This window comes from Notechis scutatus, chromosome 2 (assembly GCF_049901735.1).
Source record: "Notechis scutatus isolate UNSWTSFEM ecotype Mainland chromosome 2, rNotScu1.2, whole genome shotgun sequence".
Taxonomy (NCBI): Eukaryota; Metazoa; Chordata; class Lepidosauria; order Squamata; family Elapidae; genus Notechis; species Notechis scutatus.
Window position 1 is genome coordinate 69,203,482 of NC_142010.1, and position 60,948 is coordinate 69,264,429.

A 60,948-nucleotide genomic window follows, 5' to 3' on the forward strand; every position below is an offset into this window, starting at 1 on the left:
TCTTTGACACTTCTTATCATCTGTACAAAGTATACTGCCCTTAATCCTCTCTATTTTGGATCTCTTTATACAATAAGTAGGACTTCCCTGAAGAAAGAGGAAGAATCAGTAGAAGATAATTCCCATACCACTAATGTGCAAAATATATTAAGGAGGTATTCAGGGACACAGTTCCTGTGTTTCTCCCTAAACTATATTTTCTCAGGAATAAGTTCCATTAAACTCAGAAGAATGTATACTTTAGTAATCAGACTTTGCATAAGTCTCAGGCATCATAATAAAACAGCTTTTTTCTTTTGATTTGTCATTCTACTTGCCATGAAGTTCTTCTCCCCGCAAAAGTAAACTCTTCAGAACTGCATCTTCAGGCTTTTTCCCCCTCCCCCACCTTCAGTATTATATATGCAGATATTAATGCCTAATGGCTAAGGAGCTACATCCTTTAATAATGCAAATGCTCCTCTGCAAGTTCATGATTTACAAAGGCTATCTAGTTAACTACAGCAAGAAAAAAGGATAACAGAATGACCTTATTTCAAGAGCACAATCTTCTTTCTCCTTCAGCACATACTGGCATGTACACACTGTGGTGTAATTTATTCCTGTCCTCTACGTATTTATATCTTCTCCCAGGCAGCTTCTTATTGCTCTGTTCAATAAAGCTGTTCAGAGGCTGTTATTAAAAGCAGCCGGAGCATTAGGGACTCTGGAGGCATAAATACGTCGACTTCCCTCTGACGTCAGAGTCTGGAAATCCCATTTTAATCAGGTTTGTTGATTTTTATGTGTCCCTTCTGATGAGGAGAATGAGAGTGAAACGTTGTTTAATTGCTGGGGGAGGCAGCTTCATTTTAACCATATACTCATTTTCTTGCTACTTGTATTTGCAGAGTGGGGCATGAACTGGCATAAAGAAGATTGCATTTGTTGGTGAAAATCTAGAAACCTATTTCTAATATGTATGTACGTACATATATATCCCAAAATTAAAAACATATAATCAGATAAGGATACTTTCATATTTCCTGTGAGAATGTGTACCTTGGGAAAAAGAGGACACAAAGGTATGCACAACTATTACGCGTGTTGCTGAGAGGTACTTGCCAAAAGAAACAATGTGCCAATATTTTTGCAGGCACCTTTCAGAATAACAACAACAAACTAGGTGAATCACACCAGAGATTGCCCCTCGCCAAGTGATTTATGACAGCCTTTGGAATAATTTACTGCGTGATCAGAGTGCATATTTGAGCAGTTTTATCACAAAGTAAATCTTCTCAAATGTGCTAATAATGCAATTTATTTCATTTATGATCTCAGTGTAATGAGGTCTGAAATCTAGAGCGCACTAGGTTGTGGGGGGTGGGGGTACTCAGGCATTGGAAATAATTGTTTTGGATCAAAATACCCAGGAAGAAAATCTACAGTGATCAGCCTGCAAAGCATGACCAAGGTGCTCTTTTTTCCAACTGCAGCATGAAATAAGGGGTGTTAATAATCAAGAGGTATCAGCTTTCTATTTAGCAGTTCTTTTTATGCAGTCATCCAGTCATCTCAAAGGATGTCACTTGCTTTTGATGCCTTTTAGGAAGCATATGTATGTGCTGCTTAGGGATTTGATTGACCAGATTACTGATATAAATGCCATGAGTGAATCCGACAAAAGGCACGAAAATTCCTGATTCTGCATCATCTTTCCTGTGAAAACTGTTGCTTAAAACAACCCCACCAGCCTCAGTTAAGCTTCATTTCATATAAACTTTGCTTACTATGCTAATTCAAACTTGCTACAAAATGTTCTCTGCCTCTTCTAAAATTCAAAGCAGTATTATATAATGAATGCAGGAGATAATGATTTCCAGGTCACTATAGAAAGCAAAACCTATCATTAAGGAATGATGATGGATGGACACTGCCAACATTCACCATCTCGTTGATTTATCAGCTCAAATTATAAGAAGAATCCATGCATCCTAGTCAACAGAGAAAGACTGATAACTCTGTTATAGTACCTTGATGGGCCAGCATCCTGTAAAATATTCCCTGTAATTATAATTCATCTAAATTTTACACATTATTACTTCATTGATACTAATAGTTTTAGAGACTTTTACTTTGCTGTAATTTTTAGATGTTATTATATTTAATATAATTTTGGTGTTCATATTATGATCTAATATAGGCTGTATCCTGGATTTCACTTATTGGATGTTAGTTAGGTCATTCTAAAAATGTATTTGAACCCTGTCCTAAATCTTATTTGTTCATTACTTGTACTGGTCTTTGACTGTAATAAACCAAAACAAACAAAGAGCAGGAGGGATATTTGACTGGGGTTTTACAACAGGGAATGCAGAAACGTGGAATGAAACTAGCTGGATTGATTGTCCTGATAAGATTTTTTATTTATAGTGAGCTTTGAATTGACAACAAGTCATTCATTCATCCATCCATCCATTCATGTCATTCATTTAAAAATTAGATATTGCTTTTTACTAAATCACACTGGCTCTTACAAGTTTTCTGATTACTGAAGATGATGATATATTTGAAAAGCCAAGACATTTTTTTTCCTTAAACAAATGTTCTGCATACCTTATTTGGGGGTCTTTTGGCATAGGCATATTATTTGGGGAGAGTGATTAGTGAACAGTTTTCCCAAGATTTTTTAATAGAAAACTGGAACCCTAAACTTCAGAGGTGCTGGCTGCCTGCCCTTGGCCCAAGAGCTGCACTGTCAAAGGCTTTGTTTTTTTTCATAGTCTCTTTAGCAGCGCTTGCCTGTCGACATGTAATGAAGTAGATTATATGATGCAGAAGCCAGCATTTTTATTTTAAAATTTTGTTCTCCCAGCTCTGCTAAATAATTTCATTAAAGACTGAACAATTCTCTGGAAGAGGAGGAAAGCACTGTGTGACATTCACTGAAAGAATGGCCAATTAAATCTTTTATTTAGCTCAGGTGCAGCATCTGTATGCTGAGACAGCAGCGTGTAGAATAGAATAGCATAGCTTAATTGGCCAAGTGTGACTGGACACACAAGGACTTTGTCTTGATGTAAATGCTCTCAGTGTACATAAAAGAAAAGATACATTTGTCAAGAATCATAAGGTACAACACTTAATAATAGTCATAGGGTACAATAAGCAATCAAATACTAGGAAACAATCAATATAAATCGTAAGGATACAAGCAACAAAGTTACAGTAATACAGTCACAAGTGGGAGTGGATGGGTGGTACAGAGTGATGAGAAGATTAACAGTAATAGTGCAGACTTTGTAATAGTTGAACAGTGTTGAGGGAATTATTTGTTTAGCAGAGTGATGGCTTTCGGGGGGGAAAAACTGCCCTTGTGTCTCGTTGTTCTGGTGTGCAGTGCTCTATAGGGTCGTTTTGAGGGAAGGACTTGAAACAGTTTATGTCCGGGATGTGAGGGGTCTGTAAATATTTTCACAGGCCTCTTTTGACTCGTACAGTATACAGGTCCTCAATTGAAGGCAGGCTGGTAGTAATTTTTTTTTTCTGCAGTCCTAATTATCCTCTGAAGTCTGTGTCTGTCCTGTTGAGTTCAGGAACCAAACTAGACAGTTATAGCATTAACTCTATCAACATGTGGGAGTTCAGTGGAGATACTTGCTGAACATTTTGTCAGACATAAATCAAGCTCCCCCCAAAAAACAATTGTAGCTAATTATTAAATTACCTATGAACATCATGATCTAGATCAGGGGTCTCCAACCTTGGCAACTTTAACCCTGGAGGACTTCAACTCCCAGAATTCCCCAGCTGGGGTGTCAAACTCATGGCCTGCAGGTCGGATGCATCATGCACTGACTGCCCCCACCTCCAGTTTAGCAAAGGGGGGGGAAGTCGCGATATGTCACGTGACAACAACGTAACGTTGCAAGTTTGACACTTTTGTTCTAGAGTATTTCATAGTACAGTTTTTGTTATCTCAATTATCCTGAAATAAGGCAATAAATTTCGTCCCCTTACAGGCTTGGCTTCACATGTTGGGCTAACAAGGAATCAGAGTCTTCATAAAAGAATGTGAAGGCTAGTTAATGATTAGGGAATTCCTGGAAAAGGTGAAATAAAAGGGCTGCCAAACCGGTGGCTCCTAATAATAACATGTCATTTTGCTGTAAGCCACAAGTGGGAATATGATTAAACAGTTGGAAGATTATTGTAGAAAAGTGACTTATGTTCATTTTTCACACGTATGAAAGTTGCAGCAACCAACATGATCAAAATTCAGATGCTTGGCTGATGTTGACTCATTTTTTTTCTTCATAAGAAATAAGGTTGTTAGGATAGAGCAGAGGTCTCCAAACTTGGCAACTTTAAGACTTGTGGACTTCAACTCCCAGAATTCTCCAGCCAGCATAGCATAGCTGGCATAGCATAGCTGGCTGGAGAATTCTGGGAGTTGAAGTCCACAAGTCTTAAAGTTGCCAAGTTTGGAGACCTCTGGGATAGAGGAAAATACAGGAATTCTAAAAGATTGCAAAATGAAACAGTTCCTGTTACAATTATGAAGTGAAAAAATAGTATGTTCTTTCCCAAACAAATGGTAATTATGGAAGGACAAAGAAGAAATAAAAACCTTAGATGCATGAGGTTTTTTTCTTCTTGCTGTTTATACAATTGGAAAAAATAAGAAATATAATTGGATTACAGACTTGGTAACTAATAAAAAGATCTTTAATGTGCATAACATGATTTCCTTTTTGTGTACGATAAATGTTTAAATGGGCGAGGGAAAAAAGCCATTGAAATAATGAATGCACTGCAGGACATCTCAGTTTATCAAACCATGACATAAAGGATTTTTTATGTAGCACATCAAATTTCTATTGTGATGATGTATTCTGGTATTTAAGAGACATTAATAAATAATGGACATTCCCTCCATTCCAAATTAATGAGTTAGAATGAGGTTTCTGTGCACATTGCTTTAAAAGAGTAATAGGTAACATGATAAAAATATTCATATTTATATCTTATAAGTTAGCTCTTTTAACAGTTTTAGAAGAAACAAGCTCTTGCACACTTTTTAATGTAAGCAAAGGGTCATTCTTCTTGGGTCAAGGGCACTGTTATAACTGAAGCTAAAAAGCAGAATGAAAGAAAACGCAAAAGGGTAAAATTTAGCTGCTAAATATAGCAGAAAAATATTAATATGCAATTTTTCAAAGACCACATTCCTGTCTCTAGGGTTTTCCTTTCCATGGTTCCTTATGATGTGGATGAAAGGCATATTTTGGCTCAATGTTTATGGAAATTCTCGGTTATCCAGGTCATAGTTGTGTCAAAAGTGGTTTTTTATATTATTTTTAAAAGGCAGTTAGACTGATTTTTTTGAGGAAAAACAAGATGTTCTGCTTCCTATCCTGGAAGCTTCATCAGGATTTTGGCTCAAGAATTAAAGTGGATTTCATGTTTAGTTGGAAAGACCCTATTACTATATCTTTCTATTAATAGCACAGTAGATTAAAACCTTTCCTCCATTTTCCATCCCTTATATCTCCCTCCCCCACATACACACCCAAAAAAACCCTTGCCAGTAATTGTCTATTGAAACTGTTCCCATTTATACCAATAGAATACAATTTGAAACCTGAAATTTTTGGGGTTGGAGGAGCAGAACTGTCCCAGGCTAGCTAAAAGCATGATGGATGTGGGAGATTCCTTGCTTGCCCCCCTCCCCCCAATGTGTCCCTTCCACTGGCCCTCATTGGGATTCCAACTGACAGCAACGGATAGTAATGAAATTCTGTTTGCAACACAGAAAGTCATTTTTCAGGAGTAGATTCTAATTCTGCCCTTCTGCCAGAATGCAAAATTATGCTTTAACTATCCTCCACTGATCTTGTGTGGTGTGGGGGGGGGGGGAATAATTTTTATCCATCTAGCTGTTGATTGAAGAAGATTTTTTCTTGTCGAAACCTAGGGAGAGAAAATGGAGCTCAGGGGAAAAGGTGCTTCGAAAAATTGAATGAGTCAGATAGAGAACCTACCTATGGGCCAGAGATTTTTCATACCTGAGTAATAATCAAAGAGCAATTATGAAATCATTATTAGGAAAAATAGGGTTAGCATATTAGATCATGGGAAATCTTAAATTAACTGACTCTTGGAGTTTTACTGTACTTTTGAAGTACACAGAATAATTAGAATGCAGAAAAACAGAGAGTTGGAAGGGAGCTTGGAGGTCATATAGTCCAACCCACTGCTCAATCCAACCCCCTGCACAAGTAAGAGACCCTATACCATTTCTTACAAATGGCTGTCCAGTCTCTTCTTAAAAGCTTCCAGTGTTGGAGTAGCTGCACTGTGTATTGTTTATAACAGAACATTCTTGCAATTGTTATTGAAAAGAAGTATGCTAATCTCAAGTCACAAACACATATGGAATGCCCTATTAAAAATCCTATATGACCCGTTGCTCTAGATGGGACGGAACAGCTGCATCTGGCCTCCTTCTGGCTGCAGGCCTGCTTCTTAAAGACCAGATGGAAGTCAAGGAAAAAAAGCTACTGGATTTAGAGACATAAAACAGGAGATATTAATAGTCAGCATTTAAAGCTATGGCACATCCATATATTTTCTGCACTCATCGGCTGGGATAATTACACCTCTGCACAATTGGTGTGACAATTTAATTCCTTCCTATGTTAAAACTTTTATTTTTACATTGCAGAATTTTATTTAGGACAATCATTAAGTGGGAAACGGTATTTGAAGCAACTTCAGCACACAAAAAAAGACACTATAGAAGACACACAAATATATGACTAAGAATTCTGAAATAATCTATTTTTCAAAGAATACAATGAGAAGATGCCTCACTCTTGTTTGGGATTGGTGCTTGGTGAGTTTTTTTTCCTTTTCTCCAATATGTGCTTTTATTTTGTCCCATTGTTAAATTATTTGAATCTTTCTAAAATAAACTAATCAGTTCCCCCTATATACAAATGCATACCCAAACATACTTTAGTGCAATTAGATGAATGATGAAGATCCTACAGCAACACTGCTAAAGGTTAATCTAAACCAGAGTTCCTCAGCCTTGGGAACTTTAAACATGCCAGCTGGGGAATTCTGGAAGTTGAAGTCCACACATCTTAAAAGTTTTCAAGGCTGAGAAACATTGACCTAAGTACTAAATGATCCGCATGTTCATCTGTGAGCAGCTGGAAGGCATCCTGGAAAGACAAGTTGTACTTTTCCCTTTTATGATGAATAGCAAAATAAGCTTTTGTCGAACTAAAAAATCTGTACGATATGTAAAGAGGTCAACTTGTCGGGTAGAGCTTCTTTTTATGCTACCAGACTGTTCAGTAAACAAAGTAATATTCACACAAATACCCTTTTAACATTTCAGGATGAGCATGTTTACAAACATTAAAGAGATCCTTGGAATGAGAGAGATCCTTGTGTCAACATGCAGCACTTTTTTCCTGAAATCTCACAGCAGAATCTGTGTTTTACCCAATTGTTCCACAATCCATAATTAGGACAGATTGCGGGATGCCTGGGAAAGGAAGGAAGGAAGAAGGTAACTGTGGGAAAGTCAACCGACACTTTATCTCATGGATAGCAACAGAGTTGTGGTGGAGGGAGATCGGGAATTGCATTTGAAAGTATTCAGAGACTCCACTTTAATTAACTCCCAAGAAAGAAAGATGGGAAATTCCAGTTACAGTTTCCAAGATTCTGTTTTTATATGAGACTAGCATTAAAGGTACCTTGCTGAAATTTGAGTAGTTATTACTTCCCTTGGGCTTGCCAGCCATGTGGGGTTTGACACCAATGCTCAGAATTGTGAATTTGATAAAAAAAAATTGGGGTGGGGGGAATTGATGTTCATGTAATAACTTTCTAAGATATCAGGAAACAGAGGAACCCCATTATCCTTCTGAAATTTAAAATATACTTTGATACCATCATGTAATCAAAACAGTCTCTCAAGTATTGAGAGTATGCAGTCTTTCCCGTAGACCAGGCTGTCAAACTCGCGGCCCATGGGCCAGATGTGTGACGTGCTGGCCATGCCCATGCCTGGTTTACTGAAGAAAAGTTGTGATACGTCATGTGACACCGCCATGACGACGTGGGTTTGACACCCCTGCCATAGAGAAACCAAAATTGTGGAAATCTTTGCCACAAGATGGATGATTAAACTCCTCTTCATAATAGGCTTGTTTTATGCACAATCTTTCTCTTTAGCAAGGTTTAGCTTTTACCAGAAGGTGAGGATTAATCAGGCCCCTGGTTGTATTTGCTACAAGTCTTTTTTCTATCTCAGAGTTCCCCAACCTTTTCAGCTTTGCAGACTGGTGTGTATGTGGGGGGGAGGGGATGGTCCCTTGTGCTTGCACGCGGCAAGCAAGCATGTGTGTATGCACAACTCCATTTGTGCGAGGGGCAGGCATATGCACACACCAATAATGCAAATGGAGAGTGTGTGCATGCACTTACCTGCTGCTTGTACAAGTGGGGGTGTGCATGTGCTCGCTAGCAACTTCCACGGTCCGGTTCCGAAAGGCTCAAAGCCTAGTAGTGAGATGCGGCCTGGGGGTTGGGGATCCCTGTTCCATCTTCATGCTATGGTTGTTGTTTAATTGTTTAGGAAACTTTCAGAATTCACGGTGCACGCTGGTTTCTTTACTTGAAAAATTGAAATTTGTGTGACATCAGTCTTCAAGCCATTCTTTTAAAATATAATTTTGAGCTACTTGACATTATCATGTTTTGCCCTCCTGTAGCCATTTGTCTCAAGGTCAAGAAGGAAGTCATTGGTAATCGCCTAGCAACCAATTACCTGACATACTTTGTGATGTGCTTCTTGAATTTATTTTGAATCATGGCTCTCAGAATGATACACACATGCATATATGTAGAGAAAAGGCCAAATGAGACAAGAATTCGCAAGGATCTCTTCCTAATTGCTGTGAAAAGCCTGAGGAAATTCTGTTCTAATAAACATAATCAACGAAGAATTCCTATTCCACCCGATCTCACTTCATGTGGCAACCAAGGTTGCCTCTCCTGGTTTCTTAACCCAACACTCACTTTGTGGGACAAGGCAGGGCTTGGTCTTCTCTTATTTAACTTCTACAAGAGGTCATTGGGTTAAGTGATCCAGCAGTTTGGGACGAGCTAGAATTCACATACTGAAAACATTCAGCTTTTTATCTTCACCCCTTGGGCTGCCTGAATGATGCCATGGATATCCCTTCCCAGTTTCTAGAGGTTGTAAGGGCCTGGATGGGGATCAATGGACCTTTGTTTAACCCAATGGCTTTGGGTGCTTGGGCTTTCTGGTGACTAAGCCCTAGATGGGATGGCACTGTCTCAGAGAGACACAATGTGCAATCTGGGGGGTACTCTTGGAGTTTTGGGTCCTGCTGGGAGTGCAAATGGTAGTTGTAGCTAAAAGGACTTTTGCACACCTTCAGCTTGTGCAAGCAGTTGCACCCATTCCTGAACTGGGAGATTCTGCTCACTAACACTCGTCCTCCTGTCCCAAAGGTGCTTTTTCAGGAGGCAACTGGACTTTCTCATGGACGAGAAGCAAAATGTCTTCAAAGAACAAAACAAGAAAGTCCAGTTGCCTCCTGAAAAAGTATCTTCAGGACAACCATGACCTGGATGACTGAGAATCTCTACAGACTTTTAGCCAGAGGTGGGTATTCAGCAGGTTCTGACCAGTTCTGGAGAACCAGTAGCAGAAATTTTGGGTAGTTCGGAGAACCGGCAAATACCACCTCTGACTGGCCGTGCCCCCATCTATTCTCTGCCTCCTGAGTCCCAGCTGATCGGCTGGGTCTTCTTTTGTTGCCCTGCACAGGAGAACGGAGCTGGAAAGCAGGTTAGTGGGGTGGGGAGGGAGTGGGATTTTGCAGTAACCTTCCCCTACCACGCCCACCAAGCCATCCCCACAGAACCGGTAGTAAAAATTTTTGAATCCCACCACTGCTTTTAGCTATACAATTTGGGATAAACACCCTTTGAATGGTGTGGGAGTAAGAATGGATTTCCAGAAAAATTGCGGCCTACAGGAACCATTAGCACCACTCAGATGACCCTGAGGACACAGATAAACCTCCAGGTGCTTCAACGACCCTCTAAAAGGATCCAAATGACCAGCTGTCTGCAAGGAGTATAAATCCTTCCATTCCCCACCATCCAGTCAGAGCTGAAGAAGCTTCTTGCATGAGAAGCAAAACGTCTTCAAAGAAAAAACCAGAAAGTCCAGTTGCCTCCTGAAAAAGCACCTTTGGGACAACCATGACCTGGAGGACTGAGAATCTCTACAGACTCGTCTTCTTGTGACTCCTATCTAGATTACTGCAATGTACTCTAAGCGGGGTTGCCCTTGAAGAGCATTTGGAAGCTCGAGCTGGTGCAAAATACAGCCGTACGGATTGTAAATGGTGTTGGTTACAGCCACTCAGACCTCGGCTGCTCAGAATGGAACAAAGCACCCAAAACCAGTGGCTCTGAAGGACTTAAGGCAATTCCAGTCAGAATCCAGCAATTTTGAACTAAAGCTGGAAAACATGGAGGCAGGGTGCATTTGCAAAGATTGGGAGGAGGAAGATATCATCCATTTCTGTACTCAGAAGTGGTATGAGAAGGGGCAAAGCAGAAAGTGTGAATCTGCCCAAAGCCTTTAGGGGAAAAGAAATGAGAATGCTACTAGCTTGATTCTGCAAACTATTATGCATCTATTGCACAAATTCTTTGATTTGATAGTTCAGACATAGATACAGTGGTACCTTGATACTTAACTGCTTTGAAACTCATCAAATTTGGTACTCCACACATTTTGATCCAAAATTTTTGTCCTGCTGCACATCGTTTGCTTGGTATTCAATGCACAAGCCAGAACTTGTCAATGCCGGCTGCCTTATAAGTCACTACATTATCCCTTATGGGAAAAATTTGTTAGATACTCATCATTTTTGATACTCATCACGCCTCCCTGAAGCAATTAACAATGAGCACTGAGGTACCACTGTATTGGATTCTGCATAGGATTAGGAATTGCTCAGTATGGCCACCAAACAAAGCACTTATTTGGAATATGAAAAACTGGGAACACATGTCAAGAATCAAAGAGACAAAACTCTTAAGAGGGAATAAAAATGGATCACTGAGTTAGGTAAAGGTTTGGCTAAGAAAGTGATGCTTTTTATTGCTTCCCGATTAATCCCTAGGAAGGCTACATTAGTATTAAATGTTTCTATGCTATGCTTCAAGGATTTGAAGGTTGAGGGCAGATTGCTTGGAAAACCTGTCAATCCTCAATACTTCATGCCACCTCTAATGCTTTTAACCGGCTTGCCAAACTATGCTATTCTAGAATAACTTCACACCTTTAGATGGTAGGTGAAATCTCTGCCACAAGTTTCCCAAAGAGTAAGTTTAAATGTAGACAAGCACACCATTCCATCAACGCCCAGATTATTCATGGTGGTACCACAGACATCAGAAGCAGGCAGGACTTTCACATGGACAGGGAAAAACAAAGGAAGCCAAGGTGGCTCCTGCTGAAATTTTGAAGCTGGGGTGGAGCCCACTACCTGCTATAGGTCAATTCCTTATTGAAGATCATGGACTTATGGTTAATGAATTTCTTTTTTGATTTAAAGCTCGTAAGTTTCTGCTGAGTGTTTTTCTATTCGGTTTGATCAGTTGCTTTTCTCATGATAGTATTTCAGATGTAAGCTTAGCACTATATAAACTGTGCATTTCTAATCATGCAGAGAAGGCAGAAAAGCAACTTGTTAGGTTTTCAGATTGAATAACGGCAGCAAAGAAAAAAAAAACAAAGAAAAAAGTGAGCACACTCAGCTGCCATTTTTCCTTTGCATTTGCAGTGAGCCTTTGACAGGAAGAAAGGAGAAAATAATATACTGAAATAAAGCAAACAAGTATAACATAATTTTTTAATCTTGAAACCCACATGTGTTGAAATGTTTTTTTTACATCTGCTAGTTAATGCTGATGTATCATGCTACTAAACTAAGAAAGTCATTTTGACCTGTGCTGTACATACAACTCACACAATCATAGAATATAAATCAGGCAAACCTAGTTGCGTGTACACACACACACACACACACACACACACACACACACACACACAGAATAAGTTGGAAAGAAGCCTGTTTGGAAAAGTTCCAGAAAATAATCTGTTTTGTATTTATGTCAGGTGCTTTATATAATGATTATGCTAGCTTGAGCATTAAAAGATAGATCCTTTTTGGAATAAATCAAACTGAAATGCAATACTGTGTTCTTATCCACAAGGCCTAAGACCAGATGGCTAGTATCTGATTTTAGGGAACAAGATTGTTGGTGATCTAAGGTTCTGTTGCATTTCTATTTTAGTTACTGGCACAAGGCACTCTCCAGAACAAACCATTAACAGCAGAATGAATCATAAATACTTCAGCACTAAAAATGAGATCAGAAGACATTTCTGGACAGAACTCTAGATTGCCTCAAATAAATCTATTCATTGTGTTTCCTCTAGATAGGATGTATGTTTTAACACCCCCTTTAAATGTTTAGGGGTAGGAGAAGTCAATCTAGTATACTTAAATTGTAATAAAGCTTTCTATCTTTCAGTTACAGTTAAAAATTCAGTTAATGTCAACTATATTAAGAGAGGTAGTAGTTACCAGAAATTACATCAGGAAATATGGCCTTCAGATATTAGTTGTGTTTCAGCTAATGCAGTAAAATGTAAAGTGATTGAATCTTATAGATGTCCGGTCCTGGGCCAAAGATTACAATTATGGCTATAGCATAAATACCACTGTTAATCTGGTTTATCACTTGACTTCTTCTGTGGATACTTATTCAGATCATGGCCTCATATTATGTCTCAACCTGAAAAGGAGATTAGTCTGTACAGGTAGTCCTCAACTTACAACAGTTCATTTAGTGACTGTTCGAAGTTATGGTGCGACCGGAATTCTGCCAAACAAATGATTCCCTCAACACTGTTGAGGGAATTATTTGTTTAAATTATTTGTTTAAAAATAAACAATTCCCTCAACACTGTCAAACTACTTACTAAGTCTGCATTTAGTCTATTAATCTTCCCATCCTTCCTTTCACCCATCTCCTCCCACTTATGACTGTATGACTGTAACTTTGTCGCTTGTATCCTTATGATTTTTTAAATTGACTGTTTCCTAGTATGATTTGATTGCTTATTGTTCCCTATGATTATTATTAAGTATTGTACTTTATGACTCTTGACAAATGTATCTTTTCTTTTATGTACACTGAGAGCATTTGCATCAAGACAAATTCCTTGTGGGTCCAACCACACCTGGCCAATAAAGAATTCTATTCTACTGAAAAAAGTCACTTATGACCATTTTTCACACTTCTGACCATTGTTCCATCCCTGTGGTCACATGATTTACATTTGGATGCTTGACAGCTGGTTCCTATATTTATGACGGTTGCAGTGTCACGGGGTCATGGGATTCCCTTTTGCAACCTGCTGACAAGCCAAGTCAACGGGGAAGCCAGATTTACTTAACAACCGTATTACTAATTTAACAACTGGAGTTATTCACTTAACAAATGTGGCAAGAAAAGTCATAAAATGAGGCAAAATTACTTAGCACATTTCTCTGTTAGCAACATAAATTCTGGGCTCAGTTGGAGTTGTAAGTCGAGGACTACTTGTAGTTTATCTTCCTTTTCCCAGGCTGGAAGAGAAATGGGTTTTGGAGTGATGGTGGCTACACTGATCCCATTGTCTTTTTCATTCCAATAATAACTGACATCATGAGAATGGCCATGATGTTTCTGGCCCTGATTGAACAATTGAGAGTTTTTGTTTTTTACAAAACTATTTAAAAAAAAAAATCAGTCCTGTAAAGGTAGCTGTGATACTGGGCTACATATATGACATTGGCACATTGGAGATAGCCATTGTTTACCATCTGGAACTTAACTTAGTAATTCATTACTAGAGCCAAATTTGTCTTGGCAAATTAGATAAATGTGTTCTGATTGAATGTCAATATTTACGATTCTTAAGGGTAGTGAGATACTCAGTTTTTGGAATCCTCTGGCTTCAGGACTTCCTCAGGTTCAGCCAATTCCATCTCCTGGAATAAGCTTGTAGACCATCATCATCATCAACCATTATCATCGTCTTCTTCTTCTTCTTCTTCTTCACCATCATCGTTATCATCTTAGCCCTTCTATATTGGCTATTCAGAACCACAAAGCAAAACTTCAGAGCTCCTGCCCTGGCTCTTCTCAGTGAACTTTGACTAAGTATCACTCTTCAGATCACTTTCTTATATTCTGATCCTGTCAATTAAACGCTACAACTTTATGCTCATGTAAATTCACAGCTCATAATGCTTTAGGTGAGGGAATAATCAGAAATCATTTCATAAGGGGAAATCATGGACAAATTCAATCAATCCGTGAGGATTTTTTAAAAAATATTGCTAATTGCAGGACATAAAAATGTGGAGGAAAGGGGAACATGACTTTGCATCTTAAGTTCTTTGCTTAATGAGTGCTTTGCTTAGCGACCATCTGAAGTTATGACTGCTGAAACTGTATCTTTACAATCAGTCCTAAAAATTGCAACTGGTGCAGCATCCCTGAAGTTACGTGAGAGAGATTCAAGCACTCCACAGTCAGCAGGAATTTACAAATGCTGCAGCATCCAGCTTTCTTGTGAACACCATTTGTACATTTCACAGCTGGCTTCAAACAAGCGGAGTCAATAGTTGATCCATCAGTGAAATTGCAAGTCACATCACTTAATGATGAGTTGCCAGTCCCAGCTTTTAGTCATTAAGACTAACTGTAGTGGCTCAATGTTGTTGATATTTATTTTCAAAATCCATGAGTACTTGAGGGATTAAGAAGTTGTATTGCTCTCTGGTAATATACAGGTGAAACTTGAACAATTAGAATCTCATGCAAAAGTTCATTTATTTCAATAATGCAACTTGAAAGGTGAAACTAATATATGAGATAGACTCATTACATGCAAAGCAAGATAGTTCAAGCCGTGATTTGTCATAATTGCGATGATTATGGCTTACAGCTCATGAAAACCCCAAATCCACAATCTCAGAAAATTAGAATATTACATGCAATCAATAAAACAAGGATTGTACAGAGAACAATATCGGACCTCTGAAAAGTATAAGCATGCATATGTACTCAGTAATTGGTTTGGGCATCTTTTGCAGCAATTACTGCCTCAATGCAGCGTGGCATGGAAGCTATCAGCCTGTGGCACTGCTGAGGTGTTATGGAAGACCAGGAAGCTTCAATGGCGGCCTTCAGCTCTTCTGCATTGGTCGGTCTCATGTCTCTCATCTTTCTCTTGGCAATGCCCCATAGATTCTCTATGGGGTTCAGGTCAGGAGAGTTTGCTGGCCAATCAAGCACAATAATCCCACGGTCATTAACCAGGTTTTGATGCTTTTGGCACTGTAGGCAGGTGCCAAGTCCTGCTGGAAAATGAAGTCAGCATCCCCATAAAGCTCATATGCGGAAGGAAGCATGAAGTCCTCCAAAATCTCCTGGTAGATAGCTGCATTGACCCTGGACTTAATGAAGCACAGTGGACCATCACCAGCAGATGACATGGCTCCCCAAATCAACACAGACTGTGGAAACTTCACACTGGACTTCAAGCATCTTGCAGTGTGTGCCTCTCCATTCTTCCTCCAGTCTCTGGGACTTTGGTTTCCAAATGAGATGCAAAAGTTGCTCTCATCAGAAAAGAGGACTTTGGACCACTGAGCAACAGACCAGTTCTTTTTTTCTTTAGCCCAGGTAAGACGCTTCTGATGTTGTTTGTTGTTCAGGAGCGGCTTAACAAGAGGAATACGACATTTGAAGCCATGTCCAGGATCCGTCTGTGTGTGGTGGCTCTTGATGCACTGACTCCAGCCTCAGTCCACTCCTTGTGAAGGTCCCCAACACTTTTGAATGGCCTTTTCCTGACAATCCTCTCCAGGCTGCGGTCATCCCTGCTGCTTGTGCACCTTTCTCTTCCACACTTTTTCCACATAACTTTCTATTAATGTGCACTTTGGGAACATCCAACTTCTTTTGCAATTACCTTTTGAGGCTTTCCCTCCTTATGGAGGGTGTCAATGATGGCTTTCTGCACAACTGTCAGGTCAGCAGTCTTTCCCATGATTGTGATTCCTACTGAACCAGACTGAGAGACCATTTAAAGGCTCAGGAACCCTTTGCAGGTGTTATGGCTTAATTAGCTGATTAGAGTGGGACACTTTGAGCCTAGAATATTGAATCTTTTCACAATATTCTAATTTTCTGAGATTGTGGATTTGGGGTTTTCATGAGCTGTAAGCCATAATCATCTCAATTATGACACATCATGGCTTGAACTATCTTGCTTTGCATGTAATGAGTATCTCATATATTAGTTTCACCTTTTAAGTTGCATTACTGAAATAAGTGAACTTTTGCACGATATTCTAATTTTTCGAGGTTCACCTGTAGGTAGTCTCCTTATGAAAAACTCAGGAAGGGAAAAACTAAGAGCTAATAATGCCAAGAGACTAAAATAGAAATTGCTTACTCACTCAATGTACTATCAGAGCTATACATACAGCATGTCACAGATAGTTCATGTGATCCAACAAGCTATGAATCACTATAGCATATCACTGGGTCAGGGTGTCATTCAGACAACAAAATGTAAGAATTTTTTTAAAAAGGAAAGATAAGGCTTAATATTTTCTTCAAAATTAAGAAATTATATTTATGACTTTCGCTCTCTTTTCACTTTTATATTTGCAGTATTGGTTGGAAGATATTGGAATAATTGCATTAATCTTTCCAGATCATATATTAATGGACTATAATCTAAATATAATTTAGATTAGTCTACTATTCCAATCTCTTTCTACAACTAGCCAGTTAGCAGAATCAATTACAGCTATGGCTAGGAATTATAGTAATCCATATATTCTTGAAGAACACCAACTGAGGAAGGGCAACACTTCACAGAATGAAGTGCGTCAAATATCCCCCGTTTGTTGCCTGCCTACATAATTATGTATTCACAGTTAATACTTGTCAGATTCTTGTTCAACATGAAGTGGATGGGTAGTTCAGAATGATGGTGGAAATAAAAGTTCAGCTTCATGAAATCTAGACAGAACTTTGCAATCATGTCTTCTTTGTAACTGCAAATAACTTCCTCTCTTTTCTCTGTCTGGCTTAGATTGAACCATTCAACCTAGACGCCATTGTGAAACCAATGTATTTTGAAAAAATTCTATAAGAAACTGTTTGTTACAAATGCTTACATGGTTCTAGCTTCTCTTCAATACAAAATCAAACATTTACAAAAAGGATCCAGTCGCCTGACCTGAGAGAGTCACACCTGAAGAATTTAAATGAGGAACTTTCTCATGCTACAATAGCCGCCCAGTGAACTGTGAGTGAAAGATTTATAAAAAGAGCCACGCTGGTCCCCAGGAATCATTTACAAGCTGTAGAATAGCATTCATGTGAATCATCAGTTATCTATGAAGCAGCCTAGACAGTTAGTTGCACCACATGCATTGAACGCTCCAGTGTGTTGCCTGACTTGCCTCTGGCCATTATGTGGTATCAACCACTGATGATCCTTTATAAACTCCGTAAATTCTCTTTATTGTCACCCTTGCAGAACTCAGAACTTTTCTTTGCTCCCCATTGCTTTAGCAATGTATACAAGTCACATGAGAGCAGGCCTATTCCAGGGTGGGGAATAGGTATTTTCTTATTGGTCAAAGTACCTGCCAGGCACCTACCTCCTTGCTCTATTTGAATTGCCTAGTCTGTGGAAAAGCCAAGGAATGCTGCTTTGCCCTCACAAAAAGTGGGCTTTCAGCTATGAGTAAATAAGATTCCATCAGCAAAATCAGATTGACCCTAGGTAGAGAAAAGTACACTTTTATTTATTTGTCAATTATCTCACCATATATATTTCTCTTGAAGTACCCCACAATATTCCTCTCTCCCATTGTTGCAACTTATCAGGGAGTGAGCACCATTAAAAAGGCATCAAATAACAGTGAATAAATGAATATTGGGGAGGATAGGAAAATGCTAGAAACGTGATTATTTTTCATGATTTACAAAGTCAAGTGAAAAGAATCTATTTCACACTGGAAATTCTGGGGTGTTAACAGCAACTGGCTGGCTTGCATCCTTTGCATTTAGCTCTTGATTTTCTTGGGTTGAGCAAAGATTGGATAAAGGGGCAGTCTTTGAGCTGTAGAACCAGAAGCATACATACAAGTGACATTAAGATAAAGACATCTGTGATCTACAGTTAGTCAGGTTGATCGGACAAAACACAGATTGGATACATAGCGCTTTGGGAATTAGATGCAGGCTGAACAACTAGTAGGGTAACAATTCTTTGTGTTACGGTGATTGGGGGCCTATTGGATATGTTTGAGGATATGGGTATTGTTAGTCAGTCTTTCCATCTGTTTCTTTTTGCTTTTATTATTTCTTTGTTTTTAAAATTGTGTTTTTCTACTTTGTTTGATTTTACTGTACAACGCCCAGAGTCAGTTTGAAGTTGGCCAGCACTAAAAATTAATTAAATTGCATCGGTTTCTCTCGCAAAGTGACTTAAGGCAATGATCCCCAACCTTTCTTATGCCGCGGCCCGGTATCCCCAACCTTTTATGGCGCGGCCCGGTACCTGCATTAGCTGGGCGCCGCCATCTTTTTGATGAAAAAGTGCTTCCGGTGACCTCACCGAAGCACTTTTCATCAAAAAGATGGCGGCGCTGCTTCCGTGAGCTTTTCCAGGTAGAAATGGCTTTCTACCCGGAAAAGCTCACCAGCACTTTTTCATCAAAAAAGATGGCGGCGCCCAGCAAACCAGCGCCCGGTAGGACTTGTTCCACGGACCGGTACCAGTCCGCGGACCGGTGGTTGGGGACCCCTGACTTAAGGTATGAAAAGTATAAGAATATTAATATAGAAGTTTAATTTCAGATCTTAACAGGGGTATTCAGGCATGCTGGACATTATATTTTGCAATGTAGCATTTCCCAGTATTATGTGCACCAGATGTGCTCAGCCATCAAGTGGACAGCACCAGATTAGAGAAAAATATGCTAATAAATTTTTTTATCAAACATTATTATGAGTCTTTTTTCTTCTCCATGTACTATATATCCTAGAAAACTACAAGAGAAATGTCAAATGAATATATGTGGTACTAAAATTCTGATAAAATATTGAGCAATTACACAGACTTTTGCCCTGTTGTAGTACATCGATTTATCAACTTTATTTTAAAAATACTTACTGCGTAACATGTGCTCATGCACAATTCATGCACAAATCTTTTGAACACTGAAGGTATTTACTGACTGCCACCTCACCTAGTTGTCTAGACTCTTTCCCAAGATAATCAGAAAGTTTTTGTGCTCACAAAAGAGCACAAAGTGCTGGAAAATGAGTAACTTTATATTGTATCGTAAGGCTTCAATACTTCCAATAACTTTGAAAAGGAACAGGGGAAGTATTATTATAAATGTATCACAAATGGATACATTTGTGAGCGGTTTATTTATAGCTACCCATCATAATCACATTTAAGATTTAAGCCAGAATTTGCCCAGTATCCACTCTTAATATAAGCTCTGAAGCAGGTAAAGTGGGTTGAGGGCTACACAATTACTCAGTCTACTGCTCAATGTGTTAAACTACAATAGATTCCCTTTTTGGGGTCCCACAATCCCTTAATTTAGGGTAGAGTTCAGGCAACTGGATGGAGCTGAGCATATACTGCCCGGATGCCCTTCCCAACACCACACCGAGGTTGCAACACATTTTTTTCTTGGTGCCCTAGAAGAGAAACATCTGCCACTACATAGGATTGAACATTCTGAGTGGGAGGCAAGCATCTTCACCATTAGACCACCACACTGTTAAATGTGGTAAACTGCAGTAAAGTAATATATTCTCACCTTTGTGTATAGAGTATCATGAAAGGACCACAGGTTTATCATTCCCTAGAAAAGCTGGCGCTCTGGGCAAGACATCTTGCAGAAGATAAATCCAGACAATGAGCTTGCTTTCCCTCCTTGCATCATCGTTTAATTAAATTATTTTCTGTTCAAATTCACTTAGGCCAGCACCTTACCTGACAGCTTCCTGCCAAGCAGGGCTCAGAGGCTGACCTGCCGTGATGACAAAATCTCCATAGCAACGGGGTATTTGCTGGAGTGACGTGGTTGTTGCACTTGCCTATCAGGGAAATTGATTTGAAAGTGAATCTATAAATATTGCAGTTACTTAGCTGGCCTGCTAAACATCTTTCTTTGGTTGACAGAATAGAGATTAATTAAAGAATTGAGCCTGCCTTTCTTGGCTTTACAATCGTTTCCAAAGAAATCAGCAGGAAGGGCTTTTCTGTGGCATTTTTTCTTCAGCCAAAAGATTTACTGTCAAGTTATCTGAGGGTGAAAAATAGTTGCTGCTTATCTCCCTCTGGAGTGTTCTTCCATTCTTTGAGTTATGCCTTGCTTTGCACTGAAACGTTGTCCTTGCCTAATGCTTCATAATGGTGTGTTCAGTAGTTGGGTGACAAATATGAGAAAAGTACAATTTTAACTAAAAGGCTATTTCTGGCATCTTCTCAAAACTTAAACCAACCAGTTTAGATCATACAATGGAAAAATAGTTAATAATTATTGATCCCTGTGATTTCCTCATGTAAATCACAGAAAGAGTTAGGATAAAGGCTCGCTGAGTGTTTGTGTATTAGACCAAAACCAAGAGTCTGAACCAATGTTCCTCAACCCTGACAACTCTTAAGATTGTATGGACTTCAGCTCGCAGAATTAAGCATGGCTGGCTGGGGAATTCTGGGAGTTGAAATCCATACATCTTAAAGTTACCATTGAAAACCACTGGTCTGGAGAGATGCTTGAAAATAGTGATCCAGGCCTTAAGATATGCACAGTTCTAGGAAACATAAATCACAGTCCTTGTTATCTCAAGAAAATGGTTGAATTCGTAGGAGATACTTGGGTATATTGTACTACATTGTAGCCTTAAACTGCTTGACTCCCTATGAAAAGTGGCTAGAAGTAAAGCTGGCTCAGCAAATACCTTTCTGGGGTTTAGTACCACCTTCCAGAGCAATGGCCAGATGTTCTGCCAAATTTCATGGACTTCACTTGATTGGTGGATTCCCCAGCTTTTAAAAAAATCTTTCCCATGGGAAAGCATGCATCAATGGTTTTCTTATCGATGGGCAAATATTTCAGGACATATGATTTTCATTGGACCAGGGAGAAGGAGAAGGGAGAAAAAAAGAGGCAGACCACTAAAAGGTCCTTTCCAAAGGCACTCTGGGACAAGATGGCCATGGAGGCAACAACTATGACTAAAGGGGACGAGGCCACTTCGAGTGGAAGTGTTTGTATACCATGAAAGGAAGCAAATCAGACAGCACTTCTTATGCTGGCACAAGCTGTGGGGAAAGGGTGATTTCTGGTGGTTTGGAATAAATAGAAAAATAGCTTTATGTGTTCCTGCTTTCATGAAACTGTGGTTTGTTCTCATAGTGGGGCAACCACCTATTGCATAGATTAGCCCTTAACCATATGTCAGCAGTCACATTTTAATTAGTATAGTGTGTGTGCAGTCCATGATACTAATGTATGGTTCAGTGTATCATGCAAATAGAAAATTCAACTAAGTAAAATTAGTTGAACAAATCATAGTCCACTATGTTCAATTGAAGGTCTCTGTGCAACAATAAAAACAAAACATAATGTTAAACCACAAGAAGTTTTAGGAGCACATTTGTAGCAGAGAAGGAGGGATGGAAAGAGCAGCCTGAATCTTTTCCTCCACCTAGCTCCAACTTTTTATTTTCCTCCTTCCCAGACAGACTTCACAAGAAAAGAAACCTTGCCATCCTATCCTTGGTAGAATTTCCAGAAGACGAAAGAGCGCAAATACAAATTCAAACTATGTTTGGATGGTTATATATGTTATTTCTCAGCGGGTTGCTGCATTATCCTGTACCTGAGTCTTCAGTTGCAGAAAGCCTGCAAGTAAATATACATGTATAAAATGAAATAAGGGCATATGTGTTGTGCATGGAAATACCTCTGCAACTTACATCATCTCATTCCTTTATAGCAAGCAGCAGGGGAAGTATGGAAAATCCGTCAGACAATGATTTCATGTCTCGGGCCTCTGAGTATTTATTAAATTTATATGCCACATCTCTTACTGATAAGGCAACTCTTTTGTTTTTCATTCCACCAATTAATTAACCAATCAACTAGTATGCCACACTTCAAAACTAGGCTTTCCCAAGGTATTTTATTACTGCTTAGAACTGGTGAAGACAGGAGGCTGGCACATTCAACGTCAACTCTGGGCAGAAGCCAATGACAAAAAGAAAAGAAAAAGGAGAGAAAGAGATTTCACCTCCTCTGACAGAAATCTTTAGAACTCTAAAGAAGAGTGACAGTTCAAACAAGAATCCCTTCACTGAGGCATGCTATGGTATCTTAAGTCTCTTAACTTTATAGCATTTCTGAAACAGATGGCTTTGGGTTTCAATCTAGCAGTTGCAATTAAAAAGGCGAGAGTAATCCAGTTGTAGCAGTTACATAAATTACATACTACTTGCTTCTTCATGCTTATTATCTAGATATAGTTCTAAATAATAAAAAATACACATTTAAGTCATGGAGTGATTTTCTCACGGCAGTGTTCTCCTTTGCAATGTTCGAATGCAGTACTGCAGGCTAACTCACTGCTCACTCCAGGAGTTCGATTCTGATGGGCTCAAACTTAACTCACCCTTCCGTCCTTCCAAGGTCAGTAAAATGAGGACCCAGATTGTCAGGGGCAATGTGCTGACTCTGTTAACCATTTAGGGAGAGCTGTAAAGCACTGTGAAGCAGTAGGTATATAAGTCCAAGCCCTATTGCTATTTCTGACATGGTGCTTTTCAGTACACAAGACAGAAAAGCAAATGCCACAGGCCAACTTAAAGCACCTCACATCAAAGCTAATGAACTATTGCATGAATGTGAAATCATCATTAAAAATACTCCTCAAATAATTCAAGACCAAATTCACATCTCCTAGAAACTGAGTACCATCTGTCTCCTATGGTACAGGGACACAGAAACCAAATTAACTGCATTTCCTGATTAAAAGAACAATATTCTCAATAAATATTTAAGTTATCAATCAGGTGATTAAAAATGTAAGGTTTGGTGCCTATTTCATTCCCAACGTCAAATTAGATTAGAGCAGCAGTGCCTGCGTGTATCTGTGTACGTGTGCTGGTCTATCTGTTAAGACCCACAAAAAGATTTAGAGGGAGCTGTGTCAAGGAAAGAAAGTTCTCCTCAGCCAACGTCAGAGCAAACAGCCTGTTTTCGCCCACCAAGACACCAATTTAAAGTAATCAGATCACAATTGTTCAGTTTGAATACACTGAAAATTATGTAACTCTAGCACCTGCAGGGTTAACGCATGGTATTTTATTCAGGAACATTTCTACACAGTTAATTGGCTGTATTTCACCCATGCCACCCCCCCTCAATTGTCTTCCATCAGATCTCAAAGCTAGCACTTAGTTACCATGGTCCCCTATTACCCTGGAAACTGTTAGATACTTCTGTATTTTTAGATTTCACAATTGATTCCTTTTCTTTTTCTGACAGAGGATGAATCCAGTTAAAAGTACACCCTCCCACCTTATCTCAAGAGTCACATTGGGTAGTTGAATGGTATTTGAGGCTGGGTAAGGGAAATAAGTAAGAACAATGTTCTAGTAAGCTTACAAGAGAAATAAGTCTATGCGTGAAGCCCCTCCCTGGAGAGTTTGCATTCAAAAGGCTGACTGGATATTGCAGGGATAAAAATGTAGGACAATGGGAACGAAAATCTCTTTAAGCAGGCTTAACTGGAGGGTTTTTCATTAACTCCAGCAATAAACTAAAAAGGATCAAAGTGAAACTAACTTCATTCTAGGGTTCCTCATTGACTTTCAACCCACTAATTTTACAAACAAAGGCACAGTTTTCACAAAAAATTTCAAATGCTTCTCCTGTAGGGTTATCCAAATTCTTCTCATCTACTTCCTACCAGTTGTGGACTTCAGTACTGTGTGGACACTTTCAGCAGTGTGTTATATACGCCCTCTAGTGGACAAAATATTTATTTTATTTTTTAGGTGAAGTGATAATGAGCCAACAGCTGCAAAGTGCTGAACACAGGGGTGGGATTCAAAATTTTTAACAACTGATTCTGTGGGCGTGGCTTAGTTGGTGGGTATGGCTTGGTGGTCATGTGACTGGGTGGACATGGCTTGGTGGTCATGTTATTGGCTGGGTGTGGCCAACTCAATATCACTCACATCGAGGCACGCGTCTCCTTGCCTGGCCTCTCATGACTGTGGGGATGCTGCAACAGTCGTAAGTGTGAAAAGCGGTCATAAGTCACTTTTCTCAATGGTCACCCCACACAAGCAAAGTACCAGCAAAGGGAGGGAAAAAATACTCGAGAGGTTCCTGAGACAGGAAGTCTAATCCTGCCAAGAATGTAATAAGGGTTAACGAAGAGGCAGTTTCTGTAAGCAACACCAGAATGTTTCCTTCCTGCCTTCCTTACAGGATTAGGCCAGTAATTCTTCTAACAACCGGTTCTCTGAACTGCTTAGAATGTTAACAATCGGTTCTAGTGAATAGGTGCGAACTGGTAGAATCCCACCCCTGGCTGAACATGTTTAAATTACACGGTATCCACATTTTAAAATTGTATGGTTGAGCTCTCCCATATTCAAGAAGTGGAATTCTTTAAATCTAAAATGGGGTGTTATTTTACCTTAGCTGTATTATTTTTAAGTCACATACAAGATTGCTTTGTAAATGGACTACTGTAAGCTTTTAAAGATTTAAAAACACTTTGCTAAATTATGAAGGTAGCCCCTAATCTAGAGGTGTCAAACTCAATTTCATTGATGGCCACATCAGGGCTGTGTTTGATCTCAGGGGGGGGCATATGGATGTGGCCAGGATGGGCCACTTGTGTTGGGGGCGCCTGTGGTGGCCATGAGTGCTCTATCCACGAAAACTGAGCTCCGAATGGCTTCTGAGCTCTGTTTTCGCTGGCAGAGGGATGCAGAAGGCCATCACAGCTGAAAGCAGAGCCAGAGCACATGGCCCCCCTGAGCTCCATTTTAGTTGGCAGAGGCACAGCGGACCAGTCCGCTGTTTCCAGGGTGGCCCCAAGGGCCAGATCTAAGCACCCTGCAGGCTGGACCCGGCCCCTGGGCCTTGAGTTTGACACCCCTGCCCTAATTCATTAGAAAATTAAATAATTATTGTTAAGATAGATAACTGGAGGCAGAGTCTTGCATGATATTCCAAAAATACTGATTGCGATGATACAAATGATATATTTTGATCAGTAGATTCTTGAATTATATTTAATAACTCTTTTTAAACAATCCCCCTACTCTTAGCCACTGCTGACTGTATATTCTTTTTACTGACATAATTACTGATTTATTTTGCTATTTTAAAAAGTTGTTACACTTATAGTGGAACAGTATTGGCTAAATGTTGTAAATAAGTAGTTCCAGGTGGCATATTACTATCTTATATAATGCATCCTTTATTTATAAAAATTGAGGGTGAGGGAGGAGAATCTCCATTTTGTTTGATAAAAAGTTCTGCAAAAATGAAAAAGTTCATGAAATATGAGAGATCTGAATTGGCCTAAAGGTGGTGTCTGCTTTGGGGTCCAGATAACTCAGGAACTTATTTCTGATTATTAAGCCTGCCAATGTCATTTCACCAAGCTCTTTTCAAGATTAACATTAAATATTACTACAGATTATCAGAATGGTAAGAGTGAATTCCCTCTGGAAGGTGTTTCCCCCCCCCCAATACCCTTAGTAACACTCTATCCCAGCGATCGCCAACCGATGGGCCATGGCCCATTGGTAGGCCGTGAGAAAATTTTGGTGGGCCGCAGAGAAATCTCACCCCGAGCACCCCCCCCCAAAGTAATTAAGCCAGCAAAAACACAAGGCTGCGCCACCCACATGGCGCGTGGGAACCCTCCCCACCCACTCACTCCTTACCCTGCAAACATGCCTGCTAAATTGCTATTTTTCCTTTTTCTGACCATCAGCTGTTCTGCTGTGCCGGGAGATTTAGATTAGTTAGGAAGCAGGAAATGGTTTGATTTCTTGCTTTCTAGCTAGTCTTTAGATCTTCAGTTCTGCTTTTAAGCACAGCTGAACCTCCCTTAGGACTGAAGGTTCTATTATTCAGTGCAGCCTCACAGCAAGCAAATTTTATGTACAGACTGAGGTAGCCGATGGCAGATAGATAGATCACTGAATGATTCTGTGAGCAACTCCATCTGCCTGGCTGCTTTGCCTGATTTTGGGTAAAAGTTGCTCTTTTTTTATAAAAAATTCAATATTTACATACATGGTGTGTTGTGAGTTAATTTTATGAGTTTGCTTTCAAGCAAATTTTATGTGACAGACTGAGCTAGCCAATGGCAGATAGATAGATTTCTGAATGAATCTGTGATTCTGTGAACAACTCAATCTGCCTGCCTGCTTTGCCTGAGTTTGGGTAAAAGTTGCTCTTTTTTTATAAAAAAATCAATATTTATATAAATACCTATAATATTTACATACAAGCCATGCCCAGCCAGTCACATGACCACTAAGCCACACCCACAAATTAGGCCATGCTCATGAAACTGGTTAGTGGTCCCTGGGTTTTAAAATTATGCGTCTGGTGGTCCTTGAGGTCCAAAAGGTTGGCGACCCCTGTTCTATCCTTTAACAGAGTTGTATGGCACCTTGGATTTGAAGACAAAAAGGTATTTGGAAGATGTAGAAAAATTGTAACCCTAACATTGTTTGCATCTCTTTTAAAGTTGCCACTCTTTCACCATTTTACCACAAAGCTTTTATGCAACCTTATCAAAAGACACGCTTGCTTTAAGAACATAGAATTGGAAGGGACCTTGGAGGTCTTCCAGTCCAACCCCATCCTCAAGGAGACCCTATCCCTTTCAGACAAATCCAGTCTCTTCTTAAAAGCCTCCGGTGATGGAGCAACCACAACTTCTGAAGCCAAGCCAAGAAGTTGGACAAGTGCTACATTCACCTGTGAATATATATAGTGTATAATGCAATGGGGAGCAGGGATCTGAAAATTTATTAAACTTGAGACTGTTATCTCAGACAAGGAAAACTGGGCAAGTCAATTGCAAGTTAATGCTGTAACATGAGAGCAAGCAGGGGCATCTGTGGATTTCAGTCTGCTTGAAAATGAAGAAATGGGGACATGCAAATACTGGTACAAAGTTTCAAGGTATCTGCTTGTTGAAAGAAGTAAAATTAGCTGAGGGCAAGAGTATGGTAAAACAGAAGATGGGATCAACATGAATGGGTACTGAATTAATATCAACTGAACACAAAACAGTATAAAGGAAATTGAATGGCATTTTTGAGAATGATGGGGACTGAACTGGAAAACAAATATATGAAGAAGAGTAAATGAATCAAGAGGAAAAGGACCAAGAAGTTCATGGATGAATGGAGTTAATAAGGTCCAGAAAAAAAGAGAAGGAAGAAATGTAAAGAACAAGAGACAATTTGGAGTATTGACACAATGAAAGCAAGGATGGTTTACTAGTAGAGAAGTATGGAGTGGTATGCTGAGTGTATTGATGTAAACTCGATTTACAACATTCCCTTTTCTTGTTCTTATCTCATACTTTTCTTTGGCTTACCATACTTATACAGTACTTTTCTGCAATCTGCATACTTTACATTCCTGAAAAGGAATAGCAGAATGAGTGTGCATTTGTGTACACAAATGAATCTAAATTCAAAAATTGAAGTGATCCAGATTATCTTGTTTTACAAACTGCAAAATACAATTGGGGTGGGGTGTTGAACCACTGAAGTGGAAAATTAAATTCACGTTGTAGTTGGCCAGTAAATGAGAGAGAAGGAGAGAGGGAGAGAGGGAGAAACAAGATTGATAGAAGTTTGGCCAAAAGTAAATTAACTGAACCTGTTAAATGACCCTTCTTCTCACACTGATAGGAACGAATTTACAAACTGGATTTGATCAGTCTTACCAACAATACTGCAACAGTAACTTGTGAAAAGGTCTAGATCAATTGTTATCATAGCAATGGCAAATATAAAAACAAATCCAGAGAAAAATTGAAAACTCTGCAGTGTGCTGTGATGAAGCTTATACCAAGATGTAGGATCAGATGTGTGCATGATTTTGCATCTCACTTTATAAATATATCCAAATGTACAATGCCAACTATGTAAAATTTCCACCTCTGTAGAAGAATTTACAGCAGGGGTCCCCAAACTTGGCAACTTTAAGACTTGTGGACTTCAACTCCATAGCTGGCTGGAGAATTCTGGGAGTTGAAGTCCACAAGTCTTAAAGTTGCCAAGTTTGGAGACTTCTGATTTACAGGGATCTGATTAGAGAATAAAATAGAATGTGGCAGGAATTAAATGAGATAGACATAATAGCAATAGCAATGCTTAAAACATAGAAAACTGCTTGAGGAAGACTGAAAAGCATTGCCACATACTAGTTAATAAGAGTGCATCAACTATTACTAAAAGGCAAACCTTATAAACAGATTATAGAAGAAGACATTAAACTGGAAAAACATCAAGAAAATTGTCAGAAAGCCTGTATGATTGTGAATCTAGAAAGTGTCATTAAATATGAAAACAAAGAGGCAATCATAGTTTTTGCATTGCTTTTCTGATTGCTCCTGGTAGATGAGACCAGGTTGAGAAGAGACCATGGGGTGCATCCATATTTACTTTTTAAGCTATTCTTGTTCTTTCTCATGTCAGTTTGATAATAAGCTGGTTTAAGAAATTCCTATCCGGGCTAAAGTATTTTGATAACATATTTAAAAGGATTCAAGCTGCAGGTCCTCTCATCAGATAATTCTTCCGCTGCTGCATCTTCCCACCTTTTTCCTCCAAAAAAAGATGACCAATGGCTTTTCTCCCCTCCTGGACATTTATACTTGTGCCTGTCTCTCTGTCTGTTTATTCATCCCTCCATCCACACACATTTGCTATATACACAAACTTCATACCCAGATCCAATTAAATTGGATTTATATTTAAAATACCAAAGAATCAAAATGCACATGGATAGAGAAGACAACAGCTTTTAAAAGAAAACAGTTCATCCAAAATGCTCAAGGAAACACAATATGAAAAAGTGCACTTGGAAGCAGAGCAGAGAAATGCATCCTGAGATAATTTTGAAGGTAAATGGGATTCATGGAAGGCAATGTCATTCATTTCTGTCCTCCAAAACAGTTGCCTGCCCATTTTGACAATGGGGTAACAAGGCAGGGCAGGTAATCTCAGTGCCTTTTTGCAACAGTGCTTTAATTGTCAAATGCATTCACCAGAAAGTTACTTTTGATATAATTTTGCTCTTGTATAAAGTCTGTTTTATCTATCTTAAACTTTTAATTTGTCCAGAATCAGACTGCTTTCTCTGAAATGTGTACTGTTTCTGTCATTTTCTGCACACTATAGATGTATGAACATGAATTGTATCACCAAAGAGAAGTACATTAAATCCAGTTTTTTTGACCAGGCAAAATATATTTGTAAAAAACAATATTGTGATGTATTAAATCTCTTTCAGAATATAGACAAAGAAAGCTGGACATATTATCTTACTAGATTTTGTTAAATTAACTACACATGGACAATCAAAGGTAGCAAATATTGAAAATTTAAATGTCCATGCTACAGCTTTATTATCCTGTTTGAATTGGTGTAAAGAAATCTTGGAACTTGGAAAAAGAAATCCTTGCAGAAATAGGGATAGCATTGTAAGACGATGTGATTAAAATCATATATATATGTTATTTTACTGTGATTCTTTTTATATAATCCACCCAAACAATAAGTGCTGTTGGCCAAATTAAAAATCCAAGAGTTATCTTACTGGTTCTGCCTCTTGCTTGTCCCTATATATCCTACCATATCTTAGTTAGGTTCAACCTTTGCAACAAGAAATGTATTGGTGTAGTAGTATCTCTACCTGAGCTGTACAGTAATTTGTATGGCAAGAGGAAGAAGTAATTTAGAGTGCTTGGGGGCAGGAATGTTGTAGTTGATGCCTCTCTTTAAACAGTATCACTTTGGATAATCAGATAGGCAGCATACAAATAAATAAATAAAATAAAAATGCCTTTTTCTGGGATTGTGTGTGAGTCCAAGAAATGCTGCAACCTCTTCACATTTTTGTGATTTAAATCCAGATTTTTCAGAGTTCCAAATTGCTTGGGAAATCTTCATTATCCACTGCAGCAAAACATTGTGGAAATAAAAAAGGAAGATGAGGAAGGAGCACTTTTAAGTGGGTCTTGGGAAGGTAAGTTCCCAAATATGGTTTGGAAAACAGTATGGGGAAAATAGTTTGAAATGGTGACATTTTCTTTCAGTGTACAAAAACAGCATCTTGAATCCTGATATACTACTTGAAAAGGGACCTTTAAAAAGAAAAAAGAACATTCTGAAATTAAATATAGAAACTGGTAGAATGAAATTGGTTATGTTTTAGTACTTACAACATGACTTAAAGTATTGAAGAGACAGAGACTGATATATATTTTTGTACATTCCGTGTTATTTCTGATTTCACTTCCTCATTGCAAATAGTACGGTAGCAGCTTTGATACTGGAATTGCAAAACTTGTTCCAATATTGTTTAAATATTTATCAGCTTCAGAGACCCAAGGTCTATCATAAAAATTCATTATTTTGGCTCAGAGAAAATTGATTCATAGCATGAGTGACTCTTGTAAAAGTGCACCCTCTGTTCTGGAATTCCACAACACATTAGATTTCACTGGCCCCAATATTTTAATTTCAAATTACAATCTCTTAATACCTGTCATACTCTGCTGAGGACAGAGGAAATTTAACACAAACATTCTGATCAGTAACAAATATGCAAACAAAAAGGATTGAAGGGGTCTGGAACAGAAGAGAAACAGAATCTAATAAAGTTCTATCAAGTGAGTTATCAAGCCATACCAAGAACAAATGGATTAAAGAATTCAAACAAAATACTTACAAATGTGGTGTTTCCACCACCAAATGTGATATAATGTAGTGTGTGTGTGTATCTTATGTATGTGCAATTTCAATTAAAATTATTCAAGTAGCCATGCAAATAAACATTTCCCAAATACTTTTCTTACTGGATTACAACTAACTGTGAACATTAATAAAATGATAGAAAGTGATAGAAATAAGTCTCATAAACCACCGAGAGCCTGCAAAAATCAATTAAATCATTACTAAAGATTAACAAATAATATACAGTAGATGAGTGAGTTGCAGAGAGGTTCCGACATACATATAGTACTCAGGCATTAGGTAGGAATATCCATATTCTGGAATTCCAGTTCACACTTTTAATGCACGAACAAAATTTCCAGAATATTTGCTCTTACCATGATTTATCCTTGCTATCCACATATTTTTTTAAAGACGTCAGTTATGGCAAAATATATAGATTGGCATGAGTGAAAGTAGGCATAAGGGTGTCTGCCAAAGAAAAGAAGGATATTCTTTTCAGGAATGCAGCAATTTCACATACAGCAAGAATGGTTGCCTCCCCCAAAAGAGGAGGCAACAGTCTCCTCCTATAAGGCAGAAGGTACATCTTTTTAGAGGTGAGATACAAATATTTTTACAGGTGCTCCATGAGTCAGAATAATGATACCTGGAGGAGGGAAAGATCCCAACCCAATCTTTCCGGGTTTAGTAAACTAATTTGCATCAGACAGAGCAATATCCCAAGGAGCTCACTGCAAGATGGAAGAGACAAGCAATATCTCCTCCCTAAATCAGCAGCTGTGAGGACAGTGAATAGAAAAGATGTAATAGCCTCTTTCTTTTTAAGAAGAGTCAAGTTATCAGACAGGTTGGGTATGGCAAATATCTATGCAGATGATCCCTTGAAAATAGTTTACTATATGCTTGAGAAACGGCGAAGGAAATGTTTGTCATTGCTCATTCAACTATGATACTTGATATAATGGTGTGCAGCAGTTGAGCTGTGTTCTACTGAACATTTGCTCAAGAAGAGGAAGACACGGCTTCACCAAAGTTGGCTGCCGACAGGTTGAGCTATTTGTATCAGCTCGTGTAAGCTGACTCATCCTCCAAGTCTAAACAGAACTTGGGAACAAGTAGTTATTATCTCATCTTGGAAATCCCCTTTTATTCCTCAGCTTAGTCATATCTGTCCTGTGGGAGAATCTCATCCAATCATGTATTCTGCAAGTTAGATTTCCTTGTTCTACCCTGCTGTGTCCAGAAGTACAAGATATTCTTCCTCTTCCCAAGAATGCAGACAGTTGTTGCAGTCAGTTATTCTAGGGAACAGCACATACAGCCTTACTTGCAAGGCTGCTGAAGAGAAGTAAGACTTTTTCAATTTTCTTCTTTCTTCTTTTCATACAAGTCAAGGGATGGGGGCTAAATCAATTACCCATGTCACAAGTCACCTCTGTCTCCTGGTTCATTTCAAGCTTCAAGATCTTTTATTTCAAAACATTAAATATATTAATAAATGACAGAACACCGCCAAGAGGTAGTACTTCATTCACAGTCTCTCTGTCTAAAGGTTATACATACTGATGTATAAGTGGATACTTTCTCTAATTCTTTGAAAAGCTGTTCCCTAAACTCGACAAGTATTTATGCTGAGGACTTTTCACAGCAGTCGGGGAGGTATTAAAAACAATCCATACAATTTTAAATGAACAATGAAGATTAGGGCTTCACAAATCCAAGTGAGGATTACTTAGCAGCAAATACCATATTTTTTGGACTATAAGATGCTCCAGATCATAAGACGCATCTAGCTTTTGGGGAGGAAAACAAGAAAAAAAAAATCTGCCTCTGCCTCCCAGCAATTTGCCTCCTTGAAGCAAACAGCAACAGCCTGGTCAGGTTCAGCACAGCCTGATTTAGCATGAGCAGCTGATTGGCGGTTGGATCGGCCTCCCAGAATACCACCAATCAGCTGTTCCAGGCTGCAGGAATTGCCGCCATTGCTCGTCGCCTCCGCAAGCCCCATTTTTGGCCTGATCCTGCCTCCTGGAATGGGCTGAAAACGGTGCACATGGAGGCTGAAAATGGGGCACACAGAGGTGGTGATGACGATCGGCGGTGGCAATCTCCGCAGCCTGAAACAGCTGATCGGCAGTATTGTGGGAGGCCGATCCAACCGCCAATCAGCCGCTTGTGCTAAATCAGGCTGTGCTGAAGGTGACCAGGCTTTTTGCTGTTTGCTGCAAGGAGGCAAATTGCTGGGAGGCAGAGGCCGAAGGGTGGGGGCCAGTGGGTAGGCGGGGCTTTGGCAATATTCGCTCTATAAGATACACAGACACTTCCACCCACCTTTTTGGGGAGGGAAAGTGCGTCTTATAGTACGAAAAATACAGTAGATAAATCTTTGCTGCCATAAAATGCTCTTATAGATTTCTGCAAAACTGATATAATATCCATAATCAAGGTAACATGTTAAAATGATTGACACCCTGTACCTTTTTTTAGCTATTTTCTCTGGCAGGAAACATAGAAAATGCAAACTACCATATTGTCATGATTGCCACAAAGAGCGCAAATTGCTGACATTTCAGTATTATAAGCCACTATTTTTGGCTCTCTTGAGCTCCCAATGAAGATTCAAACAAGTCATTTTATGACTGCAAAAGGATGACTGTAGTACTATCTCTTTGACATAACATAAGTCAGAATGTAAACACACAACAGGCTAAACCTTGCAATAATTCTGGCTAAAGGAGGGAGATGAACTTGGGAGGACAGATTATATTGCTGAACACTTGATTTATATACCAACACTGAAAATGGAGTGCTTTTTATCAGCTAATGAGCTGCTATAAAATGAAAGATTATGCAAAACTCTAAAGTCTTGTTTGCTTACAGTAACAGCTTACCCTTTTTGTGCTTCACTGAACACTCACAAACATAAAACCAACTGTTATTAATGTTATGACCAATTTGACTGAAAGAAAATAAAAAAGAAATAATGCAAAGGCAAAAACCTGAATACCATAGCCATGGTATTAAAAAAAATGTTTCATTCTAAGCACTGTAAGAAAGTACATTTGTTCCTGAAATTGAAATAAAAGCTTTTGTCCATATTTATTTTACCCCATACAAGCAGCACTGGTTGAAAATATAAAAGGCATTGAATTCCTGAATAAATATTTGACACTGTCTGGCTTATATATAAAATAACACAATCCAACCTTTTGCTTTATATATAAAATAACACAATCCAACCTTTTGGTAGTCAGACATGTTATTCTTGCTCTAAATAACATTATAATTTCTAATTGTAATGATATAAATCACAACAGGAAGACTATGATAAGAATGCAGGGTAAGAATTATATTATTACCACCCTCTTCAATAATGGCTGTACCACCTTTCATGGGCCTGAGGGTTACACTTGGTCTTGAGTGATTTGTTGTACAGTGAACCTAACTAGGGTAAAGGAACTATAATTAAAATGAATACAACTAATATGATTAGTTTCCATAATTCTCACAATTAAAATTTGGTGGGAATTTTAAAATGGATTTTGGGATTTGGCATCGAGAATAACAAGGTATATGTACTATGATTCTGTAGAACCTGAGCTCTCTACATTGCTATTAAGATGCCAAAGATAATCTATAAGCGTTGAGTTCTTCTATTTTGAAGGGCAAATCAAGAATTGCAAGTTAGAAGGGAAAATCAAGAGCTGTTTTTATAAAATGAATGTGAACTGAAGTTGCAAATTTGAAATAATGATCAGTTGCTTTGTAACAGTCTCATTGTCAGAATCTTTCAGCATAAAGTACTAATATTATAATATTTCAGTCCAGCTTTATTGTATCAACAGCCCATCAGGTATTTATCCACTGATCAAGCAAATGCCTATGGGAAGTCCTCAAACAGAAGATGAAGGCAACAGCATAATTTCCTTTGTGCTCCTTAGCCAGAATTAATCAGAAGCATGTGATAGTTGTCATAATTAATAATTATTCTCCACTTATGTGTCTGTTCCTAACGCAGCCAAAATGGTAAAACTTGTGACATCACAATGCAAACTTTGTCTTTTTGTACTTTCTTTACTGTTGCATACTAGTATGTAAAGACTAGATTTTGCATCACAATCCTGCAACAGTCCAGGCCGGATATGATTCTCCATGCATTTATCCAAACCCTCAAAGTTGTCCACTATGAGTTGTGTGCAGAAATGCTGAAAGTTATTTGTCCTGAACTTCCTCATTTAACTTCACTGCATGGCGCTGAGTTTTAATACTATGAAAGAGGGAAGAAGCTACGCATAATTCCATAAACCGCTATCATATTCCTCCTACTTGCCATTTTTCTAAACAGAAAAACCAGCATTGTAATCTTTCCACGGAGGGGAGCTGTCGTCATTTTCTACATCTTTTGTAGTTTTACAATATCTTTTTATATGCACATATGCTTCACAGTGTTTCTATTTTCATACCACAGATTTGTACAATAGTCCAAATAATTGTCCATAACAGTATTGGAATTTAACAAAAATGTATTTAATAGGGCTATTAGGACTTGATTGAAAATATCTCTGATGGATCGTTAGATGACAATAAATTCTAATTCTTTGCTGTTACCCAGTAGCTGCTGTTCAGATTTTTATCTTTTAGATCTGATATGCTATATGCAAGGAAATTATTCACTCCCAGAATGGATTACTAATAGCTAATCTGTGTAACTTTTTCTCACTATAAATAACAACTGCTGGAAAGGGAGATTGATCTGCATTAGGAAACCAATAAAAATTATTCCTTTCTTTCCATGCCAAACATTTAATCTTAAAGTTTTCACTGAACCTAACTAGATTTTTCCTTTTTATATCAATTAGCAGCTGGAGAAAGGAAGTTTTTGCTGAGGTCTAGTGTACAAGGAAAAACTTAGATATCATTCCCTATATGTCCATACCTGATTAGTTCCTTTTTCTGTTTCAATTGATACTTACGATTTTTAAAACTCAGCAAAATATTAAACTATATATTTAATACCATGTGTTTTGGCTGCATTCATTCAGAAAAAAAGAATTTCAAATAAAGAATTTGAATACCAATCTACTGCACTGAATCATCCTAGGAATCTTGAAAACTCAGAAATGAATAGGAGCCATGTGAAATATACTAATATTCCTCTCATTTGCAATAGAAGTTCAAATAATGTTGAAGAAAATCATGGACACTGTTTTTAATTAATACAAAAATAAGTTAAAAGAAGCCACATCTTCAGCACCGAAATGAACACAAAGCCAAATATACAGGAACCATGTAACACAGCTTCCACATCCTTTAAATTCAGTCTGACAACCAAAATGAAAGATGTATTAAGGCTGTAACATATACCTACAAAGCTGAATGCAGGTCAGTGATATAATGTTCTTGAAAGAAAACCTGTCAAAAAAGTGAATAGTCATGAGTATCATACACAAATACACACGGGAGGAGGGGAAGGAAGAGAGAGAAGGGAAGGGAAGGGAGGAAAAAAGAAAGGAAGGGAGGGAGGGAGGGAGACAAGGACCAGTAGATAGCGGTGGTGATAGCAGGGGTGGGATTCTACCAGTTCGCATCTATTCGCTAGAACCGGTTGTTAACATTCTAAGCAGTTCGGAGAACTGGTTGTTAGAAGAATTACTGGCCTAATCCTGTAAGGAAGGCAGGAAGGAAACATTCTGGTGTTGCTTACAGAAACTGCCTCTCCGTTAACCCTTATTACATGCTTGGCAGGACTAGACTTCCTGTCTCAGGAACTTCTCTGGAGTTTTTTTCCCCTCCTTTGCTGGTACTTTGCTTGTGTGGAGTGACCATTCAAAGTTACAATGGCACTGAAAAAAGTGACTTATGGCCATTTTTTCACACTTACGACTGTTGCAGCATCCCCACAGTCATGAGAGGCCAGGCAAGGAGACGCGTGCCTTGATGTGAGTTATATTGAGTTGGCCACGCCCAGCCAATAACAGGACCACCAAGCCATGTCCACCCAGTCACATGACCACCAAACCACACCCACCACCTAAGCCACGCCCACAGAACCGGTTGTTAAAAATTTGAATCCCACCCCTGGGTGATAGATATGTCAAGTGACAGAAACATCAGGAAGGAGGAGTATGAGATGCTGGAAAAGAACCACAGCCTGAAGGAGGAACTAGAGAGGATGTGAATTATAAAGGCCAAAAAGGTCCCAAGGGCTCTTAAGCTAGGAGAAGGGCTCCAACATCAGAGCCCTCTGCCTAGAAGAGTACAGTGCTAGGAAGAGCTAAGATACTGCACAAAACCCTTAAACGTCCATGCCTCTGGTAGAAGACACAAGATTGATGAAGACGCAGACAATTCATGGGGTGAGAAGGGAATTTCACACACACACACACACACACACACACACACACACAAACTAGGCTGCAATGGGAACATGAACAAATAATGTAAATGACAAGTGTATCCAGGGCAGGCTAATTTGAAAATTTACAATGGAAGTTTTCTCAAGACTAGACTTGATGGGATGGGGAGAAGGTGAACTTATAGAATGACAAGCCCTTTGCAGGAGCTTTAATTATCCAGGAAAGTACTACTAACACTGCAGAAACAGAGAATAATGTACAAGAATGGTGGTTATGAACCTAATCCATTAAATTCTGTGCAAATCATTGACAAACAAAGAATCACGACTCCCAGGAGCAATCTAATATACATGTTGTGAGAAATAAAAGGCATGTATAAACAAAAAATCAGAATGTGCTGTAAAACACAAAGAGCAATTGGATAAAGCCAGGCATCTTTCACTCTGGAAGGGAGCACAACTCCCTCTCTAATACTGCAGAAATACAAAGGTTTTCAGTACAGTCAAGCCAGACTCCAACTGCACTTCTCTTCCCTCATCGTATTTTATATTTAGAAATGGAGTTGTTTCATACCAAAACCCCTTATAAACAGGACCACTCAAGAATAATTGCAGTGTTGGGAAAGAACAATCAACTAACTAGAAAGTACAGCAGCCTTCTACATTTTTATTCTCAGCAAACTCAATCTTCCAACTACGAAAAGGCTAATTTCATATTTAGTGCATCCTTGACAAATTAGAAAATGTATTAAATTGTTTGCCAAGTCTTTGGCATTAAACACTGCCGGGAAGGAAAGAGAACAGCAAATACACTGTGAATATTCTCTTTGTTCTTGCGGAAAAAAAACTGACAGATGTCCAAACCAGAAGTTCAACACAAGTGGATGGATGAGTAATTGACTGGAAGTAAAAATAAAAAACTATTTCTTTAGAGGAAATTCCTTTGTAATTTTAATGATTTCTGCATCTTATAACAACAATGCAAAATGAGAATTAGTTTAAAGAGGCAACTTTGGAAAGTATGCTTCCCACTGAACTCAGTATAGATTAATTTGAACAAACGTGTTTAAAAATTAGTAAATGTGGTAGCCTGTGCTAGGAAAAAAGTTTTCAAACAATACACTGAAGGGTTATGTTGGATATCTAAAAGCTGGTACTGCCACCTAAGATCTTGTGAATAAACCTAATAGGCAAAGATTTGCTTTATCTTTAAAGACTGATGGCCTTGATGTATACAGTATTCATAAAATGGAGCTGCCCTAATAAAAATCAGAGTCACTAGTATTTATCTAAGCTTCCTAACATTAGATTATTGTATTTATGTTGAAGTTTGTGAAACAGTACATTTTAAGGATTACTTTCACTGATTTTATTATAATTCTGTAGGATCCTTGTTTCTCTCTGAGCTTGGTTGCTTTCTTGCAGGTGTTTCATTACCAAATTAGGTACTATCATCATTCTATATAAAATCTGAATTCTTGTGGTCACCTAACATCAAACAGTATTGTCTCTACCAAATTAATAGCACAAGTAGAGAATAATGGAAGATTTGGATGGTAGAAAGTAGTAATTCCTGAGAGTTGAATAAGCTGAATATTTAGAATAAGTGGAAATGTCCTACCACTTATTACAAAATGACACTCAGAAAAACTCCAAAAAGGATTGTTATTTTTGGCCAGCTTGCCTGGAGGTACTGATTAACTTCAACTTATATTCTGACTGCAAACAAAAGCCAGCAGAAACTTATGTACCATGCAGCTTACTATCCTCCAACTGCTTTCACATAACCACTTCTTTGAAATAATTCTTACAGAAAAGAAACCAATCTATAAAACCTAACATATCAAGGCAACTCTGAAGAAGGGGCCCAAAGGTTTGATACTTAAGATTGTAATTATTCAGGATTCTAACTCTTTGGAGAGAGTGATCTAGGCTCAGGCGTTCCTGTAGGATTCCAATCATGATTCACTTAGTCTTGTCACCTTTCCTCTACTTGTGAAAAACATTTCCCCTTTCCAATACTTAACATAAGCAAAGTCACAATAATTCCACCCAAGCAAAAGAGGCTTCTGCATAGAAAGACCAGATACTGGTAGCAAAGCCAGCCACTTTCATTCTCATCACTACTAGTCTTTTCCTCAAGTCACGGCAGCCCGCCCACCCACCCCACCCCTGCCAAGAAATTCTTTGCTAAAACCCACTTCACGGACAGTGAAGATGTTGCGTTTAGAGCCAACTATCACTTCTTCTTTCTTTTGCGGAAACACTTTTGAAACAATAGTTTTCAGTACAGGTCACCTTGCTTCAGGCACTTCCCAACAATTCCCCATAGCAGCTAAATCATGACATCAGGAGCTCTCCATGCAAATTAGAATTTCAATTGCACTATATATTTTTTTTTACCAGCCTCTCTGCCAAAAGTGGTTCTAACCCTAATTAAAGAGGTATTCCAGCAAAGAGTTTCTCTACTAGGGTTACTCATAGAGAGGGAATCCCAAAACAACAGGCTATATACAGACAGATTAGCATTTTCCATCACAGAGATGAAGAGGATGTAATTCCTGAGGATGGCCATCCTCTGATTTGTGTGCCAAATTTCAATCACCATCTCGCCTGGGAATGAGCTCTACAAAGCAGTAGCTGTTATGTACATGATCCCAGCTCCCATTCCTTGGAGAGTGTCCCTCACAGTGGCAGAAGAGCGCTCTGGGACAGACTTTCAGCTGGATTGTCCTTAGGCCGATTCGCCAACAGCAGTGGAGCTTGTGGCTTTCTTCTTGGGACGGGCTTTCACTGCCTTCTGTGGAGGCTGTAGAGCAAGAGATGCACAACATTACATTACAGTAATTGCAAAAAATATATTTTGAAAAACAGTTTTGTTTAATTGGCCACTGGGCGAACAGCTTCAAAAACTGAGCAGCGTTGCTAAAAATGCTGGGTCTTAAATCCTCTGTTTTACTACTACTACCACTCTTAACAACTGTACTAGTGATTGGGATCTCTGGAAGTTATGTAACAGCAGTAACATATTCAAATAAAAACAAGAGGTAAAATTGTATGCTTATTTTACTATTGTCAATATTATTGTAATACCATTTTTATTAGCAAGAATTTTATTGGGAAGGTGAACTAGAAATTTAATAAGTATCCAAGCAATCAGCTTAAGCAATTTTAGCATGAAAAGACAAGGAATTAAGAAAAAGGAATAGGAGTCTTTCCTTCCAATACCCCTTCAGTTCAGGTAGCAGAACTGCTTTCAAGGGTTAAGAGTTTAAACAATTAAATATGGAGACAGAAGGCATGGATGAAGAACACAGATGCTTATCAGTTCTGATTTTGATTTTAAAATTAGAAGACACAATAATCACTAACTGCAGCTATATTTCTATGGGGATAACATTTCAACACTAAATGCTGTAATTGTCTCATTAAAGCAAAGGGAGGAGAATTGTTTCCATTTTAATTCTTTAAACTGCCCCTTTGAGTGGCATGGAGACTTGAGTAATTCTGTTCTATTCCTTCTCTTCCTTTTCTGGTGAATTTTAATAATCAGACTGAATGCTGGGTAAGCAATTTTAGCTGAACAGCCTTAAACACATTAATTGGATTTAATTTCTGTTTCTTTCCTGAAAACAAATTAATTATGTCTAAAAAAACAGAAGATGAATGAAGTTTCATCACTAGTTGGTTAAGTTAGTCCAACCCCTATAGAACTAGTATTGTTAGTTAAATATCCTAATGAGAATGGCGCTTCTGCAACCAAGATATTGACCCCCCAATTGAAAAATGTATAGTCTCAGTTCTGATTGCATTCAGGTGAGCATTTTCAAGGAAGAGTTTGCTCTCCAAACAGTGATGAAATTGCAATGTACGTAATGGTATCAAGTCAAATCATGCCACATGTTACTATTTATAAGGAAATGGTTAACACCCATATCTAGACAGGAATGTTTTTTAATCAGAGTTCTTTCATTTATTTAAATTCTGGTTGAGTGGAAATATAATGTGAAACAAAAATGAAGGCTGATTTATTGGGAAAGGCAGACACTGTATTGAAGCCTTAGTGGTAAAGTAAAAAGGAAAGTGTGGCATGGTGAAGCCTGTAAGTTTCTGCCATTATAAGATTCAATTATTTATACCCTTTATTTTTTAAGAAGCTGCAATCTACACATAGCGGATCCATACAACTGCGGGACATCTCACCTCAGTCTTTATTGTTTTCTTAGGAGCTTTAAGGCTCTGGGTTCGTTTGGGAACTTTGTCTCCTGTATCATCATCAGATGGTTCAGTTCTAGAATCAGACTGTGTTCCATTATGTCTCTGAGTCATAGCCATGTCCTCAGATGAAGAGAAATAAGAGGCACCTAAGGAGAAAAACAATAGTGGGACTGCTTCATAAAGGTAAAAAAGATACTCAAGATACAGAGGCGTTGGGAGGCAAGGGAAAAAAGAGTATATTTATATAACAGGAACTGAACTCAAGGTCAAGGGAAATATGAAATTAAATGTATTTCTGAACCCCATAATTGACATTCTGCTCCATTATAACTGAAGAGCAGCAGTAGCTTCACAACCCATCTATTCTAAGCAGCTTTTCTTTTTCTCTACTGTGCACTTTAAAAATACACGTGATGCAGGAGATAATATTTTCTTTTTTTCAGGAAAATGCGAGAAGTAAATTATCTTCTCTTTTAAGACAGACTCTTAAAACTTTTATGCAAAGGCCCTTATACTTGCACCCATAGAACAATATAAAGTCATTTATAAAGCATTAATATATAAAAATAAGTCTCTTGCCAATTCATTTCTATAACAGGTACTGATTTTGATTTATCTGTTTTCATTTATTGTATGTTGAATTATCTTTTGTGTGTTCATGTGTTGCTTTAAATTATAAACCACCTTCTTAGTTTGTGCTTAGTTTGATCAGACATATAAATCAATAAATTTAAGAGAGACTGACTTCACTAACCTGAATCATCAATAGTTTCAAGATGGCCCTTAGAAGACGTATGCATGTGTGACTCGGGGCTTTGCAAATGCATTGTGTCATCATCTCGAATCAAAGTCAAGTCTTGCATGCTGAAACTCCGAAGTTTTTCAGACAGAACCCCCTGGCCCTTTAAAACACAACTCCTAGTTATAATTATCCATATGTACTACATTATAATGCATCTTAAGGGGAACACTGAAAGAACCTTTGATGAAAAACTAAATATAAAGGCAATAAAATCAATGACACAATTTGGATAGAAAATGAAGGGACTGTCTTTCCTCTAACATGAAGAAACAGACCAAATGGCATGTAGCTAGTCGACAGTAAGAAAATGAAGGGAAGGGAAACGCCAAAATTACCAAGCAAGGCAGATATTAAATACAGATATAAGGAGTTACCTTTGCAGCTGCAGTAACTGCTGCATTTGCTGCCAGATTTAATCCTCGCTTGCCAACACGCATCATAGTTTCATAACTCTTGTCACGGGCCTGGCTAATATATTCATCTATCTCCTAGGATTTAAGGGAAGTAAGGCTATGTTTAGGAATTAACATTATTTACCAATAAAATTCTAGCATAAGCTGCATACATACAAGATTCTAAGCCTTGTGCAGTGCGTTAGATCTTTATGCTTCAGCACTGAAATAGAAGGCAGATCTTCCGATTTATCCTAGAATCACCTTCTATCAATAATAAAATAAAATTCTCAACCATACTAGTAAATATTCCTGATCAGAATGGGCTACAAATTATCTCTAGATAATATATCACGGGATAAGAAAAGGTATACGGAGCATATAAGAAAAGTGTTATATATTCCATACTAATTAACAACATAATTTCCTGTATAACAATATATAATTTTATATAGTTTCCTATATAATAATATAGTTTGTCAATGTATACCAAAATTCAGCAGGTAAGGGCCACAGAATCTCTCTCTATATATAAGTGAAATACCACTGATGCATCACCACAAAATCTCCAGAACCGTAAAGCCTACAAACTTGAAATTTGGCATGCATGGTCCTCTTGGCTTCTAGGTGCTCACTAAGAAAGGATTTTTTGAAATGACCATCAGAACATTAGTATTTATTAACACACTCTGTTGCCCCCACCTGAAAAGAAATCTGTTCCAAATGCAAAACACAAGCAGAGGAGAGGAGTTCCAGTTTTAGTTTCACACCAGCAACCAGCTTTAGTACAGAACAGTTGAGCTAAGCCATGCCCAGGCTCCTTGCTCTCTCCTTCTTACTCACACAGTAAATACTGTTTCAGTTTCCAAACAACCCTCAATTCTCTCACACACTGACAGGACGCTAGCCATATGAATACCGATGGATGCTGGTAGGCAGAGCCAGAATTTTTTTCTCCTTATTTTCCTCTCCAAAAACTAAGTCCAATCACATAGTTTCATAGTGAAGCACGGGTATCCAGCTAGTACCTCATATTGCTCAGTCTGATATTCTGAATAGGGATCATCATATCTGATTACAAGCAAATCTATTAGCTTGAGATAAAAAGACATCAACTGATATACCACAGAAGCATGGCTAATTTTTATTTTAGATTATCAGTTTGATAAAGTCCCTTATAAATATCCAGTATGTATTCTAATAGTATATTATCTACTGTTTTGGGTGGTTGGTGTCTCATGGCTGTTTTTGAGATATTTGATCATTCTTAGTAAAGGTTTACTAAACTGTGGTGTGGGCACTGGAATTCACTACTGACACTTCAATGATTTTAATGATGAATTTACATGAGCATTTCAAATTAATTTAACCATATAAAACTAAGGGCCAAGCTAGACATAACTTGGATGCCACTTTTTATGATAGCCAATTCCCTTATAAAGCATATAAATTTAAAATGTCCATTTTTAATTTCAAAAAGAGTATTCAGATGAGGAGAACGACTACTTGTGCTCTGCTACTCAGATTAATTTATTTAATATCTATCTCTCTCTCATTAGTAGCGAAGCAGGCTGGGAGAAAATGCCTGAAGTCAGTGACCAAATATGGTAAGGTAAGGCTACATTCTTCATAATGTACCCACAGAGTTGTGCCACTGTGAATAACCTGTACTCCTAGACATGTACTATCTGACAACCGACTCAGAATATTTTCTGAGTTTTCTCCTCAAATTGCAAGGTACTATAAATATATGTGACAGTATGCACATTGTCTTTCCAACATCTTGTCTAAATATATGACATTGTCACAGGATATTGTGCTGCATTCATTATTTGCTCCCTGAACAGAAATTAAAAATACAACTATCTCATCAGGTCTTCAGAAACGGAACAGTTTCCTGTAGAGTCTGGTTTTGTTTTTATTTTTCCCTAGTTCTGATAGGATAGAATTGGGAAAGCTAGGAGGAAGGATGTGTGATGTGTGATTGAGAGCAAATTTCATTGAGTTTAATTATAAGATGCATTTTGCAGCCTTATATTAAACATATTATTTCTGTGCTGTGTTGTTTTTGCTTTATTCCCTTTCCTCTTCTAAACTATCAACACATGTCATTTTACTTGCATTATTTTATATGACCCGACTGGCCTGAAATAAAAAGGAAGGTTGATTTCTACTTAATCACAACCCCAAAATCTGTTCTGTGTCCTGCTCCAATTTGTTCTAGATGGCTGGGATATTTTCTAGAACATTGTGTGTGACACTACCAGCGACCAGGGGTGTTGGAACCCATGAAAATCACTGCCATACTACTTTGTTGCAGTGACACACATATGCTGGATCCCAATTCCTTCACTTTGGTTTGCACACACTCAGTTCTGGACTTCAACTCGTTACTATTAACTTACATTAATTTTTAATTACTCTGTGATTTTGATATGCATAAACCATATTAGGCAAAGTCTACAGAAAAGGATGGAGGGATAAATAATAGATAGGCAGACAGGCAAAGAGATGGAGATAAAATTGAAATACCCTCAATACACAAATCTGATATTTAACACCAAGACAATTTAGCTCATACAAATACTACAAATGTTACACATATTGTAGCAGAGTTAATGATCAATATTTATAATTTTAAAAAGATCATACTTGCCAATATTTTACCAGAGAAAACAAAAATTGATCCTGGAAACGTTCTTTCATATTTCCATTTTTAAATTAAAGTTCACATTTTAGAAGTATTTGGCAAAAGATGTGGTTCTATTGTAAACTGCCCGGAGTCACTTAGCGGAGATGGGTAGTTTAAAAATGTGTGACAGACAGACAGACATAGATAGCTAGACAGACATATATACATACATACATAGATAGCTAGATAGCTAGACAGACAATTTGGTATTTCAGATGGAGTCACTGAATGTTTTGTATAGCACCATTGCGATGATCTAAAAGGTTAGCTGTCAAATACATTCTTGATGCCAGTCTGTAGAGAGTTATTTATTTATGTATTTATTCACATTTGCATAGCTACCTATCTCACATTATCTGGCCAATGGGACCTGCAACACACTCCTGGACCTGATGGAATTGGAATAGGTAGGTGTAACCTGGGAGAGGCAGTCCCTCAAATATCCTGATTCCACACCATGTAGGGTTCTTAAAAAGTTATAATCAGCACCTTGAATTTAACCTGGAAGTAAACTGCCAACCAAAACAGGCCAGGTGGCCAAGGTGCCACATGAGCAGATCTCACATTCATAACTGCCTGTGTTGTTGCATTTTGCTCCACCGGAAGCTTTTGGATGCTCTTCAAGGACAGCCCCATGTAGAGCATATTATAATAGTCTCCTTGGGAGGTGTCTAGGGCATGAGTACAACCTCCAAAATCCAGAAATGAGCATAAGGGACATGCCATTTGTGCAAAGGCCCTTTTAGCCATGACTCCCATCTGCTCTTTGAGTAGGAGCTGTAAGTCCAGAAGAACCCTCAAGCTGCACACTGGATCTATTAGGCTTGGAGCATGAATATTGCTAAATCATCAGATACAGAAGGCTCTCAAATCCAAAGCCACTCAGTCTTGCCAGGGGGTTCAGCTGAAACCTAGTGTTCCCATCCAGACCCCAAAGCGTTTAGGCACCAAGAGTGTAGATAAACAGCAACTCATCGGGGGCAGAAATGTAGAACCTCACTCCATGGTGATAGATGATATCACCCAGAAGTTTCATTTAGATGTTTAATAGGAGTTGAGAAAGTACCAAGCATTTCAGCATCCCACATAGACGAGGATTTTTTTTTTTAAACTTCTGATCAGCACCAACTGGAATGGTATTATTGACTCACCAGAAGATGAACTTTTAATATTTGCTACGGTATCTACCTAGTGACCTCTAGTGGTCATTAGGGCCAGTGAATTCTGGTGTTGGATGGGCACCAAAGAGGCTTCTTGAGTTTCCAAAGGAAAGCAAGTGTGCAAAAGTCATTAATGAAAGCAAAGTTCATAGTTAAAAAATTAAAAAAACACAAGATTCCCTTCTGAGTTCACACCCTGAAGAGCAAAAACTATAAGGACCAACAATGAATATTATGCAGTACAGAAAAGTAATAGTTGGAGATATTAACCTATGCTGGAGATGCTTCATTGAACTAAATATGAATAAATACACATGTGTAAAGAGTACAGATTTGTATACTCTAACCAAAATTAAATTGCTTCATAAACTATTTAAGCTCTGAGAGAAACACTGATGCTGATATCTGTTAGAATACTTTTACCTTACTTAGAACATAATCTTAAATACAATCTTAAATGGAATAATTAGTCTTTTCGTTCTGAATGCATTTGATATGATCTGCATCAAATGCATTCAGAAGGAAGGGCTGAATTATTTCCTAATTGGCACTTCTGGGTTTTACAATGAAGCATGCATTTTACAATGAAGCATGCATTAAAATTAAAATATATATGGATCTTTTACAACTGATATTAAACAGCATAATGGTGATTTGTACTCAAGTACAAAAAAAATACAAATTGCAGCTTTCAGGCAGTGAAAGTGAAAGGTGACCAATCTTTAGCTTGGAAAAGGGGTCTTTTTTGCATCCCTACCAATAACAACAAATTAACAAAACAATCAAGAAAATATAAAATGTATTTCATAAAATGTAAAGTTGCTTGTGGATACAATGTGTAGTTCAGTGCATTACTACTCCCTAACATGGTAATAATTTATTTAACTGATTTTTTAAACATTATTCTTTTATGTAATCATTTTCTCCATAAAGACCTAATTTCTTTTACTACGATGCTGTAGAAAGTGAATCATTTGCCACCCAAAGCCCAAAATTCTAAGAAATTATGATAAAATAGATGGCACGACATATTAGAGCTTTAAAAATTAGGATCAACTTAAAAGTTAGCAGAAACTTCAATTTGATGCTGATTCAAGAAAAAAAGTTTAACATTCTAGTGAATGTTATTGCTCTGGAGCAGGGGTGTCAAACTGGCGGCCCACACACCGGATGCGTCACACACAGGCCAAGCCCACCCCAGCTCTGCGAAGGGAAAAAGACATCGTGAACCGTCACATGGCGGCAAAGTGACACCATGAGTTTGGCACCTGTGCTCTGGACTGAGGATGAAAAACTGCATAGCTCTTTTTACCTTTTAGCAAGAGATAGCAAGAGCTACTTTAAAAAGGAGACACCGGAACTTTCACAAGAAATTTCTGTCATCCACTGACTGCCATCCTTCTTTTATTTTTCACAGGCATAAACCAAATTGATAAAAGAAGATATGCTTTTTGTACCTGTATCATGTGATAGAATTACAAGAGAGAATGGAAAGTAATTGCACACCCATTCTCCATTAATTGCCACGTATTTTGCAAGAAATAGATATCCAAGAAAAAAATCAATTAATGAAGCAAATGCTGAACGTTTTGGCAAGATCCAGATTATCCCATGAAAGGATGGGAACCATGTATGCACACATCAGTATAAAGTGGTTGATTTGTGAATTTCCTTTGGTTGGAGGTTTCTAATTACTTGAAATGCTTCTCCTAACAAGTAGTCTTCAAATATTACTTTTCAGAGGGACACAATAAGTTATACTAGAAAAGAGATAGAAAGTCCTGGCAAGTACATACAGTAAAGCAACATGCACAGCCATTTGTATCATTAAAAGTGGGTGTGAAATCCCAGTCATCATTACTCAAATAATGGTCAGCATATTCTGATCAGGTTGCAAATTCACTCTTGCTCAGTGGGACAACTATTTCATTCATTCATTCATTCATTCATTCATTCATTCATTCATGCTTTATAACCTCCCATCTCAAAGAAGTGATTCTGGGTGGTGAACAATCATAAAGTAAAAGTTACAATACAGTACAAAATTAAATATATATGGTAGCAAAGAAAAAAATGTCATCATAAATGTTAATATAGCCAGGAAAAAGAGCCCTTCACACACTCAGGACCTCAGACCCAAATACAAAGGCCTTACGAAAAGCCAATGGGCTTGGGGTCATCCTCAACGCTGAAAGGAAAATGTTCTAGAGAATGGGAATTATGGCAGAGAAGGCATGTCTCCTAGTTCCCACCAGTTGGACATTCCTTGGCTAACGGGGGTATGTCCAACCTGCCAGACTTAGTTGGATAGGTAGAACCACTGGGAGAAGGTGGTCCCTCAGGTAATCTGACCCCAGGCTAACCCTAGTTGCCATTTATATTGGCAGAGAAATTCTCTTACTATTTTTCTAGCAGGTCTCATTCAATTGTGATAAAAAATTGTTTTATAAATTATTTTAACAGGAATGGCGTTTGGCATTCTTGCACTTATTTAGTGACGAGAAGAAGGAGTGCATATGAAGTACATTTCATTGTACAATAATCTTTCCAATAGCCTGCAATCTCCCTCATGCCCATTGATTAATAAATCAGGAGGGAAATCTTCCCATCAAGTCTTTTCTGGGTTAGTGCTATTTTCATCATCACATAGGAATCCTTCCCTTGAAATTTTTTTGAATAAGCTGTATCCAGATATTAGCTAGGCAATTTTGAAAGTTATTTATGCTCAGTTCCAGATACCATTCATTCAGCATGAATAAACACGGGCATGACTGATTTCAAGGGTCCTTTTCCTGCAACCCAACCACATTTGAAGTTCCTCAATTTTCATGTCTAATAATTAGGCAAGTTGCAGTACCTTCTCCTTATTGGAGAGCGTTGGGTGAACAAACTTCCTGTACAGGACACTGGATCCCTTGGTATAAGGAGAGAGCAGCCAGATCACAAATGCGATTTTCAACTCGAAATAAAAGGGAAACCTGAGAGAAATGGAAAAGCTAGAATCAAGCTCAGGTTAGAGTCAGGCAGAGGTTGACAGTCCAGAATAGTACAGATGGAATAAGCAAAGAGAGGAAAAAAATGAACTATAGATAGAATAGAATCAATACCACAAAGGGTAGGACTGAGAGAGAGTGACTGGCCCCAAGTCACTCAGTGAGCTTTCATATCTAAGGGAGGCCTAGAACTCAGCCTCCTGGATCAGCACCTTAACCACTATACTAAACTGACTTTCATTCTTTTCAAGAATGCTCTTTTTTGAAACCTTATTTTGGATTAATTTTTAATTTTAATAAATACTCCAACAGAGCAAACATAGAATTAAACACCAACTACTGTACCATTTAATATTTTTTTTCAGATAGCAATAAATCATCATCACTGTGGAGATTTAATATGACCAGTTCTTGCCTCAAAATCACCCAACAATTCTCATCCCAGTACATATCCCAATAATTCACATCTTTTGAACAAGTTGCCAGTAAAATGGCAACAGAATTATTACTGTAGGATTGGAGTAACAACTCTCTCCTCAATGTGTTTTCAGAGAACAAATCCCTTGAAATTATTTCACAAAGCAGAAGATACTGATGACTTGCAATAGTATCAGAAACAACCATTTTATTCAGAGCCAGAATCCAAAATTTTAAAAATTACTCTTGGAAGAAAGAATAATATATTATTACCAAGTTCAAACATTCAATTTATGAGATATAAATGTGATACAGCAAATGACTATTTCCAGCAAAAATTTAAAATTAAAATAAACTTTAGAAAAAACATTCAAAGAGGTCAAGAATGAGAAAATAGAATACTTTACTAAAATACCTAACAATATAATTGCCAGTTTTAGATTACCGATTTAAAAAATATTACAACATCAAGTAGTTCCTACCACTGGTAAAGAACTTACCAAGACAGAATGATGTCTGTGAGTGTTTCTGCTGTGGTGAAGAAGGCAAACACAATCCAATACATCATCCATTTAACCTGCAAGGCAACCATTGTATTAAAAGTATGCTGAACATTAGGCGTTACCTTAAAACATTTGATTTATAGATACCAAACATTCTAAACAATTTTTCTCATATAGTTACAAATATTTACACTAACATAATTTTATAAAAATGATGCTTATGTAAGCAAAGTTTGTCATGCCTGTTTGTAAATAGTTTGTCATGCCTATTCTTGCTTTTTCTTTTCCCCTTTAACTCCCTCAAATTTTATTTGCTTCAAACATTGAAGTATATAACTGATATAAGATATATATATAACTGATATAAGATATCTATCTATCATCTATCTATCATCTATCTATCTATCTATCTATCTATCTATCTATCTATCTTGGAGCCAAGTTGCACTAAAAGCCTCCAATACAGGAGCACAATGTTGCCAGCCAATCAAGACACAAAAAAGCCACAAAACAGACAGAAGATATTAGAAACACCAATCAAGCAGAACACAGCAAACTCCAAGACCAATAAACACAGACCAAGACTCCCAACCAATCAGGATGAAGAAAAAACCATTCTGGCACAGCAGTAGGCTAGCCCCAAATTTAAAACTGAAACAACTGTAAAAGTCTGACTCACAGACGAACACAGTACAGAAGCCTGATGATGGCAGATGAGAGAGATTCTGCCGAAACGTTGCTACAACTTTAAAAGCACAACTATAATGACGTGGGAAAATATCTGAACAAAGCTGAATACCATACATATAAAGACCCATGAAAACTTAAGAAAACAAATAAATGTATGTATGTATGCATGTATGTATGTATGTGTGTGTGTGTGTATGTATGTATGTATGTATGTATGTATGTATGTATGTATGTATGTATATTGCTGTCCAATAGCTTGTTTAATGAGAGGTAACATTGGAAGAAGAGGGAATTTCATCAAAAGAAATCAATGGAAATTTTCTGCTAATAGAAAAGTTGGGGAAAAGCTTTTTGTAATCCTGTTTCAAAACTTGTTTAAAAGTTTAGGAGTCCTAAGGAACATATTTGGGGTTAAAGAAAACAAGAGAGATCTCCAAAATAGTGTAACAAGTATTTAGGAGGAAAACATATTACCTAAAAGACCCATATCAGCATCATGATTCAACACAGCAATTGATAGTGTTTTATTACAACATACTGCATATAACAGATATTTGTATGTCAGCACCTTGATGGCAGGCAGGGGGACAGGCAGGTACTAGCTCCCCCTGCTGTTTATAAGAATGTAAGAGCATAAGCAGAGCCCAGCAGTATCAAGCTATGGACTGTTTGATCCAGCAAAATGTTACACAGAAGTCATCCATATCCTGGAAATTAGACTACAGCCAGCTTTCATTGGGCTGGCTAAAAATTCCTTTCTCAATGTACAGTGTAAAACAGGTTATTATTTTTTAAGTTTTGGAGGAATATATTGTATTAAAGCTAGTAATTATTGATACTATTCTCAATGTACAGTGTAAAACAGGTTATTATTTTTTAAGTTTTGGAGGAATATATTGTATTAAAGCTAGTAATTATTGATAGCAGTACTAGACAAATACCAATAATCTGTCTAGATCTCTTCACAACCATCTAAATGTGTGACTGTCCCAAAGGTGCTTTTTCAAAAGGCAACTGAACTTTGCTTTTGCTTGAAGATGTTTCATTTCTGAATGAATGGTCGAGGACAGAAGGATTTATATTCCTTGTAGTCATCTGGTTGTTAGCACTCTTTCAGAGACTTGTTGAGGCACTTAAGAGGCTTATCTGTGCCCTCAGCGTCATCTGAATAGTGCAAATGGATGTGGGACCTTCTTGGAAGGTTGCCTTTTGAAAAAGCACCTTTGGGACAACCATGACCTGGATGACTGATAATCTCCATAGACATTTAAATGTGTGACCGTTGTATCTTTCGACCATTACTGAATCTTTCTATATTTAACTTCACCTGATAAAATTACAGTTATTAAACTCTTAAGGAAAACAAAATCCAAGTGATTCTGAAGATTTCCAGAAGGATTTCTATAATCTGGGTATGTGGTCAGCCAAATTATTAAGGTGACTCAGTTTAAATATATGTAAACAGATAACATGCTTGAGCAAAACAAAAACAACCACCCTCCCATCTTCACATTTACACTGACAGAATCTGATTTGTCTGTAACCAACTAGGGAAAAAATATTGGGATCATACTGGATAACTCAGTGAAGATACTGTGCTGAGTCAGTGCACATGAAGTATAAAATATGCAAATTCTGAAGAAAAGAATTGAAAATAAACATGCCAATATTTTAATGCTCCTATAAATCCATGTCTGATTTAGAATAATGTATACAGTTTTGGTTGTTACAGTTGAAAAAGGATATAAAGAGCTGGGAAAAGTGCAAGAGAGGAATATTTGTCTGTCTCCTAGTTGCAAACATTCCAATAGAATCTAGTTGGCAGCTGTGAGAAACACAGTGCAGACCTAAGATGGTCTGATCTAGCAGAATTGTTTTTCTTTCTTTCTGATGAATATGTGTTCTAACATTACAAAGAAAAAGAAGAATTTTCAACACTGCCATGTCCAAACATTAATCTATATATCCCCCTTTACCCATCTCCATTCTAAGCTACTACATAATTTTCTTTCTGAATTAGAGAAGTTTTTAGTCTCCAATCAAATAAACCACAAGGAATCTATTGAAAATATTTTTGAACAGCTGATTCAGATTTGCAAATGCCTGTTCTTACTATAAAAAGATAAAGCCTCCATCCGAATGAGTTTAACTCCTTGTGACTACCATCAGAGCATTTTCATGGCAATAGTGCAGAGCTTACCATTGCTTTTATTCCAGGATGCTTTTCAACTTTCCAGTCTAGCCTATAGTCTTTTAATTCCCTGGTAGGCTCTCATCCAAGTAGCATTCAGGCTACGTCTGCCTACTTCTGAATTCAGACAAAGTTACTGACATTTTGTAAAGCTGTGAAAACAATTTTATTCAGGCAGCCTTTCAAAGCTCAATAGTGACTGGGTTTTGATCTTACATGTGGCTTCAAATATAAACTGACTTTGAATTGCTTACATTCCTCTCTACAGTATTACAGAGTAAATGTAAATCAATAACCAAATTATAATAAGATGAAAGTAAATAAGCACTATCATAATTTTCAATAATACCATAATTATCAATGCACTGCCTTGTACCACACTTTCAGGAACAATTTCCACACCATTCCCAATGGCCTTCTGAAAGAACAAGCTCATTTTTTCATCTCTGGAGCTGCACTATTATCAAGAAGAGAGGTCACCAAGGGACAAATTTGTCCTTGGGTTCCCTCTGGCCATCTTCCCTGTGAAAACACATCATACAGGCAGACTCCATTCACAGAAGGCAATTTTAACTGTATCTGTCAACCAGTAGAATCCCATATTAGGGGTATACGACAAACTGAAATGAGCCAGTCTCTATTTGAGTTGCTACACTGTGGATGGTGTAGCTTGTAAATGAACTTCAAGAGCATTAATATGTATAATAAATATCAGTAATTCAAAAGTGAAGTGATAAAAGCATGAGTATTGCACCAAAGCCTCCCAATTAAGGAATGTCCACTATCTCCTTCCACTTCTCAATTAACAATTTCTACTCTTCCACCACCTCCACATAATTTTCTGTTCTTCCAGCTTAGTTTTTAACTGTCAACTACAAACTTTCCTAAATTGATCAGATTATTTCATATACGTTACAGTGCTTTCTGCTCTTTCTATCTTCCAGTTCTTACTTCATTCATAAGGAGTGGCTTTAATAGCAGCCATGATTTGTGGAAGGTTATTTAATGCTGTGTTTGGCATGGGTTCATATTTTATTATATAGACTGTGGACAGTGGTAATTTGTTTCTATTGCATGTGATCAGAAGCAAACTCCAAGTAGATGAACTTTCTAGTTTCTGATACACAATTTCCTAAGATTTGGGGTATAGAATATCTAAATACAGTATTATATATTTATTTATAAAATATACATATTTTATAATAAATATACAATTTTTGGTAGAAAATATTTTTCATTAATAACTAAGAGGTTAGTCAGGTGATGCTGAAAAGTTGTTGGTATTCCTAATCTATAGCAATTTAGGTATAGCTTTGTGCCACCATTCTGGGTAATCAACAGATTTTCAAACCTATTTTAGATTCTAGTGGCAGGAATGCATTTCAAACTCTGATCCTTTTAAATCAGGATCAGAGACGTAAGTCTGAAACCTAGTTTAGGGACTGACACAAATGATTATCACTGAGGGATAATTATCCTGAAAACTGGACAACTGGTATTGAAGGCCATTTATGGATAATGGTCAATGACATAGCTTTCCGTATTTAGTTTTTGTATTTTTAAGAGCAACCAAAAACATTTACAATGAGCACATTCTTGGCAAGGAATAATGACTTTATTATAGAAAAACACAGATAATAACTGTTTTATTTCAATCTTATTCCAATCATTTCTTAGGATGGAATTTGCCTTTTTCCACTGCCAGTTCATATTTAGTAAGTTTTGTAAGTTTTCTATTGTACACTTTTCAAAAGTTTTCTATTGTACACTTAAGACTTTTCCAAGATGGTAAAGACAATTTTTGACTGGGAGCTACCCAGCTTTGTTATAAGATGGGCAGCTGTATACAAGTTTTAAATAAATAAAATAAATAAAACATCCGAGATGTTTTTCAGGACATGCAACATACACTAGGTAATAGAAGCCTAGGTGCCCTACTTTACATAAGTTCCATTATTATTTTACCACACTTAGTTTGGGTAAATTATTAGGCTTCCCTAAAGGAAAATGTGCTGTCAGATTCCTTAAGGTTCTTTCTGTTACATTTTCTATTACAATGCCCTACCTACCCCCACATCCTACTGAGACAGGTTTTAAAGAAATGCTTAACAATGCGATCAACAAGCTGGTGATATGCCCAATGTATCACTTGAATTTCCTGACTTTATTGTATTTTAATTAATACATTTTACTATTGTATTTTAATAGACATCTACTATATACAATCAAGATTTAAAATTATTGTAATTGCCCTGACCAGCTCTTTGAATGGTTGCGTTGGGACAAAAATCTCTATAAACATGTAGTTAGAATCAGATATGGTAGTAGCCTCCAAGTCAAGAAGTTTTAAAAGGGGATTGGACAACTTCATGGAGGCTGGGCTAGTCATGGGCTAGTAATAGCTACTAGCTTTGATAGCTATTGCTACTTCTGGAATTATAGGTAACATGCCTTGAACATCAGCTGCAGTGGTGGGATTCAAAAAATGTTACTGCCAGTTCTGTGGGCGTGGCTTAGTGGGCATGCCAGGGGAAGGATACGGTAAAATCTCCAGTCAGAGGTGGTATTTGCTGGTTCCCCACACTACTCAAAATTTCTGCTACCGGTTCTCCAGAACTGGTCAGAACCGGCTGAATACCATCTCTGATCAGCTACATCATACTCCTGAAGAAGTCTCTCCTTCTCCTTCTTCTCTTTCTCTTTAATATTGCAAATAAAGCACCAGTCTACAGATCTTATTTATATAAAAATGTCTTTAGATACTGCAAAGACCTAAAGTATATGTGCTTTTAGAAAATAAAAATGGTGGATGGGTTAATCTTAATCATTTCTTTGCAAGCCTAGAAAAAAAGGGCAATAATCTGTGGATGAAATCAGAAGTTTGTAGCCCAGAAAGAATGACAGGAACCAGTTCGCTTCTGGTAAGCCCAGAAAGAATGACAGGAACCAGTTCGCTTCTGGTAAGTTGGTGTTTTGTGCCAGCTTATATTAATAGTGGCTTTAGAAATAGGTAAGTTTTCTATGAAGCCATTTTTACTCCTGGCAAGGTTTTACAATGTCAAATGGGTCCCTGGTCTAAAAAGATTGGAAGCCTTGATATGGTTCAGAATATTTAGAACTATCTTTCTTTCTCCATATATTGCCCCCACAAGATGTTTCAATTTTTTTTTTACAGAACATATGAACAACCCATAACTTTATTATTACATGCAGCTTTGAAGTTCTCATTTGTGTTGGCTTCAGAACAACCCTGGTTTGGTACCAGTAATATTAAATAGGGTATTCATAGCTTTAAAAGATTTTGGGGGTGAGTTTGGGCAAAATAAAGAGGTTTTTGTAATTTATAGTTCCAGACAATGGGCATACAATTTAGCCCTCCATGATGGTAGTATTGCCACCAGTCCCATTTTGTGACTCTTAGGACAAAAAAAAAAAAGACATTAGTCATCAAAAAGTTTGTATAGTGGGCCTATTCTAAGTAAGTAACTAAGGCTTTAGAACACCATGACAAAGGCTTTTTCAAAATTTCCTTGGTGGAACAATCTTTGGAAGAAAGAAAATCTTGAGCGTCACACTATTAATTGTTTGAATAAAAAGGTCAAAATACGTTGCTGACATATCTTGCTGGTGTATTTGACAGATGTCTTTAATATTCATTTATTTTAAAAGGGCAAATGCTTTTTTGAATTATCTTGACCTCTTGTTGATGAAAAACTAATTTAGGACAGCTAAAGAATGTAAATATCACATAACAAAACTGGCATAAACATTCCCTTTAGAAAAATAATGTTCTAGTTTCCTCTCAGAACAAGCATGACCTTAAAAATTGGAAGCATGGGTATCACAATGAACAAACATGCAAAGACGTATGTTCTGATATGTCCCATTTGGTACCTCTACCATTTAGTTCTCAGAAAAAAGCATGAAATATTGAAAATAACTAACACTTGTGGATCACATAAATAATATTAATAATATAATCCATGCTAGGCCAACAATAATTTCATAGGTGTTGTTTATGAAAGCTAATAATGTGAAAGTGGGAATATTTTGCAATTTGCAAACTGCCAAAAGCTGCTCTAGGAAGACTTTTAGCCCAGATTTTCAAATGCAACTAATTGATTATTTTTTTCTACAATGAACTTTTGTGAAAGTTCCAATTACATGTATTAGAGATTTATATTCTACCCAGAGTCATTGAGAGTTCGACAGAATGCAAGTTTAAATAAATAAATAAATAATGATCCTATAAAGTATAGACTTCATTTTGTATAGCGAAGCATGAAGCAATACAATAAGAAACATTGTAAAAAAGCAGCACTGCTCTTGAGACTAATTTCAATGTTTCCCATACTTCTTCCTTTTCCAATTGTTTACCTATTTCTCATTTTTCCTGACATATATTCTTTTGCTTTAACTTCCCTATAGCAAAAAACAATCTATTAATCTTTTTATGAATGGCTAAAAGTGGTCTAGGGATGTTCAATACTGTACATTACAGTCTAATTAAGAAACCTTCATTTTAAATAGATTTTTGTTTCTTAATTTCTGAATAATTGTCAGGTGACACACCCAATGCCAAGTACTTGTGACAAACCTCCAATACTCCAGTGCTACAATAAAAACAACCACTAAAATTGGCAGCAAAACTGAGCATTGTGTTTTCACCAGGGCATACAAAAGCACTTTTAGCCTCCCATGCTTTGTGCAAATATGTTAGTGACATAGTCATTGTTTTAATGTGCAAAGTACGGTGTTTAAATTGGCTGAAGCCTGCAAGATGGTACCCGTAGCTATTCCAAAGACAGTGTACCATGATGCTTTGGAATAGCTAGTAGTTTATACTAGCTTTAACTTTTACAAGTTAAAAGCAAGAAGTGATTAGCTGAAGAAGCATATAGTGACATCATCAGCTTATCCTATGTGTGTGTGTCTCTCTCTCTGTGTGGTCATTATATGGGAAAAATTGCTTAAGAGCAGAACAAGCATGTCAATTCCATTCCACAGTATGTTCACATCAAATAAATAAAATCCTTTGGTTTTAACTAACATATTAACAAGAATACAGAAAATGAAATGTCAGCTTTTTGCCCGTTCACAAAACCTGGTCATCCCCCAACAGGAGACAAACCATGAACGATAGAAGAGAAAGATCAGTCCTTAAAACAAATATGATGGCTGCCTTGCACTTACATATTCTTTCACATTTTTCGTCTTCACAGCTTTGTAAGAAGAATAGGCAGGGTACAGGGTGCCAAAAACCAGACTGCAACCAGAGTTTTAAAAATAAAAACAAACAAAAACGGGGGGGGGAGGAGAGGGAAGGAAGGAAGAGAGAGTGAGGTTCCAGTTATTCGGGGTGGGCGTCAGACTCTTGCAAACCTGAGCGACGTCCAGGTCGTCCCCCCTCCCCCCCGCACCTCCACCGGCCCAACGAGCAGGCCGAGCAACGAGGCGCTTTGCTCTCTCCCACCTGCTGCATCCACAATTCCCTCCCTCGTCGGCCAGGCCCGTCAGGCTGGCTCACCCGGCCGTCTATTTCGCGGCAGACTTTCGTCCCCAGGGTGGCGAGGGAGCCCCGGACATCAGGCAACGCCCCGTCTGGTTTCTCCGCCTCCAGGGTTCAGGGCGAGGAGCGCTGGCCTCCCCCCCACCGCCCCACCTCCACACCCGCAAGCTACCCCGGGGGAAGAAAGGGGAAAAAAAAAGAAAAAAAGAGGGGGTGCACGCGCTTAAAGCCCCGGGGAGGGCAGCTCTGCCCGACCGCGCGCGAGCCCCCGGTCCCCATCTTCATCCCGTTGCCTGGCAACGGCACAGACAGGGCCTCCCGCCTAGCCGCCCTCACGCTCTTACACCACCAGCCGGGAGATGATCCAGGACACCATGGCAAAGCGAGGCCCAGACTTCTCCGGCAACGGCGGCGATTGGGAGCTGGCTTTCAGCACCAGCTGCAGCAGCAGCAGCGAAAGAAAAAACGGGGCGCTCTTAAAGGGCAGGTTTCTGCAGCAAGCGTAGCCCCGCCCCGTTCCCTTAAAGGGGAGGGGCTAACCGGTGCGTCAGAGGGAAAAGAACCGCGCACCGCATCCCGGAGAGCTCGACTGGATGCGCGCGCCCCTCCTCTCTTCTTCCCGGTAGCAGACCCTGAACTGGGTGGGCCGGGCGGCATTGCGTCAAACGAGACTCCTTTGCTGGCTATACAGACCGGGGTCCGCCCTAGAAGAGCAAAGCGGTGCGCGGGGAGCACGTTAAGCCCCCCTTCAGCCCCGGCCTGGGAGAGCTTACAGGACCTGGGTGTTTACGGGACGTGGGAAAGGTTTAGCCCAGGGCAACATTCGGCATGGGATAAAAGCCCCTTTAATCCCCAGAGGGATTAGCATACCTTTTCACGAGGGTTTTCATCGTGCGTGATAGGAGGACAAAAAGCCCTCAAAGCGCAGGGGAAGGAGAGGAAATGACTCTCTTCCCCGAAGTTTCCCTTTTCTAAAGCGAAAGAAACGCGGCAGCGTGCATACACAAAGAGTAATGTATATAGCAGGGGAGTACTGTATAGTAAGCTGGGGCTGTCAATCTTGCAGTAATTGGAAACTATTTTTGTTGACAAGCCAGTAATCTGAAAAAGAATAACATCTGGCCTAGCTAGTGCCCTTCCCTCACCCCGAATTACTGGAGCATTACTCTTCTTTATGATTGGAGTGCAATATTCATAAAGAGCTGATGAGGACCATCTCACAGCATATTTTGCTGTCCACACTCTTCATGTATGATTATCTTGCCACACCTGAAATTGTGCTAGCAAAAATGAAAGAGTAGAAAGATGACCAACTGTAATATATCCAGTGAGATTAAAAGAATCATAGGAAGAGAATAATAGGAGGGACTAGGAGTGTTCACTAATGCAACACTCTGTAATATGCGGCTGTCCATCTCTTGTGATGTTCAATAAATGAACTAGATTTTTTACTCTAGAAGTACACGGACTACAATTGTTAAAAGGCAAACTTTAAAGAAAAAATCTACACCCACACACACCCACACCAGCATACATATATAACAAGAATTTTTAAAAAGCATTGGAACAGGTATGAACAGATTTCCCTTGGAGCTATCTTAATATAATTTTCAGTGTTGATTTCATGCACTTTCTGCTGTAAGTGCTAGAACCAGAACCATAATCAAACTTCTTGCAGGAGAAAAAATGCCAGCAACCTTGAAAGAAACTTTGAGATTTTGGACCCATTAGTTAATTTTAAGAATGCACGCTCCTGTAGATGAATTACAGTACATTTAAA

At 38.2% G+C, this 60,948-nt stretch overlaps 1 protein-coding gene and 1 long non-coding RNA gene across 6 annotated transcripts; one reads left to right on the top strand and one right to left on the bottom strand.

Moving 5' to 3' along the window:
* The first annotated feature begins 7,395 nt into the window (after positions 1–7,395).
* LOC148132066 (uncharacterized) lies at positions 7,396–22,777 on the top strand. Its single transcript, XR_015747558.1, has 3 exons — positions 7,396–7,564; positions 21,971–22,136; positions 22,225–22,777. It is a non-coding gene; the product is annotated as an uncharacterized LOC148132066 (long non-coding RNA).
* Positions 22,778–28,173: 5,396 nt separating this feature from the next.
* On the bottom strand, positions 28,174–59,738 carry REEP2 (receptor accessory protein 2). Of its 5 annotated transcripts, none has more exons than XR_015747560.1 (9): positions 59,513–59,738; positions 58,853–58,925; positions 50,776–50,852; positions 49,723–49,843; positions 42,996–43,109; positions 42,574–42,721; positions 41,805–41,965; positions 39,900–40,410; positions 28,174–30,651 (listed from the first exon to the last, which is right to left on the bottom strand). XR_015747560.1 is itself a non-coding variant. In XM_026673340.2 (8 exons), exons 1-8 carry the CDS (start codon positions 59,542–59,544, stop codon positions 40,336–40,338), a joined length of 801 nt encoding a protein of 266 aa, XP_026529125.1. In that variant the 5' UTR covers positions 59,545–59,738; the 3' UTR covers positions 30,742–40,335. The 5 variants fall into 5 exon arrangements, 3 of the variants coding, with proteins under 3 accessions (XP_026529125.1, XP_087811159.1, XP_087811160.1); XR_015747559.1 differs by lacking the exon at positions 28,174–30,651 and adding an exon at positions 30,742–34,452 and having other exon boundaries at positions 34,487–40,410; XM_026673340.2 differs by lacking the exon at positions 28,174–30,651 and having other exon boundaries at positions 30,742–40,410.
* Between the last annotated feature and the right edge of the window lie 1,210 nt (positions 59,739–60,948).

What these genes read in the sequence shown, in the direction of transcription:
- REEP2 (XM_026673340.2), bottom strand. Translation starts at nt 59,544, where the DNA reads ATGGTGTCCTGGATCATCTCCCGGCTGGTGGT. An exon ending in CGAAAAATGTGAAAGAATAT is followed by an intron (nt 50,853 to 58,852) that starts GTAAGTGCAAGG and finishes GTTGCCTTGCAG; the next exon opens with GTTAAATGGATGATGTATTG. An exon ending in CGCTCTCCAATAAGGAGAAG is followed by an intron (nt 43,110 to 49,722) that starts GTACTGCAACTT and finishes CTTAAATCCTAG; the next exon opens with GAGATAGATGAATATATTAG.